Source organism: Pelobates fuscus, chromosome 12 (assembly GCF_036172605.1).
Source record: "Pelobates fuscus isolate aPelFus1 chromosome 12, aPelFus1.pri, whole genome shotgun sequence".
Taxonomy (NCBI): domain Eukaryota; kingdom Metazoa; phylum Chordata; class Amphibia; order Anura; family Pelobatidae; genus Pelobates; species Pelobates fuscus.
In genome coordinates, this window is record NC_086328.1 from 80,124,140 (window position 1) to 80,196,228 (window position 72,089).

Here is a 72,089-nt window from a genome sequence, read left to right on the forward strand (position 1 = left end):
CGCGGGGGAGCAGCTCTGCACAGAGAATTCAGACAGCAGTTTTGAGCCTGCGAGACATGTGGACGGAGAGAGACTTGGGGATGCTGAGACATGGGGACACTGGGGAACATGGGGACACTGATACATATGTCTCCCAGTGGCCCCTAGTCTCACAGTATCCCCACATATCCAGCCAGTGTCCCTGGTGTCTCTCAGTATCCCCATGTCTCTCAGTGTGCCTGTTGTCTCTCAGTGTCCCTAGTGTCTGTGTCCCTTGTCTCCCAGAGTGCCCTAGTCTCTCAGTGTCCCTATGTATCTCAGTATCCCCATGTCTCTCCCAGTGTCTCAGTGTCCCCAAGTCTTACAGTGTCCCAATGTCTCTAAGTGTCCCCTAGTGCCCTAGTGACATCGGGATGCTGGGAGACATGGGGACACAGACTCTAATGGACACTGGGAGACATGGGGATACAAACACTAGGGGACACTGGGCGACATAGGGACACAGACACTAGGGGACACTGGGGGACACTGGATGACTTTGAGACCTGGGAGATATGGGGCCCTCCCAGTGTCCCGATGTCTCCCAGCCAGTGTCCCTAGTATCTCAATATCCCCATGTCTCCCAGTGTCCCTGGTGTCTCTCAGTGTCCGTAGTGTGCCACTGTCCCTAGTGTCTCAGTGTTTCCTAGTCTCCCAAAGTCCCCTAGTCTCCCAGTGTCTCACTGTCCCAATGTCTCTCAGTGTCCCCTAGTATAAAAGAAAAAAAACCCAGGCACTCACTGTGATAGATTTAAGCAGGTGTATTGGACACTGCAACGTTTTGACCTGTACCCAGGTTATTATCAAGTCCCCAGTGTCCCCTATATATTACAGTGTCCCCTATGTATCACAGTGTCTCAGTGCCCCATGTCTCCCAGTGTCCCCTCATGTCTCAAAGTTATCCAGTGTCCCCATGGCTCCCAGTGTTCCCTAGTATCTCAGTGTTCCCATATCTCCCAGTGTCCCAATGTATCTCAATGTCCACTAGTGACATGGGGACACTTACCGTATATACTCGAGTATAAGCCGACCCGAATATAAGCCGAGGCCCCTAATTTTACCCCCAAAAAACTGGGAAACTTATTGACTCGAGTATAAGACTAGGGTGGGAAATGCAGCAGCTATTGTATGAGTGCAGTGTGTGTGTATGAGTGCAGTGTGTGTGTATGAATGCAGTGTGTGTGTATGAATGCAGTGTGTGTGTATGAGTGCAGTGTGTGTGTTTGTGTATGTGTTGCAGAGCCTTGGTGGGGGGTGGGCATTTTTATTATTTATTTATTTTAATTATTAATTTAAAAAAAATTGTTATACTATTATTTTTTATTTTATTTTATTATTATTTTAATTTTATTTTTGTTATCATATTATTATTTTATGAATATTTTTTTTCGTCCCCCCTCCCTGCTTGATACATGGCAGGGAGGGGGGCTCTCACTCCCTGGTGGTCCAGTGGCATTGGCAGTTCAGTGGATGGGGGCTGGCAGAGAGCGCTTACCTCTCCTGCAGCTCCTGTCAGCTCCCTCCTCCTCCGCGCCGGTCCGGTCAGCTCCCTCTGCAAGTCCCAGTGTAAGTCTCGCGGCCGCGCTATGACCCCGCGGCTCTCGCAAGACTTACACTGGGAGCTGACAGGGGAGCTGACCGGACCGGACCGGAGGAGAAGGGAGCTGACAGGAGCTGCAGGAGAGGTAAGTAAACGCTCTCTGCCAGCCCCCCTCCTACACAGCCCCATTGTCTGTATTATGGCAATGTAAATTGACATTGACTCGAGTATAAGTCGAGTTGGGGTTTTTCAGCACAAAAAATGTGCCGAAAAACTCGACTTATACTTGAGAATATACGGTATATATATATATATACATATATATATATATATATATATATTTGCTTTATAATTGGACTAGGGTATAAAGGGAGGAGGGACCTTTTATACCTAATAGTCTGATTAATAGTGTTTAATTCCTGTCCTGTGGTGGTTGGGGAAGGAGCTACCCATGAGTGATGCTGCCAGGAAAAATAGCCAGGAAAAGAAAATTACGGTAAGTATTGAGTAAATTTTCCCTAATACACACCCTGCACCTATAATGGATAAAGAGTGACTAAAACAAAAGAATAGTACACGAATCTACATACATAGTCTGTCTGAAGCTCCAGGTGATGGTGACTACCGTCACAAACTATATGTGATATCTCACTGGCTTACAGACCTAATAAATTTTAGAAATAAAAGTGGGTGTTATCTATCAAGTAAATTCATCTTTATTATACAAGACTGACTATTTAACCTGGCTTGTAGTCATGTCATTGCTGGGTCACTTTGGTCCTAGGAAAAGTGAACTTTTAAACCTATGAAACACATTCCTATCATGAGGCTATTTTGTTCCTCCGTAGAACTGACCTTTACACGGATCATTTTCATTTAGAATTAAATACATGAAACTCATCACATTTAAACCACAATGCATCTTTATAATGCTGTCATAATGCTGATATAGATAGCTTAATAAATAAGAACATACCACAGAATAGCAAATTAAAACCTAGCTATGCATGAAATCCTAATGCGAGCGCGGCTATTGCATGGTGCATGGGCGAGCCTGACCCAGCAACGAGGGACATCGGCCCTGGACCCAGGTAAGTGACAGAAGTTATTAACCCCTTCTGCACCACGGGGGGCCTTGACAGAGGGGGAAGCTATAGTGTCAGGAAAACAAGATTCCATGCCTCCCAAAATCTTGCCCAAAAGACATTCTCACTACTTCTGGCTATCACCCCTTCTCCCCCTATTTTGAGTGGAGGTACTAGAGACTGAGCTGAACAATTGCTTCCTTTTCGGAATGGACTTTGATAACAGACAGTCAAAAGTTTTCCCAGTGGCGATTTGACAATTCTCAATGGATCCAAGCACTATTTTGCCAACATAGATGCTTAAATCAGAGCTATCCTGGATGTATCACATGTGGGGGTTCCTGCTGTTTTATTGTGTTTTGTTTTTTTTATGTTAACCTCTTTGTGTCCAGGAGATAATCGATTTAAGTGAGGGATAACCTAATTTCCTCCTAGACACAGAGACGCCAGGGCGGGATCATGTAGGCTTTGTGTGAAGACGGCAGAGTGGGGGACAATGTATAAAAGAGTGCATTGTTTCCGATAAAATCAGTTATACTTCACGAATCATGTGTCGTCTGGTTTCTGGGACAAGAGGAGTATAGTGATATAGCAATCCCGAGAGCAGATACAGCTGTTCCCCCCACACATGAGATGAGAATCTATGTTGAGGGTAGGCAGGAACTCATTTATTGGCCGCCACAACTGGCCTTATATGCAGGTCCCCATGCAAGGGGCACTCCCCCTGGACCTGAGAGAAGACTACAGTAAAAACAACCACACAATGACATTGGCTCTCAGGTCCAGGACACTCCCATACACAAATGAGATAATCCCTCCTCTGTGCTTGGGAGATAACTGAATCAGGAACTGTACTAATCCAATCCAATTACGGTATCTCCAAGCACAGAAAAACATACTTTTTAACAGTACCCTGAAAGTACCCCCAAAACCTATGGAAACCCCACAAACGTTACATTCCCTGATAGCCCCGATCTGGGTGACCAACATATTCAAAAATCACCCAGATCGTTTCAGGGGTTCAGGAATTTCCTGGAAGTCATAGTTTTGACCGACCACACGCATGGTTCCATACCCAAAACAGTTCCATGATATTTTACAGGTTTCCCTGCAGGGCCCATAGTCTGTGGGTAGTAGGCTGACAAGCAAGCTCCTCCAGGAGCTCATGGCAAACTCACGTGGGAAGGGGAGTTTGTCACACAATATAAGGATTTTTCAATGGTTCTATGGTATAATAACAAATTGCTTGATAAAATAGTAGAGATATTTCAGAGTTGTGTAAACCGTTAACTACTTGTAAGCTGGCTAAGATTTTTTTTTAAAATACATAACATGAAAGATAGGATATCAATGTTTTCTTCTGTAAAAGTTATAGTGCAAAACGTTGAATGTATTTCGATGGATAATTGGATGAAGAGAGGTCTGTTATTGATAAAGGATATGCTCAATTTAGATCAAATAAAATAATTTGAACTGCAGGAAGAGTTTAAAGTATCTTCAAATAATATATTCTCTTATCTTTGAATTACCTGTCTCAAAATTTGATAAGAACTAAAGATAATAGTTTATTTATTCACTTCTATAAGATTTTTGCTCTCAAAATTTTAATTTTTCGAAGGTTTTGACTCAATGGGAGAAGGAAATAGGAACATCTTATCAGATAGATAATTGGTTAGAATCTATAAAGACTGTGAAGAAAAATATACACTGTTTAAACCTAATAGAGCTACAATACAAAGTCCTTTATAGATGGCATTTAGTTCCTTCAATATTGCATAAAATAAACCCTTTAACATCTAAACATGTTAGCGTTGTGGGACTGAAAAGAGAGACCATTTCCACATTAAGCGTCACTTAATAAAACCCCTATGGATCCAAGTTTTCCAAAATTTGTCGGATGTATTAGGGGAAAACATTGAGAACTTACCTGAGTGGACGCTAATGCACTTTAATTTAGCGAAATTGACTAGAAATAAAAAAACATTTGGTAATTCAAGCCCTAATAGCTACAAAAATAACAATATAAAACACGAAAACAGAAATGAAAAGGGTGCGCCTAACTTACATAAAAATAATATTATGCATAAATAAAATAATAATAAAATAATAGTCCAAAGTCCTACAATAAGTCCGAAGTGGTAAGTTCCACAAAGTATGGAGGATGCTTGAGAATGATGTCAGTCTTTACGCCTATGCACTTGTAGTTCGGTGATGATATGTGAAGATAAAAGCAGGAAAACAAAAATCCCAATGGTACAGTATGTCAGCAAGGTGAAAGGGGATAAAATAGTGATAATGAAAATTACTCACAATTTTCAGAGCTAAAATCCAGCTCTGATATTATATGCGTGAAGTGGAATGATCCCCACTCAAGGATATATAGGGTGACGCTGGTCAGCAAGTAGTGCAGGTGAAAAGTCCAGCGATGATCCGGCTCGGCCGATAATAAGAGAAAATAAAATATAGTGCTCTCTGTATGGCAGATAAAAATGCTAGAAGAAAATAAAAATATACTCACAGTATATAGAGCAGGCTGAACTGCTCGGTGTAAGCGTATGGGTGGTATAATCCCCACCTATGGATTCTTTGCGCTATTGCGTGGGTTTATAAATTATAAGTAAGGTCAGGTTAAAAAAGGTAAAAAAAAAAAAAAAAAAAAAAAAAAAGGATATTTAAAGGAATATGGCAAACAAGATATTTTGGTGCCAAAAATTCCTTTATTACAAATATAAAATATAAAATATAAAATGTATAATATCTAGACGCGTTTCGCCTAAAGAGGCTTCTTCAAGTAGATAATAGAAAACATAACCTGACATACATGAACTTATATACGGTACAATAGTATTAGTAAAATTTGAATATCCCGCCAAAATGGCGTCATTACCATAATTAGCATAAAACGTAAAATATAGTAAAAGTGTTTTTTAAACACAATAGGATAAAATATTATAAGAGGCCAATCTTATGGGACCAGAAAGAACAGGAAAAGAGGCTTTAATCCTGTAAAAAATTATATATTAAGAATGAATTCGGAAATTAGCATAAAAAAAAAAAAATGACTTTTACAGGTATAAAAGTGAAGCTATAACCCAAACTAACTGAGTGGTAATATTGGTTTATAAAAACGAAGCTTGTAGCTTGATAAATTAAAGAAAGAAAACGGGTCATGTGACGCGCGACTAGAATACTTCCGCGTCACGTGACTGATGTTTAGATAAATTAGCATACTCCCTGGAGGGGATAATGGGGATATAAACAGGGAGGGGGGATAAAACTTAGGCACAGTGAGGGAAATTATAATTGTCAACAAATTTGATTAAGGTTAACATTATATATGTATATCTTGGGGAAGGTTAACTAAACTGTGAAATACAAAGTTTATAAAAACATAATAAAGATAATAAAATTAATAAAAATATATATGAAATGTAGTTAGTACATACTCATATAAGTAATATTTGTGTAGATAAACAATGATTGGAATGAGGAGCAGAAAGTAGTAGAAAAGTTATTGTTGCTGTGTAATAAAAAAGTTATTGTTACTGTGTAATAAAAAATTTATTGCTACCATCATTAATATCATAAAGGATTAGAGGGGCATTTTTTATTTTTATAAAAAGTTAAAAAGGTCAAAGTCTATATTGAGACCTTTTGGAGTAAGGGTTTTTAGGTTATAGACCCACTCCATTTCTTTTTTTCCCAGAATCTTTTTGATGTCACCTCCTCTCCATGGGACATTACATATATCTATACCAATGCATTTTAAAAGTTTTGGATTTTTATCGTGTTTCAGAAAGTGCTTAGATACCGAATGGTTATCATAGCCTTTTGCAATGTTGCGACAATGTTCGGCCAGTCTTGTTTTTAGATCTCTAGTGGTCATACCTACATATTGTAAGCCACATGGGCATTCTAATAGATAAATGACGTTTTTTGTATTGCAGTGAATAAAGTGTTTTATCTGATAGTTTTTTTGTGTAATTGATGATTTAAAATAAGTAGTTTTAGACTTAATAATGTCACTGGTGCGTTTACATACTATGCACTTGTTGCATTTAAAAAAACCACTAGGTTTAGGTAAAAAAGTAAGAAGGTTAGGAGGGGGTTTATCGTATTTTTGTTTGGTATAGTTAGTTGTGAGGATGGACTTAAAGCTGGGTGCCCCTCTGAATATGACATGTGGATTATCTGGGATAACGCCAGCTAGAGTTTCATCCTGTTTTAATATATGCCAATGTTTCTTAATAATCTTCTTCATAACATTGCTTTTGTTATTGAAGTCGAAAATAATTGGCAAAGATGGTGCATCTTTAGTGTCTTTTTTATTTTTGTATTCAAGAAGTTCTGATCTGTTTTTATCTTTAATATTCTTTAGAGTAAGGTCTAAATTTTGTCTGGGGTAATTTTTCTCAGAAAATTTGTCTAACAGCGTCTGAGATTGGGCTTCAAAGTCTTGGGTAAGGGAGCAGTTCCTCCGAAGACGGAGGAACTGGCTTTTTGGTATGCCTTGGAGCCAGGGTTTATGATGGCAGCTAGTAACATCAATAACATTATTAGTGCATACTTTCTTAAAAAAAGTTTTGGTGTTAATTGCATCATCTTTAATAAAAATTTCTAAATCTAAAAAATGAATGGAAGAGTTACTGTATTCCCAAGTTAAAATAATACTTCTGTCATTTTTGTTTAGATGCTGTAAAAACTGGTTCAAGGAATCCTCCATCCCTTCCCAAATAAAAAACAGATCATCTATATATCTAAAATATGTGACCAAGTTTGCCCGCCAGTCATGCCCTCCCAGAATGGCAGTGGATTCCCAATCTGCCATAAAGAGATTGGCATAACTAGGGGCAAACCTGGTCCCCATAGCCGTACCCTGTTTCTGTAAATAAAAAGAATCTAAAAACCAAAAATAGTTGTTTTTTAAAATAATATTAATACCTTGTATAATAAAATCAATTTGGTGGTCTGGAATATTATTTTCAGTTCTTAAAATGTTCTCAACTGCATAGCAACCTTTATCGTGAGGGATGATTGTGTATAAAGATTGGACATCGCATGTAACTAAAAAGTAAGTGCTTTTCCAAGTAAAATTATTTAAAAAGCGAAGGAGAGTCATGGAGTCTTTTAAGTACGACTCCATACGTTTAACTGAAGGTTGTAAAAGGATGTCCAGATATTCAGATAAGTTAGATAAAATAGAATTAATCCCTGACACGATAGGCCTGCCTGGAGGGTTTGTCACATTTTTGTGAATTTTTGGTAAAAAATAAATTACGGGGATTTTGGGATGGGATACGTTTAAAAATTCATATTCTTGTTTACTTAAAATATTAGAGTCACGGCCATTGGTTAAAAAGGAGTTTAAGACTTGTTGGATTTTTGGGGTGGGGTCTTGTGTAAGTTTTTCATAAACATTTGTATCTTTAAGTTGTCTCATAGCCTCTTCTATATACATGTCTTTAGTTAATATTACTATACCTCCCCCCTTGTCAGCCGGTTTGATAACAATGTTATCATATTTTTGCAATTGTTGTAGTGCTTCTCGTTCTAATTTTGTAAGGTTGTCCTGATCATATTTTTTCTTTTGAATTTTTTCAAAATCCTTTAAAACTAGCTTCTCAAAGACTTCTAGGGGGCCAGATTTAAAACTGGAGGGAAAAAAGGTTGATTTTTTTCTTTAATGAAGTGGATATGATATTAGGGGGTTCTGAGAGTGGAGTGGCCAGGGGTTGTGAAGTAGAATTTTCTATATTTTTACTGGCAAAGAACCTTTTGAGGGTGGCTTTCCTGACAAATTTGTTAACATCAATAAATGCTTGGAATGCTTTAAATGGGTTTGTAGGGGCATATTTAAGACCTTTTTGAAGTACTGACATTTGGGTGGATGTTAATGCCTTTTGTGATAGATTAAAAATGCCTAATTCTGTCTCGTTTTTCTGATTTATTATTGTTCTAGTCTTTCCCTTTTGGACTCTTCGGCCACTTCGCCTTCCTCTAAACTGAGACTTCGTTTTCTGGTTTTTGTAGGATACGGTGTCTGCATATGTACATTTGTTTGTGTCCCCAATTCTAAAAAATAGTCATCATTGTCTGTCTCCGAGTCTATAGATAATAGTTGATATCTATTATTGTGAATGTAGTTTACAGGGGATTTAGTGTTTTCAAAGTGTTTGTGTGCATATCTAGACCTTTGGGTCTTAGGTATATTATTATATTATTTTTTTATGCTAATTTCCGAATTCATTCTTAATATATAATTTTTTACAGGATTAAAGCCTCTTTTCCTGTTCTTTCTGGTCCCATAAGATTGGCCTCTTATAATATTTTATCCTATTGTGTTTAAAAAACACTTTTACTATATTTTATGTTTTATGCTAATTATGGTAATGACGCCATTTTGGCGGAATATTCAAATTTTACTAATACTATTGTACCCTATATAAGTTCATGTATGTCAGGTTATGTTTTCTATTATCTACTTGAAGAAGCCTCTTTAGGCGAAACGCGTCTAGATATTATACATTTTATATTTTATATTTTATATTTGTAATAAAGGAATTTTTGGCACCAAAATATCTTGTTTGCCATATTCCTTTAAATATCCTTTTTTTTACCTTTTTTAACCTGACCTTACTTATAATTTATAAACCCACGCAATAGCGCAAAGAATCCATAGGTGGGGATTATACCACCCATACGCTTACACCGAGCAGTTCAGCCTGCTCTATATACTGTGAGTATATTTTTATTTTCTTCTAGCATTTTTATCTGCCATACAGAGAGCACTATATTTTATTTTCTCTTATTATCGGCCGAGCCGGATCATCGCTGGACTTTTCACCTGCACTACTTGCTGACCAGCGTCACCCTATATATCCTTGAGTGGGGATCATTCCACTTCACGCATATAATATCAGAGCTGGATTTTAGCTCTGAAAATTGTGAGTAATTTTCATTATCACTATTTTATCCCCTTTCACCTTGCTGACATACTGTACCATTGGGATTTTTGTTTTCCTGCTTTTATCTTCACATATCATCACCGAACTACAAGTGCATAGGCGTAAAGACTGACATCATTCTCAAGCATCCTCCATACTTTGTGGAACTTACCACTTCGGACTTATTGTAGGACTTTGGACTATTATTTTATTATTATTTTATTTATGCATAATATTATTTTTATGTAAGTTAGGCGCACCCTTTTCATTTCTGTTTTCGTGTTTTATGTTACTTATATAAGGGGATTAGGGGAACTCCCCTTTTAAGGTGTGCAGCCGTTCTAAACTATATTTCTCTGTGGCTAGGTAGCGCTGACTCTTCACCCCATTCCTTTTTACAAAAATAACAATAGCCAGAAATTGGCTATCACCGATCCCCCCGAATTGGTTTCAAGTCCGTACTCAGATGCAATATCAGCAACAAATGGAGATAGGAATCTCTAGACCGAAAGGAACTTGGAAACGCTTTAAGAAGAGTTGGGAACAGAACAGTAGAATAATAATTTGCCCAATATTTAACAAATGAACTCGCTCCAAAACATTAGATATCAACATATATATATCTATATATATATATATATATATTATTTTTCTATACTACTTTCCTCCACGCTTCACAGCTGTATTTGCTTACAGCTTACATGCATACTAAAAGTCAGATTGTTTTATGTGTGTCGTAATATCTAAAAAAAAACAATAAAGAAAAAAATATTATCAATGTCTTCCTTAAACCTTATTTTAACTTGTCTACCTGTCCTCCTCACATAATGTAAACCACACCGACAGGTGAGTAGGCATACAACATGTGCTAAAGTACAGGAAATATGTTCTTGAATGTTAAAGGTTTCATTGGTTTGAGAAATTTTACATTGTGTGGTGAACTGGGGGATGCATTTGCAACCCTTACAACATCCACATAAAAAAAGTGCTTGGTGCTAAAGTATTTTTTATAATTCCTTACTTTTCTTAAAAAAAAAAAACATTGCAGTTTCAGCGAGAAATCTTAAGACTCCCTCTAGTGGCTGTCTAGGGCTTCCTGGCGTTTCACAAAGTTTAACTCTGTGAAACGACACTGGACATCCTCCACCGTCTTCAAATCCCCCTTTGGTTAATGCTTTCCTATGAGGCAGGACTAATGCCAAATTTAAGACCAAACTAGCCAAACTGTAAATATTCTCCAAGACACCTATGTTTCCACTTTGGCTCCCTAATTCAGTACCCCTCCAGCACAGCCTATGTACAGAGCCCTGGAGACTATGCCCTGCTTTTTATATTAAATTTAATGACACGCTTGCTCTAGCTCTGGTTCCTTGTCTCTGATGTCCACATAAATAGGACAATAAGAGAGATAGGGCAGAGAGAGGGAGTTGTGTATGCTGTTTCTGCTTTTACATATTGGGGTTAGGCTGCCTGTGGTGTTGTATTAGTTTGTGTGTAGGCTGCTTGTACTAATGTGTGCTTGCAAGTATGCTTCTCATGGTATTGCATATCTATGAGGACACATGTGTGTACATGTGACCAGGACCAGACTGGAAAAAAAATTAGGCCCGGGCATTTTTCAATCAGAGCAGCCCCCTAAGTAGGGGGCGGGGCCAGAGAGAGTGTGTTTTGTCATCACTAATGACAAGCACGCCCCCTCTCAAAGTGAGCATGTTGGTTCAATGCGCAGAGCCCCGCTGTAGAGCTCTAGCATTAGAAAAATGCCCTGTAATTGTTCTGCGCAGCGCAAGCAAATTTAATAACATGCTTGCGCTGTGTTTGCTTTTAAATTGTCTCTGGTGTCTCCACAAGGGGGATACCAGAGGACAAAAGGGCTAGGAAAGTGTATGGTGCATGTGTTTGGAGCCTGCTTGTGGGATTGCGTGTGTGTAGAGTGTGGTGTGGTATTGTGTAAATAGGTCAATTTCATTTGTGTTTGTGGTGTAATATGTGTGGCTAGGGGCAATGTGTGTGTGTGTAGGAGATCTAGTGTGTAAAGGATTCAGAGTATGTATAGGAGAGTGTGTGTGTGTGTGTGTGTGTGTGTGTAGAGGATTAAGAGTGCATATAGGGTAAGGGATCTAGCGTGTATCTGGAGTGTAATGTGTGTAGTGGTGCAGTGTGAGGGGTGCTGTAGTGTGTATATATATATTTGGACGTATTGTATGTGTGAGGGGCGCAGTGTGTGTGTGAGGGGTGCAGTGTTTGTGTGTGTGTAAGAGGGGTGCTGTGTGTTTTTATCTGCCGTTTTTATTTATTTATTTTAATTCTATATATATGTGTGTGTGTGTGCTGTATATGTGTGGGAGTGTGCTGTGTGTGGGTGCTGTGTGAGTGAGAATGCTGTCTGTCTGAGGGAGCAGTGTCTGCTTAAGGGTGCTGTGTGCGTCTGAGGGTGTTGTGTGCGTCTTAGGGTGCTGTGTGTGTCTGGGGGTGCTGTGTGCGTCTGGGGGTGCTGTATGTGAGTGTGAATTTATTTTTTATTTACATTTTTTTTTATTAATAATTAAAAAAAAGTTATATCCCCCCCCCTCCCTTCTTACCTTTAGCCTTGGGGGGGGGGGGGGGGGGAGGGGGGAGCCGTTCTGCCATGAGGGGGGGGGACCATGCTTCCTTCCCTGGTTGTCTTATTGGTGAGAGTGAACTCTAGCCTGCAGGCTAGAGTTCCCTCTCGCGAGATCTGAGCGTTGCCGCGGTTGCTCAGAATCCCGCGAGAGGACCCGGCGGAGCTGCTGGCTAGAGCTCCCTGGGTCCTCTCCTCCCTCATTCCCCAGCCGGCGGGCGCTTGTAATTGCCTGTGGGCCGGTGAGGGAGATCTTTGATCTCCCCACCGGCCCATGAAGGCACACAGAAGGGCCGGCGCTCGGATAGGATCTCCCCTGCCGGCCTCGGCCCCACGCCCATCGCGGCCCACCGGGCATTTGCCCGGTATACCCGATGGCCAGTCCGGACCTGCATGTGGCACGATAGGGGCTGTAGTAAGTGGATGGTAAGCAGGCATGGACTGGCCATCAGACAAACCAATCTCCCCGATCGGCCCTGCAGAGTCAAGGCTGCCTGGGCACTCTGCACATTTAATCACCGGACCACCATGAAAATGGATTCCCCTGTCAAGGCCCAAGGTAACACAGAGGGAATAATTCAGAGCAGTTTAAAAAGATTTATAGTAAATTATACTATAGTAAATTATAGTAAAAAATGCTTTTTTTTGCCAGCCCATGTCCCTCTCACACACCCTGCAGCCCATGTCCCCTTGTCACACCATGCAGTCAATGTCCCCCTCACTCATCCTGCTGCCCATGGCCACCAGATACACTACATCCCCTCCCCCCCTCACACACTACAGCTCCTTTCTCCACACACCACAATCCTCACAACAAACACTACAGCCCCTAAACATGGGCACACACGCTACACTTCAAAATAGCCCCATCCACAGACAAGCAATCCCAACCACAGGCAACATTTCCTCATATTCTCATATTCTATTCCCCACAAGCAGCTTCCCAATGCACATGTAACACCACAGGTAGCCTCCCCCTCCACATACTCACAAGCTATTTACAAATGCATACAACACCTCAGGAAGCCTCCCTGCATACACAGCACCAAATTTTTCCACTGGTATTCCACTTATTAAAACACAATAAATAAATCACAAGCAAACACAGAATAAGCATTTTGGTAAATTTAAAAACATAGCATGCATTATTTAAGCCAAGATGCAGCTAAGGTGCTAGTCCATGCCGTTGTTCTTTCTCGCATTGACTACTGCAATCCCCTTCACAGTGGTCTTAAGTGTTCCCAGATTGCACCACTGCAATCTAAAATGAATGCGGCGGCGAGGCTCATTTTCCTGTCCGCCTACACCTCCCACGCCTCCCCCCTCTGTCAGTCCCTACATTGGCTTCCAGTTAGATATAGGGCTCAATTTAAGATTCTAGTGCTTGCATGCAAGTCCCTACATAATGCTGCTCCAACCTACCTATCCTCCCTAATACACAAATATGTTCCGTCTGCGCTCTGCCGAAGATCTACACCTATCCTCTGTCCTTACTCCCACATCTGATGCTCGCCTCCAAGACTTCTCCAGGGCTGCACCTTTTCTGTGAAACTCTCTTCCCTTCTCCATTAGACTTTCACCTTGTCTCTACTCCTTCAAAAAATCTTTGAAAACACACTTCTTCATGAAAGCATATCAATTAAACTGTTGGTGGATTTTCATTCCCCCTCACCCCCCCCATGACTCCTTTAGTGCAACTGTCAAAAATACAAAAATAACCTACTAAGTTCTCAGTGATTACTTTTCTAGCAACCTATTTCATTACCCCTTTGTGTCACTATACCCCACTCCCTCTAGCTGTAAGCTCATTGAGCAGGGCCATCAAACCCTCTGTTCCTGTGCATCCATTTGTCTGGTTACAATTATGTGTCTGTTAGTCCACCCATTGTACAACGGTACAGAATTTGCTAACGCGATATAAATAATAAAATAATAATAATAAACAAACACAGGGACTTCTCCACATTCAAGAGCTCTTCAGCAGGGCTCTGTGCATGGACTGCCCGGTTGGGATTCATAATGACATACCCTTTTTGGAAAGGCGTTCATATTGCACTGGTGTTGACACAACATACCCCCTGCCTCTCCTATATGGCTGCTATGCCAACAAATCCCAGTGTCCGGAGGAGAGGGGGCGGAGAAGGAAGACGGTGAGGGAGGATGTTCTTGCAGTCTCTCACTCCTCCCTCATGCGCCCTCTGTGATGCCAGGAGCCAGAATATGACGTCATCCAGGCCCTGTCATACTAAACAGCACGCTGGAGGAGTGAGGAGCTGCCCCACACTGGACCCCAGGGAGGTGAGTGTTTGACTGTCAGTGAGAGTGTGTGTGAGTGTCTGCCTGCGTCTGTCTGTCAGTGACTGAGTGTATGTATGTCAGTGAGTGTCTGCCTGTGTGTGTGTGTCAGTGAGTGTGTTAGTGTTTGACTGTCAGTGTGTGTGTGTTTCTGTCAGTGAGTGTCTGCCTGTGTGTCTGTCAGTGAGTGAGTGTGTATGACCCTGTATACTGCGAGTCGGTTAGTGCACAGCCCTGTGAGACTGAGTGAGCCTAACTGCTTTTACACATGTGCACGGCCGTCTTTAAAGGGCCCACTCACTCCTGGAGGGCCCAAAGCACCCCATGGGCCCCGCTGTCCGCCCAAATTTTTTTTATTTGCCCCCTGGGACCGCCGGTGCTGCGGCTGCACCGGGAGCCCACACACTAAGAGGGCCCGGTCGTGCGCTGTGGCCCTTTAACAGCGCGACCGGGCTCTCTTGTTTTACCGCAGCAGGCTGGGAGGAAGTGACTGCCGTGAGTCACTTCCTCCCAGATAGAATGAAGCCGCGCGGGATGGAGGAGGAGGAGGCCGTCAGGAGGGAGCTGGAGTGCAGGAGCCTCACACTCCCAATGACCTCAGCCTGCCACTGGACCCCAGGCAACCCATAAGGTAGGCTGGAGGCTGGCTTTATAAATGTAAACTTTGCATGTGTGTGTGTCTTACTATGTGTGTATGTGTGAGTATGTCTGTCAGGGTGTGTGTGTGTCACCATTTCTGTGTGTGTGTGTGTGTGTGTGTGTGTCAGTATGTCTGTCAGTGTGTCAGTATGTCTGTCAGTATATCTGTCAGTGTGTCTGTGTGTGTGTATGTGTGTGAGTATGTCTGTCAGGGTGTCTGTATGTGTGTCACCATTTCTGTGTGTGTGTGTCCGTATATCTGTGTGTGTGTCTTAGTATGTGTGTGAGTATGTCTGTCAGGGTGTCTGTGTGTGTCTTAGTATGTCTGTGTGTGTCAGTATGTCTGTCAGGGTGTCTGTGTGTGTCACTATTTCTGTGTGTCACTATGTCTGTGCGTGTGTCAGTATGTCTGTCAGGGCCTTTGTGTGTGTCAGTATGTCTCTGTGTGTGTCAGTATGTCTGTCTGTCTGTGTGTGTCAGTATGTCTCTCCATGTGTCAGTATGTCTGTCTGTGCGTGTCAGTTTGTCTGTCTGTGCGTGTCAGTTTGTCCGTCAGTGTGCATGTCAGTTTGTCTGTCAGTATGTCAGTGTGTCAGTATGTCTGTCAGTGTGTAAAAATGTAAACTGCATGTGTGTCAGTATGTCTGTGTATGTGTGTGAGTATGTCTGCCAGAGTGTCTGTGTGTTTATCAGTATGTATCTCTGTTGTCAGTATGTATATCGGTGTATCTGTATATCTATGTTTCTCTATATGGTCTGTGTGTATCTGCATGTGTGTCAGGTTGTGTATCTGTGTGTCTGTATGTGTGTCAGTGTGTGTATCTTTATGTTATCATTGTATGTATTTGTATGTTGTCAGTGTGTGTACCTGCATGTGTATATCTGTGTGTGCATTTGTATATAGTCAGTGTTTTTATCTGTGTATGCATGAGTGTCAGTATATGCATCAGTGTGTCTGAGTATCCATATGTGTCAGTGTTTGTATATATGTCTATGTATGTGTGTCAGGTTGTGTGTCTGTATGTGTTAGTGTGTGTGTATCTGTGTCAGTGTGTATCTGCATGTGTGTTAGTGTGTCAGTGTTTATGTCTGTGTATCTACATGTGTTTCAGTGTGTGTGTGTGAGTGTGTCAATCTATGTGTACATGTGCATACATCTCATCATTCAAATCGCCAACACTACACACAAGTGCACCCCTGCATTCAACCTTCAACACTACATACAAACACAGTCCTGCATTGAAACATCAACAATACATAAACACCAAAAATATATATATATATATATATATAAAAACACACCCCAGCATTTAAAAAAACAAGCAAAAAAAAAAACTACACATAGATGCATGCTTGCATTCAAACACCAACAACACATACAAACACACCCCTACATTTACACAAACATACTCCATACACAAACATGCTTCCATTCAAACACACAAACACAACTCAGTGCTAAATACGACTCTGCAAGCATGGGAAAATGGTTCCGCTACTGCGTTGGGAAGTGGAGAGCGTGATTGCATGTCAGGGAGTGGGGGTCAGGGGGCCCCATCAAATTCTTGCCCAGGGCCAAATCAATTTTAAAGATGGCCCTGCACATGTGAATATAAATGTGTAGATATAGGGGTTCCTAAACACTGCAACTGCAGCTTGGGAGATTATATACTCAGCATGTACTGCAGCTTGTGAGAGTATTTGCCACAAACTGAACCATTATAGACTTTAATATTTTATTAATAAAGGATCAATTCCTTCTGCTCCTATCTCAGAGAATCACAGGTTTGTTTACATATTGCTTGCATATTACACTACATGGTCTAGAGGGTGATCCCCTCTTTATCTGACTCATCATTATATCAGAGTGTGTACCATTAGCCACGCTACCTATGCTGGGGTGAGCCCACAGGTGAATATATCTACTCTCTGAGCCACTATTACTTTCTAGTGATAATACAAGGGGTGAGCTATATTTATTTATGACCACTCTGTTGGGTATAACTATATTCGTCATTGCTTGATATTGCACAGCACAGCTTTATTATTGGCCCGCTTTGTCTGTGCCTCCATTACCTCCCTAGCGGGTCTATATACCCCCGGAGGAACTCTACTGGGTGAGCCGCACTTATATATACGTGGAGAAATTTATTGCATATATGAGATTATTCATCTGGACCATTTAGTTCCCTATCTCTAATACTAGCCTATTCTGTCCCTCAGGTGTTACTGACCAACATTATGGATTCCTCCGCTCAAGACCAAAATCTCCAGGCCCTTAATGACGCAGCAGTGGGTGCCTCTGTTGAAAAGGCTCTGGCACGTGTCCTACCTTCAGACCCTTAGGACAAGACCCCTCCCGAACCACTACACTCTGCAGAAGAATCTGAAGACTCAGACTACTCCAGAGTTGGGCTGGGCAAACCGCAAAAATGTTATTGGAAAGGGGAAGATCCAGAACCCTTAAACCGGAAGGGTAAGGCGCCGGCGAAGCACCCCAAGCATTAGAATGCTAAAGAAAGACCTCAGGTCCATCCTACTCTGTCTGAAGAGGAGGAGGATACTTTCCCTCCACCACTGACAATCTTGGACAAATTGCAAGTGGATCACTCAGAGTCTGATGAGGAGGCCGACTGGCCGGACGCAGGCTTTGGAGAAGTACCTTTCACGGGAGAAGGAATCACTGCTCCCGCTTTGAATGATCCAACCTCCTTACTGACACCATCTGGCGTTGCAGACATTTTCATGGATACCTCGGGCCAACCGCTTTTTGATCCATGCCTGATCCGACATCCTAGCTCTTCTGAATGGGCCCCTGGACCGTGAGGTCCGCAAGCGATTAAGGGCGGAATGTCCCAGACCTTCCCTTCCGGAATAAGTCGCCATAACCCCAGAATTCGAAACGATGGTGTATAACTACAATATGGAGGAGAGTCAGCACTAAATAACAGGATGGGGGGCAGCAACCCAAAAAGGGATGTAAAAACTGAAAGGAGGTGAGGGTTGCGCTGAAAGTCTCATAACAGTAAATATACAAAGAGAAAACCGACCAAATGGTCTAAATGATACAATGATAAAAAAGAGGCTATGTCAATGAATAGAAATGGTGAAAATAAAATCTCACTACAATAGTGGTGCAATCCTCAGGAGTTCATCCGTCCGGATGGTAAAATGCGTATAAAAGTCTCAGTAATATAACAGGATAAAATAGGGGTGCAATCCTCAGGAGTTAATCCGTCCAGATGATAAAATATCCGTATATGTGGACTTGTCTCTTGTAGCTTTACAGAAAAGTGCCAAAGGCATACAAGGGGGGTATCGTTATACTCAGATGTAGCTGAACACAATATGGGGTTCTGTGCAGGAATAGCACACACCAGCTTTATGAAATACACATTACAAAAACCTTGTTATATGTGTATATGCCAAAATAAAGAAAAAACTAAATTTTACTCCAATATTTAGCAGAGATTGGAGATGAAATGGCTACGAAAAAAGTGTCAGACTAACTTTAGGTAAATAGCCTTTGATGTCTACTTTATATAAATATATACTTTGTGTGGCAATTTTGTTTACTGTGATGGCTACTAAACCTACAAGACAAACATACCAAATTCTAAATTTGTTGCAAATTGAAATTTTATTTTAGTCCTTGTATTTTGTGACCTGTAGCTTTCAAAATAAGTTGAAATCCTATGCATATGATGTACTCTATAAATCAAGACACATAAATGAATTTATTTTTAATTACTTTTTCTAAGCTGGACATATTATGCACACGCTATTATTGCCAGAACTGTGAAAACTATTTTTTTAATTTATTTTTTACTTTTTTGGCATTTTTATATAATTAATGAGAATGTATCTATGCATATGTGACATCAAATTAAAGCCCTGTTTGCCCTCTAAAAAACGATGTATACAAAAAAACACAAAAAAAGTTCACACTGCATAATGTTTTCCTAATAATGTTTTGCAACGTACGAGAAGCTGATGTTTATGCAACATATGTTTGCACTCTAACTGTGTTAAATGTGCAGTGTGATACAAAAATAAAGAATTAAAAAAAAATGTGTTGGTGCAATAAAAGAAAGAGATGCAAATTGCGTTTGAATACAAACAGCAGAAAAATACAGAAATGGCCTATGTCCTTCAGCGTAAGACAAGCTTCTGAAGCTGTGTCCTTAAGGGGTTAAGGGCGCCATGAACCTAAAAAAGTTTGGGAACCACAAGGCTATTGGAATATGTGCATATGTTTTCCTTTTGCTCCCATTTCTCTCATTAATACCATTCTGTAAATTCTCTTTCTTTATCTTCCCTTTCCTATTTTCAGCTTGTTTTTTTTTACTATATTCACTCCCCAATATTATTATTTTTGTGAACTAATGTATGTTCTATGGTTTGTAGACACAGATCTCTGACTGAAGCACTGACAGTGTCGCCACTGATACTCACCTATACTGTCTGATACAGATGCTGTGCTGTGATTGCATCTATCGCATAACAAGGATGCATGGTACTGTTGGTGACAACATGGTGTTATAAAGGCCTATTCAATAAAGCAAGAATTGCAGGGAATTGAGATGGGAATTTCAAACTTTAGGTCAAAATAGTGCAGCTGAATGGGAGAATGTTTTCAACTCTGCTACTTTGGCCTTAAGTTTAAAATTCCCATCTCAATTCCCTGTAATTCTCTCTTTACTGAGTAGACCCTGTAACCTGCACTATATTAAGAAGGGGGAGATTAATTATGTGGGTTGGACATAGTGGGCGTAGCTTTGTGGCAGTGGTACATTTTCCAGGCAATAATTAATAGCTGTAACAGAAAGAAATTCCACCTGTGAGGATGGGTCCAAAAGATAGGAACCTTCCCACTGGTTTTCTGTTACATTTATTGAATACCGGGTTTTAATACCCATCACCTTGAAGCGTAGCTTTAGCATGGCTGGATTTTTATCTGATAAAGCCACGAGGGAAGCATGGTACACAGATATTGACTCAGTATTCTCCGAAGGGCACTTAAATGAAAGTGTTACATACACTAACATTAATTCAGCGTTTAATCACCTTACATACCTGTTCAAACAACAGATAAGGGCCGGTTGGGAGGTAGCCTCTCTTGAGAAATATCTGAGTAAAGAATTAATACCAAGGGGACTGAGAGTCCAAAATATACCTGGGCCTCATATTGAAGGGACTGAATTTATTAAAGAATGGGAGGAGGCAGCCAGTACATGTTCTCGCAAGTTTATGGACATTCTATGTAGATCCGAAAAACAAAGACTTGATAAAATTAATAAAGAAGTGGACGAGGAGGTAGAGAAAATTGAAACCTTCAAAACCGAGAGTAGCTTCGAACAATTAGAAATCAAATTAAAAAATCAATTAGAAAGATTTCAATCTACTATCAAAACCCGTAAACATTCCAAATTCATAAGGGACACTAAAGATTTCCAAACAGGGAACGTTTATCAAAGATCTAAACAAAATAGAAGGGTTGAATTTGATCAGTTCTCTACCTCAGAATACGATACAAGCGGCTCTGAACCAGAACTTACCTCTGATAGTTCCACTGCCCCTCCTGAATCTAATCCCAAGAGTATCCTGAAGAAAGGGATTAATTTTTTAGCCAGAGCGAATCAAGAAGCAAGACCACAGAGGAGCACAAGGAGCAAAACTCCTCGAGGTTACCAACGGAGGAAAGCATATTGACCCAAGAGAGTCAAATCGTTAATTTATCCTCCTACCAGCTCACCGCCTCAGAAACCCAGCTATTGAAAAAAGGACTATCCTTTGTTCCAACACCTAAATTTGACAAATTCTGTTGGACAAAGGACATTCACTTGTTTGCTAGGAAACTAGCTCTTCACAAATACCATTGTATTAAGAGAACAAAGCTAGCATCAAGATTGGGTTTAGAGGATAGAGATATGAACCTGCTAGATAGTTTGGTGGAGCTTCTCAGTAGCAATGATCCATCCAGCACACAACTAGCACCCTTTACTAACCTAAAACCAAAAAGTAAATTTACGCCGTACATACCAGAATATAAATATATAGATCTGTTTGTAGAATTGTCCTGCAAGGAAATTGAGGCACTAGGTATTGACTCTCAGTCCAGTGTACAGCTTAATAACCTAAGTACCCTTGAAACCAAAGCACTAGCCAAACTAAAAAGGAACGAGACTATTATCATCAAACCATCTGATAAAGGTGGCAACCTGGTGATACTAGACAGGACACAATATGTCCAAATGGTGCATAGAATACTGGATGACAAGGACACCTATATAGCACTCCCCACAGACCCTACAAAAAGATTTTACCTGGAATTGAAAAATATCCTTGACCAAGCCCTTGAGAATGAACTAATAAATATTGACGAGTATAAATTTATGCTCAACAAAAAACCGACCATAGCCACGTTCTATTCATTGCCTAAGATACACAAACAGCAGAAAATACTAACCGGTAGACCCATAGTATCAGGCAATAATAACCTCACTCAAAATTGCAGTATTTATGTAGAACGAATTCTGAGCAGAATAGTCAAGACCCTCCCATCTTATCTGAGGGATACAAAACAAACCCTAAAAGCATTGAATGACCTGACACTACAGAGCGAGGCGAAATTATGTAGCCTCGATGTAGAAGGGCTGTACAGCTCTATCCCCCATAAGATAGGCCTTAATAACATACAATGGTTTCTCCAGACACGAGACTCATCTCTAAACGACCATAACCAATTCGTACTGCAACTCCTACAATTTATCTTAATGCACAATTACTTTCTGTTTGAGGGCACCCACTACCACCAGGTGAGAGGGACTGCTATGGGGACGACTTGTGCACCCTCATATGCAAACCTCCACCTGGGGTGGTGGGAACACAACATTGTCTTTGGTCATAAATTTGTAGACTACCATGGCCACATCAAAATGTGGAAGCGTTACATTGATGACGTGCTAATCGTATGGACAGGTTCTAATGAATGCTTTGAAGAATTTGTGAAGACACTCAATATAAATAATTTAAACCTCAAATTTACCCATGAAATTGGCGGCAAACAGATTAATTTTCTGGACCTAACTTTACAAATCACAGAAGATGAACATCATGTCTCCACTACCCTTTTTAAGAAACCCACTGCCACTAATAACTTCTTGAACTGGCAAAGTCACCACCCCAGCACTCTAAAGAAAGGCATACCGGTAGGCCAGTACTTGCGCGTTAGACGGAATTGCTCTACCCTAGAGGAATTCAAAATTAAAGCGAAGTCTCTGAGATCCCAGTTTAAAACCAAGGGCTACTCGAATAGATGCCTTAAGTCAGCTTACAAGAGAGCTCTAATGACGGAACGAGAAACTCTCCTTGAAGACAATCGCAAGAAAGACAAGCCTCAAAACTTAATCAGGTGCATTGGCACTTTTGACTCCGGCTGGGACCCAGTAAAACGGATACTAGACAGATACTGGCCCCTCATTTTTCAAGACCAACACCTTAAAGAAGTTCTAACTCCACATGTATCGCTTACAGCCAGAAGAGGTCGCAACCTCAAGGACCTTCTGGTACCCAGCCATCTGTCACTACCCAAATCTGAGAGTACATGGCTGAAAACACCAGCTATTGGTACTTTCCAATGTGGCCGATGTAAGGCATGTAAGTTCATCCGCAAAAATTCAAAAACATTTTCAAATTCCACAAATACCCAGACACATGCGGTTAAGACTTTCTTTAACTGCCAAACTGCAGGCTTGATTTACCTTCTAACATGCAGCTGTGATCTGAAGTATGTAGGAAAAACCTTTAGACCATTTAAAAACCGGATCCTGGAACATGTGAACTCAGTGAACCCCACTAGACAAATCGATACAGTGATCTCCAGACACTTGAAACTAAAACACGGAGGCTCAGCGCATGGCCTACGGTTTAGTGGAATCGAAAAAAAAAGAAAAAATAAAGCTTGGTCCCAGAAAAGGTGATATAGACAACAAATTACTCCAAAGAGAGAGTTATTGGATTTTTACATTAAAAACCTTGTCCCCAAATGGTCTGAATGAGGGCTTCTCCTACACCCCGTTCATATGAGCACTGTCTATAACAATGTAAAATATACTGACCGTATCATGTCCCTACGATGGCTTCATATATATATATATATATATTTATATGTTCAATATCCATCTTTTAAGCACGCTTCTGTTAATACTCATTACTATACTGTAATATATTTGTATATACTGTAAATACTTGTAAATAATAACATTTAATATATAATAATAATTTTTCCAATTTTACTAATCTTTCTTCCTTTTTCTATCTAAAGTATTGTATTTATAGGTCCTATGATCCTCTGTCCTGTTATTTAGTACTCTGATACCTTATCGTCCAAGACTGGAGTATTTTTGAGTACACGCAAACCTAGGCACTTTTTATAAATATGCCAGAGAAGGTGACCTTACATCAACATTAGTCCCATAAACTAAGATGACCACTGTTCTGATGCTCCTCCAATCTCATTCAGAGACATATGGAATTGTTTATATACCTCATGAGCAGTAGGTCGACCATATGGCATTTGAAGAGACATATGGAGTAATTTTATATTGGGATACACTTGATGGAGCGTCACTGTCTCATTATTGCACCTATGTACTAGCACAAACCAACTACTTTTACATTACACGTACGGCTGAGTCCAGAGCCGACAAGCTGTATAAGTGTGGCACACTATTTCTGATCTAGAAACTGTGACGATCTCTAATCGTCACAGCTTCATAGGGACCCCACTTCTGTTACACACAAGTCTACTCTATCCCCTCTCGGTTGAGAGAGGGTTAAAATTCAGCTCGAGCAACGTCTGAGTATAATGCTGATGATAGGCTGGTTCGGACCAGCCCATTAGCATATGCCGACGGAGATAATATATACAGACACATTGTATCATTGAAAGCTGAATCCGTACAAGTCCAGAGCCGACAAGCTGTATAAGTGTGGCACACTATTTCTGATTTAGAAACTTCATAGGGACCTCACTTCTGTTATACATAAGTCTACTCTATCCCCTCTCGGCAGAGAGAGGGTTAAAATTCAGCTCGAGCAACGTCGGAGTATAATGCTGACGATAGGCTGGTTCGGACCATCCCATTAGCATATGCCGACGGAGATAATATATACAGACACATTGTATCATTGAAAGCTGAATCCGTACAAGTATGTACCGACGAATACTATTGCCGACACCCTATTTCTGATTTAGAAACTATGACGATCTCTAATCATCATAGCTTCATAGGGACCCCATTTTTGTTACATACAGGTCTACTCTATCCCCTCTCGGCAGAGAGAGGGTTAAAATCCAGCTCGAATAACGTCGGAATATAATGCTGACGATAGGCTGGTTCGGACCAGCCCATTAGCATATGCCGAAGATAATACATACAGATACATTGTATCATTGAAAGCTAAATCCGTACAAACAAATATATAAAAAAGAGGGACTTCTTTACTTCATGTAGTTATTGTTGCAAAGCTCAACTGATACAGTTTCACATGCCCTGTATTACACTGACAGCTTGGGGTTCCTGTCTCCCTCACGGCATATAGTTGGTTAAATGGCCCAGGAATTACGTCAGGACACAAGGCATATGATTGGTTGACCAGTCAAGGTCATTAGCATATGCCCACGTGGGATTCTTGGCGCTCGATTTTGGTTATTTGATTGGACAGTCATTTAAGTTACAGAGACCTGAATACATATAAAAGGAGACAAGGAACCAGTCTCCTATCAGCCCCTGACGAAGGTGCATCTAAGTAAGCACCGAAACGCGCGTCGGGCTCTATGGGCTCTTTTTTCTTCACCTCTTATTCACTCAGGGATACCTATCACCATGTGCAGGTAACCAACATTCTAAGTATGGTTCTGCACATGGAGCCACTTTAACTCTGTCTCATTTCACCTCTCTTTACTTTGGTTATGGTTACTTTATAACAGCCTGCAGAGTATTTACTCTCACAGAATAGGGGTCCCCTGGTATTAACTGCAACCAATATTTGCTGGATGTTACAGTTTTCTAGTTGAATCATTTAAAGGGATCTCTGTATTTCTCCCTAAAGCTAGATTTTATTCCTTCAAACATACAGGGAATAGCTATATGCTGCCCCATATGCTAGCTTGGTCCATGACTCGGTTCATTACAGTTTATTGAAACTGCAAATATTTAGACTACTTATAGTCTGGAGTCATTTACAAGCTATACGGCAAAGGATTTTCCTAAAGTTATATTTTAGTAACCATACCATAGATACCCATGCTATTTTAGTGACATAAACCCACCCTTTCCGCTCCCAGCTCTGGACCTGTCTATTCGTTTGCCCAATAAAGTCAGTAGCCAGTTAGCATTTTTTGGAGCACTGTGGGTATCAGGGTATCACTTGATATTATAGAGGTGAGCCATTAAGGCAAGTTTCACACTATCTTCTAATTACAAGGATACCCATGTCATCCAAGTGACATACACCCACCCTTTCCGCTCCCAGCTCTGGACTTGACCATTCTTTTGCCCAATAAAGTCAGTAGCCAGTTAGCAACTTTGGGAGCACTGTGGGTATCAGGGTATTACTTGATATTGTAGAGGTGAGCCATTAAGGCAAGTTTCACACTATCTTCTAATTACAAGTATTTTCTACTAGATTGTATCGATTCTATTTATTTATTTTCCTTATCACATCCAGTTATACTCGGCCAGTCTGGATTCTTCCAGTTGTTTGAGTAATTTTTGTTTGTTCTAATAATTAATAGCTGTGCTGCAAAGTGTCCCTGGAAATATTTTTTCAAATGTTGGCAACTATGCCCAGGCGTCGGCGGGCCGCCAGGCATGGCCTTCCCCATAAGAAGGAATTGAATCAAACAGACAGCCAGTACAGGCAGTCTTAGTACTGCAAAAAAAAAAATATAATGTGTACCCTTTAAAGTGGAAAGAACATACACCAATAGGTGAATAAAACGTATAGGATAATTTACCTATATGTATCTCCCACAATGTAGAAAATAAAGGACTCCTCCCAGTCCTCACAGAAAATACAAACAGAATAAATATCTACAAAAGGGGAGAATAAAACAACTCATAGGGTAGTATATCAAAACCAATATGCATATACGGTTCAAGGTTGCACTCACACAAATTGGTTGATTGTAGGCATGTCAAAATTTATAAAGATGGTATAGAGATGATATGAACTCTTCAAACTCCAAAAGAGGAGTTGCAGAACCAAGGGAGACAGGGACACTGCAACCAGACCACTTCAATGAGCTGAAGTGCCCAGGGTGCCCAGAGTATCCCTTGAAGTTTCTGTGTGTGAGGCTGGACAGGAAGAGGAAGGGTTCACTTCCCATCTGCCCACTAGTAACCTCTCACACAGGAAATGCCTTGCAGGAGTGAGCCGGGTAAGCTGTATGTCATAGGACAGGATTGATGTATAACCACTCCTGCTACTTTAATATCATCAATCATAAGAGACTGACTGGGCTACAGAAGTCTTAAGAGGTGAGTACTTTGCAAATAACCCTTCAAACTTCAGCAGTCAAAACCTATTCCTGAAAATAAACCCTTTACCTTAATCCTATGTTTAACTCCTCTGTAACACCTTGTGTTCACCATTATTAAATTTAACCCAACCAGCCCTCAGCTCAGTAATTCTAAACAGCCACTATTATTACTTAAAAATGTGCAGTTTCCTGTATATATATTATTTGATGGATATGTCTCTGGTCTATCTCAGCACAACAAAAATAAAGCATTACGAAAGGAAAAAGAACATGGATTACCTCGAGCCTCTAGATGGCGATATTTTTCTCTTGTGTTGGGGAAGCCATTGAGAAAACCTGAGCAGCTGAAAGGGTAACACTATCACCAAAAAACCATAATTGCCCCCATTTATATATATATACCATAAGGAAGTCTAAAGGAAAACCAATAAGCAGAGAGAGACATAAAAATAACACACAAGATAAGATACTAATAGAGAACACTATTGCAAAGCTAGCCAGAAGCTATCGTCAAGCAAATCACCAAGCCTCTAACATGCCTGTTTCAAGAAAAACAAGGATGCACCAACCCGAAACTTGTAGGTGGTTAACCCCTTAAGGACCAAACTTCTGGAATAAAAGGGAATCATGACATGTCACACATGTCATGTGTCCTTAAGGGGTTAAAGGGACACTGCAGGCACCTAGACCACTTCAGCTAATTGGAGAAGTCTGGGTGCTGTGACCCTTTTGCACTTAGTGCTGCAATGTTAAACATTGCAGTTCCAGAGAACTGCAATGTTTACATTGCAGCTCTAAGTCTGCCCCAGTGGCTGTCTGCCAGACAGCCCACTGGGGGCGCTTCCGGAATACTAATGGACTTTTGGTCCGTTATCTGATGCTAGACATCCTTACGGACCTCCAGCATTAGATTTTCCTCATAGGAAAGCATTGAATAATGCTTTCCTATGGGAAGGTCTAATGCGCGCGTGAACATTGCCGTCGGCAGGGGAGGCGCATGGGCGGAGCCTGACCCAGCACTGAGGGACATCGACGCTGGATTCAGCTAAGAGGCTAAAGGGGTTTTAGGGTGGGTGGGGCTATTAACCCTATAGTGCACGGCACTATAGGATCCCTTTAAGATAGGGAGCTATACATAGTCCAACTGCAGGATTTGAGAGATGCCACCAAAATAAGCTTCAAGGATGCTGTTGCAGTGTAACCATGGAAATTCATGGACACTGCCATTGACCTCCTGGCACATGCCCTAAATGGAAGGAGATACCAGACCCAGATAAACCAAAAGGAAATGGTGAAACTCGCTGAAACACCACAGCTCATTCTCCCTGTGCTCCCCAGTCACATCATAAGGATATGCAACTATTCCATCATGGATATAAGCAGGCACCTACATGGATATGTCCAGTTCCCTGCTGCTTCCATACGATCACAGGACTGTACACCCTCAGTTGCTTAAGGGGGTCCTGCAGGGGGTTGCCCTAGCTGAGGCACGGTAAGGGGAGAGGCTGAACTCCCCTCAGGAAAAAAAGGAACAAAACAATCATAGGAATGCATAAAAAAAAATAGGAAGAATTTAAAGTTTTTTTAAAAATAAATTCTTCCTGTGTTATGAAAGTGTTGGGAGGGGCAAACTATTTTTTTAAAATAATACGAAACTAAAATGGTTCCCTAATACCTACATATTGTACATCATTCATCATAATCTCTCAGCACCCTCTGTAACTGCCTATTTCAGCATTTGTAGTTTTATCATTCAGAGATATCAAAAGGTCTGCCCACTATATCCTGGTAGTGGTATTACACAACGTTTCAGTATTAATCTAATGTAGTAATCCAGTCTGACAAAATGTATATTTGGCCAAAGCTAGGACTAAGTGTACATTTTAAAATCAAACTCAGCACCATGCAAAACAAGAACAGAGTACTGAGGCACGGTAAGAAGTTATACAAAATTACTCCTATGTGTGTGAAAGAGCCCAGAAAGGTATGACCAATTTAAAGTGAGTGAGTGAGCAGTGCAGCGCATGGTAGTTTTCATGGTCTGACACAATGCAAATTTCCATTAACTAACAGTATAGGCAATATCCTAAGAACAAATGCAGTGTTCAGATTTTGAAGGAGCCCGGATAGCTCAGTCGGTAGAGCATCAGACTTTTAATCTGAGGGTCCAGGGTTCAAGTCCCTGTTCGGGCGTTCCTTGAATTTTTATCATTCTTCAAAAACATATTTTGTTTGTTTCATGCAGTGTGAGAAATTGCCACATGTGATACTGGAAAACGTGGTAATGTAGCTTCAAAATTCTTTCCAATCATAAAGGGGAAGAACTTTTACATTCATGAAATTTACACCACGAAACAATAACCTATAAACTTGTCTTAGTCTTTTTTTGTGAGGTGTTCTCTTTTCTTTTTGTTTTATATTAAAGATGTTACAACATAATCAATTTCAGACAAGGTGACGCCCAGGTGACATTGCAAAAGAAGATAAATAGAAACATTGCTACGTTCCTGCTCTTCTTTGTATGCTATGCTGCCAGGTGCAAAGGACGGTGTTTCTAGCATTGATTGTCACGGAGCTAAGATGGAGGCACCTGACTGCAAGATAAAGATGTTATGATTTCCAGCATTTACATTTGTCCAATGTAGTTCCTCTATTATTCTACTCCATAAAATTATATTGAAAAATAAGGGATGTTTATGTCAATCTTTTATGTATCCTTATAGTATATCAATAAAGTTGTCTTCAAATATATACAAAATACAAAAAGAGAAGTCCTGCGCTTAAGCAGCAAGGACTACAACACACATCAGCCCCAATATATAGTAAAAACCAAAGAAAAGAAAATGTTACTTGCGCTTTCTCCTTAATCCCTATGTATATTTAGACAAATGGAGGTCATTTAGTTGCTCCAATGGCCATTGGAGGGATGCCCGCCTGCCAACGTCAAGGCAGACCCCCCCAAGCGGGTCCCAACACTGACCCTTCAGCCTGCTTCCTTGAGCTTCTGGCAAAGATATCTCTAATGAGACAGAAAGGGGTATTTTTTATATACACCCCTTTACTTATTAACCCTTAATAGGGAACACATGGGATGGGTAGCAGCATTGTAACCAGGCTGTGTGATACAAAGTAAATACAAATACAAAAAGAGAAGTCCTGCGCTTAAGCAGCAAGGACTACAACACACATCAGCCCCAATATATAGTAAAAACCAAAGAAAAGAAAATGTTACTTGCGCTTTCTCCTTAATCCCTATGTATATTTAGACAAATGGAGGTCATTTAGTTGCTCCAATGGCCATTGGAGGGATGCCCGCCTGCCAACGTCAAGGCAGACCCCCCCAAGCGGGTCCCAACACTGACCCTTCTTGGGACCCGCTTGGGGGGGTCTGCCTTGACGTTGGCAGGCGGGCATCCCTCCAATGGCCATTGGAGCAACTAAATTACCTCCATTTGTCTAAATATACATAGGGATTAAGGAGAAAGCGCAAATATATACAAAAGGTTGTGTAGGCGCTTCCAATATAAATATAACAATTAGCGTGGGTGTGAAAAAAGGTGTAATCCCTTAACACCTAAAGACAAAGTAAGACAATAAGAATAGATTCACACACACTGAAAAAGGTGCAATGTATAAATATACCACCTACTATAAGTATAAACACAAGTTGTCTTTAAACCTGTCACGGCAGCAGCCAGCTGCGATCCAATCCGAGAGTGATCTTGTACCTGGAAGGCGCACTTATGTGCGGCGCGTTCCCACAACTGCCCATGTTTAACGCACCTATGTTGCGGCCGGTTCCAGTCCTTAGATGCCAGCCGCTGCGTGCCTGGCTTCTGGTCTGTCCATTTTGACTTGTCATGGTTTCCCACTGTGGTTTATCCAAGAGCGCATTTTAGCACACAAACAAATACTAACGCTAACTTTGGCCAGTGTTTTTGTAACCAAATGGCTACTAAAAAAATACCCCATTTGCAATACTTTGGGTTGTCTACTATTGCAAATGGTATGCCATTATGGGTGTAAATTTAATTCCTGGGCTACTATACAGTCTCAAAGGCAATGTAACCAATCTGGCGAATTTCAATTTCAAATGTAACGTGCTACATTTGACCCTGTAACTTCCCAACAACATAAAACCTGTACATAGGCGGTTCTGTTTTACACGTGAGACTTTGCTGAATACAAATATGTGTATTTTATTGCAGTAAAAGCAAACAGTATTATGACATTGACAGTTAAAATGTCATGTAGAACTAAAACTTTTTTTAAAATTCTTATTTTCTCCCATTGTTTTCATATTAAATTATGTTTCATAGCTAAATATTTGATATTAAATGAAAGCCCTGTTTCCCCTGAATAAAATGATATATATTAAGGGGGGATGCATTTAATATGAAAGAGGTGAATTATGGTTGGACAGACATGTAGCGCAAATGCCAGGTTTTGTTTACGTTTTGTTTTGTTCACAACGTGTACATTTGGCTCAGTCCTTAAGGGGTTAAAGGGATAAGCCACTGCAGCTTAATGTAGTTGTTTTGGTGGCTGTAGCATGTCCCTGCAAGTCTTTACATTGTGGCCCTGGGACACCTCTTGTGGCAGTCACTCAGACAGCCACTAGAGGTGATTCCGAGACACTGAGCCTATGTTCAGCGTCTCCACTCTCTGCATGGAGGCGCTGATTCAATGTATCTCTATGAGGAGATGCTAATAGGCGAAGCACAGACATTTGTTGCGCATGCGCAATATCCTCCCAAAACTTTACTACTGTTTTAGACTAAAGCTCTGTCAGTATTACAGTATGATCCAGCACATAGAATTGTGTAACACAGAGGACTGATAGGTAACGTATACCGGACCTTAGAATGGCCGGACTAACGTACCAAAGAATAGTCAGAAATAGCCGAGGTCAATGGATACAGAAAGAGACACAACGATAAGGAAAAGCCAGGGGTCAGGGATGCCAGAAAACAGGGAAGTCAATATCAATGCCAAAGTCAAATAACTAGAAAAAACAGAATCAATAACGCGCTCTCGGACAACCACAAGGGAAACCACGACAGGACACTGAGCAAGAGGAGAACTGGGCCTAAATACCCTGCCTGTGGATCTGATTGGTTGTAACCGGCCTTATTTGCATGATTGCTGCTCAGCACAAACCCTCCTGTGGATTGATTGCTGCTCGGCAAAACTTTTCCTGTCAGGACAGTAAATGCCATTAATCACATTTTTATGTGCAGATGAATACGTGACAATCTCTTTTCTTCCAGTCTAAATGTGTGACCTGCGTGTCCTATGTATAGTCCTGTTTATGAATAGATTTCCAGACAATGCTTTGTAATGGCCCCGTAGATATTTGTATAATGCTATCATTTTCCCTCTGAGGCTGCGTTTTCTAAACCAAAGAGATTTCAATTTGTTAACCTTTCTTCAAAACAAAAATAATACAAAACTTATAATGGGATAACACACAGGTAACTTTTTTTGGTCTTGTATTATTTATGCATTTGGCGTGATAAACGCATTAGGCATTGCTCAAGTACAAGAGTAGTAAACTTTGAGGACAGGGCTTATTTTTGAGTTTTTAGTTGTAAAAATTGTTCACAGTCACAAGCTCGGAACAGAAGTAGAGTAATATAGCTCAATAATCACCATTTTCTTTCCAGGAACAGCATGACTGTTATGTACAGACCAGCCCGGATAGCTCAGTCGGTAGAGCATCAGACTTTTAATCTGAGGGTCCAGGGTTCAAGTCCCTGTTCGGGCGGTTTTTGAATTTTAAATTATATGAACAAACGGCACTTATTGCTTATAGAAGCAGTTTTATATACATAGATCACCAATGTGACTAATTCTTTCAGTTTTGTCTAGAGTTAAAAACCTAATTTAAAGGAACACTATTGTCACCTAAATTACTTTAGCTAAATAAAGCAGTTTTTTATATGATCATAAAAGCCTTTGCAAAGGGAAATGGGTGGTGTAGGGTGAAGGATTTAAAGGGAGCATTAATGTTGCATGCACCAACTTGGGCTTTGGAAAGGGGAGACGAGGGAATGGGACACAGAAGATATGCTGGCCCATTCAATCTCTATGTGCACTTGGGGAAGTTAGGGTGCCATGGGAGAGGAAGCTATGTTATGAGGTTTGGGGTGGCCACTGGGCTACTCATTGGGGAAGAGATCACACCCAAACTACTGTCCTTTGGTTGGAATGTGTTTGGTAAAATACTGCTTGTGCCTCTTGGGGGGCTCCTTTTGGTACTGGGCTCTCTCTTCGCCTATACTTTACAACCCATATTATTGCATAATAGGAACAGGGGAGGGTGTCCTAGTCCTTAATGGACTTAATGGAGCTGAGGTGATGGCAGCTTTGAAGGCATCCTTTACAGAGGAGGAACTCGTTGGACTAGAGCTATTAAGGCACCTAGACTAGAGCTATTAAGACCAGGCACGTCTGGTTGGAAAACTATAAAACATTTGGCCCCTTATGGATTCCTAGGCTAACCCTGGCCTTAAACTCAATTGTAGAGGGGGTAATCTTTCTAAATCTATTAACTCTCATCCCATTTCGCAATACTACACAAGGAGGGAAAGGATCCATGACAAAGGACAAGCTACAGGCCAATATCATTGTTAAATGTCATAATAAAATCATGCGGTGGTTTGCCATCTAGCACTAGCGAGAAGATACAATATACCATTGTTGTTGCTGTCAACAGTTGGTGAGAAAGCTTTTGACCGGGTGTTCCATGAGTGCTACCCTCTCAAAATGCACAGTTCAGACATGGATCGCTTCACTCTACACCTGTCTCAGTGAGCGAGTGCTGGAGAACTGTCTCTGTCTGATGTCGTGCAGACATATAATAGCGCCAGACAATTAGAAAGGGGGACAGGGAAATGTGAAAGGTTTCAGATCGGGGGACAGGGAAAATAAAATGACAGCACATTTTGCATCCCCATATTCATTTGCATTGGTGAAGAGACCAGATGAAATATTTAGTGGTTTGCATCACTTCCGACCCAGAAAAGCTGTACCACAGGAACTACTTGCAGCTTCCAAATGGACTTCAAACGTTGGGATTACCCACACATGACCGGCTGCAGAGAATCTCAGTTTTAAAAATGAACATCCAGGATTCTATACTTGTTGCAAACAGTCCCTTCTTTCTTAATGAGGGTTTTTTTTTGTTTGTTTTTAACTCTGTTTTTAACTCTTGAGGTCTATTGTGATTGTATATGTTTGGCGGTGGGTGGCCTTTTGGATATGCCTAGGTACTACTTCACTACTGCTCTGCAAAGGGTACTGGAATAGCATATATCCTCTATGAAACTGTGGCAGACACTTGACATGGCAGGTTCTAATATCCTACTCCTTTCTCTGTTATGGAACACTTCCATGGTCCTAGTTAAGAGACTGACACACAACACTCTGGTATCACAAACACTCCAAGTGTGATTCTCCATTCGAACGCCAAGCCCCTTGTTACCTCTAACGCAAAGGAAAATAGGACGATTATCAGCCAGGGATATCAAGTTTTTAGGTTAGAAATTGTTTATTCTCATCGGACAGGTGATGGGCGCAGGTGACATACAGGACTTGGAACTGTTGGGTGTTGGGAACCCACTGCCTTAGGAAAATATTGATATATGCAAATTAAACACTTTTATCTAACCATTCCTGACAGGGAGGCATTTCATAGGTAATAGACCTGGTTTGAAACCCTGTGTGTGGGGAGCGTCGATGTCCATCTCGAACCTTCACCAGATAATGTTACTGGATGGGGGGAGCCTACTCTGTTAACCCCTTAAGGACCAAACTTCTGGAATAAAAGGGAATCATGACATGTCACACATGTCATGTGTCCCTAAGGGGTTAAAGAGAGAATCATTGAAACTTCTTTCACAACTACGTAATCAATAAAGTAAGGTCCTTATCCTACACCATAAGAGTTTTATCAGCTCGAGATATTAGGAAGTCAACTAAAAACTTCTCTCAGTGGTACCGCAATTTTTACAAAAGATTTTCCCATCAGTTTCTCCAGACTATGAGATGTGGAGGGGAGATAGGATTAATCAGGCATATTTAGATACCCTCACAGATATGACACCCCACCCTTACTTGCATACTAAAACAACTTACTTCATGTCAAACCCCCACCCCCACAAAACAGCCCTGATAGAGGAGATTCAAACAGGCAAATTCTTGATATACTATGAGGGTTAACAGAGTCAAACACACAAAACAATGGTACCCAATGGATACTTGGGTATCTTGTTGAGATAGGACAACAGGTTAAGGCGGTAATAGGTAAGCCCAAGACTAAATATCTTGGTAGGTTGGGATCATCCTTGCTTTGGCTATAAAAAATTAGCTACCTGCTCAGTGGAAGAAAAGTAGTAGAATTATATAACAAACATGAGGTTGAGTGGCAGGCATGCAGAAGAGATGGCGCTAGCTTTTCTTCCTGTCCTGTCCTCTCCTCTCTTCTATCTTCCCAACTCTGTATTTTATATGGATTATTCCTCTGATAGCGTCGGCCATGGTTAAGCAAAGGTCGGAATGGATTTAAAACAATACCAGCTAATATGACAAATGTATACGTTACATAATACTCTATCCTTGAAACTGTATTGGAACGGACTGTACCGAATTCTCTTACATGTATGTTGTAACCGTCAAAAAAAAAAAATTGTACTGTTTCTTAAGATTTATAACAAAGATAACCAAAACCAGAGCCTGTACGAATCACACTGATCATACTCACTTCACTTCAAATTTCGCATGTGTAAACTGGTCAGACATGCCCAATCCACATTTCCAGCACTCTTACGGATAAAACACTAATTAGTTAAATCAATGTGCCTCCCAGAGTGGGTGTGGAAAACATAAGAAAGAAGACGCAGTTAAACAGGAAAGAGTATATTTACCAGCGTTTATTCACCCTGCACAGTGAGGCAACTGTCTCATTCAAAACTAAAGCTTTTGAATGAGTCCATGGTCTCAACGTAATGCTCCTTTAAAGGGACACTCTAGTCACCAGAATAACTACAGCTTAATGTAGATAGTCTGAGTATAGTCAGTCCCTGCAGGCTATTTGCTGTAAACACTGCATTTTCAGAGAAAAGACAGTGTTTACCATTACTGCCTATGGACACCTCTAGTGGCAGTCACTCATACGGCCACTAGAGGTGCTTCCTGAGTCAGTGCTGCACAATGGGTAGGGTCAAGGAATAGAAAGAATAAAGGAAAATAAATGTATTATTTTGTAGGCATACAGACCACCATCAAATAAGCACGGGACACACACACAGTATCAGCATACTTTGCATGCTAATGTCGGATGTAAAAGATTAGCAATCGGACGATTATCTGCCAATATTAGGTATTTTCGGCAATATCGGTATCGGCCAATAGAGATACCGATATTGCCGATAATACATACCAGGACCACCCAGCCTATTACAAGCCCGGAGGTCCTGGGGGGGGCCCACAGCAAGCGCTTACTTACCTTTCCAGCAGCTCCCTTCAGCTCTCCTGTCTAACAAATATATTCGGGGCCAATACAAACCATTGTGTGGAAATCTATTCACAAACCGGACTTTACATAGGACACGAGGCCATGCGTTTAGACTGGAAGAAAGAAGATTTCGTCTAAGGCAAAGGAAAGGTTTTTTTACTGTAAGAACAATCAGGATGTGGAATTCTCTGCCTGAAGAAGTGGTTTTATCAGAGTCCATACAGATGTTCAAACAGCTACTAGATGCATACTTGCAAAGACAGAATATTCAAGGATATAATCTTTCAATGTAGGGTAATAACTGCTTGATTCAAGGATAAATCTGACTGCCATTCTGGGGTCAAGAAGGAATTTTTTGTCCTAGCTTGTTGCAAAATTGTGCTTCAAACTGGGTTTTTTTTTGTATTTTGTTTTTTTTTGCCTTTTGGATCAACAGCAAAAAACAGGTGTGAGGAAGGCTGAACTTGATGGACGCAAGTCTCTTTTCAGCTATCTAACTATGTAACTATGTAACTATGTAACTCTTGCGAGACCCGCGGCCGTTAGAGCGTTGCCACGGTTTACCATGATAACGCTCCGCGCGGCATGCAGGCCGCAACATTTACACAGGGAGCTGCTGGAAAGGTAAGCACTTGCTGCGGGCCCCCACTGTACTTTCATGCCACCGGACCACCAGGGAATACTATATCCCCCCCTACCTGGTAAGAGGGGGGGGGGGGAGGAAGAAGGAAGAACTAAAAAAAAAAAAAAAAACATTTAAATCTTTTTTTAAAATGCCCCTCCTCCAACCCCCCCCCCCATTTTACGCAAACACTCTGCATTCTATACATACCACACAAACACACACACTACACAAACACTGCATTCTATACATACTACACAAACACTGCATTCTATACACACTACACAAACACTGCATTCTATACACACTACACAAACACTGCATTCTATACACAGTGCATGCACTATACACTGCATGCACTATACACACACTACACAAACACACACTCTGCATTCATTATATACACACACTGCATTCACTATACACACTACACAAACTCTGCATTCACTATATATATACACACACTGCATTCACTATACAACACACACTCACTGCATTCACTATACACACTATACACACTATACAACACACACACTGCATTCACTATACACACTACACAAACACACACAGCTCCCCTGTCTAAACACACTGCATCCACTACATGTGGCATGTCGATTTTGTGCATTTACCTTTAGAAATAGTTTATTTTTTAAAAATGGGAAATGGACAGAATATCGTCAGGTTATCGGCTATCGGCTCTAAAAAAAATCAATATCGGTGGATCCCTATAAAAGATTGTTTATTTTTGTCTAAAGGCCTTAGTGGGAGTTGTCTAAAACCTACTACAAGCGTTAAAATTGCTAAATGGAAACATTACCATTTCTCAAAAGGGCGTAGCATCTATGCACCAAAATCACTTAATTAGATTGTGATGCTTAGACTGTCCCTTCCAGTTATGTGCAACTGAACAACCATGAGTAGTTCTCAAATTAATACATAGTTTAAAATACAGTGTTTAATAAAATACTTTCTAATGGTCTGTTGCTATCAAAATCGTGTTGAAATTGTATAGATCGATTGAAGAAAAAAGTTTTAAAGAATATCCAAACACAAGCTAAAATATTTTTTCACTCTTACCCTTGAAACAGTTATCAATTATCAACTGTACAATGGCCTAGTTTTATTTTTTCAGATGACTGCAAATTTGACTTCACTTCTCATTGGATGGTGGTGGTATTGCAAACATTAAAGACACAAATTATTAAAATTAGGTTTACAATTTCCTATTTTATTGGCATAAGTATTTAACTTAAAAACTTTTCTGGTATGGTAAATCAGTTCTTTATGGAAAACAAAGGAAAAAGATCTTCACAACACACAGTATTTACATTAGTATTTACAATTTTAGGTTTATACAAAAGATGATTAACTGACATACCCATAACTCTAAATTGTCAGAAAAATTCTAAATTATCAGCCTTAGCAAAGTGCAACATCAAAAAAAAAATAGTAAAAAAAAAAAAAGTTGACAGCTGCATTGAAATGGGTACATTTTCCTTGTCACATTTTTATTTCACAGCATTTTTTCCCATGAAAAAAAATTTAAGCACCAATTATTCTTGCAAAGAACAATTTTTTTTTTTTTATCTAGAAATCGTTGAAAGTGTTAAATACAAGACTTTTTGTCTTTCATTTATATAACAAGCAATAAATACACCATATCCAAACTTTTATTCTGCATACGGCTAGCCTCTGTACATAAAAATGTGCTAAAAGTATTTGCAAACGTAATACCATTTTTGTGTCAAATATCTGGGTTTTTAAGCAATTAATTTGACTTTCAATGAAGTTTGCTACTAACAAAGGCCACAGACCTTACTTCCAGGAAAGCATTACAGTATAAAATAGACAAATTCCTGACAAGCAGAAGTTGGGGGCACAAGACATCTAGCAAATAAATTTGAAAGCTGTAAATTCATTGCTGGTGATAACATACTAGAAAAATTTTAATGTCTACTGTGATTTTTGTTAACATTTATGACACTGTAAAATTCCTATGAGTTAAAACAAATATGGTTGGGTAGCCATGTTATTAGCCTACTGTCCTGCATGAAGAGTTTGCCAAGCATGTATAAATGCCTTCTGTGATATACAACAGAATCCACTTTTTTTTTCTTTTTTCTCTAACTTAAAATTGCACGTAAGAAGACTTAAAAAGTACAATAAAAATCAAAAAATTAAGTTGTCAAGCTGTACATTTTCTACAATTTTAATTCAGAGTGGACTAACGGTACTGAAGTGCTGTGTCTAAAATTTACAGAAAGTTCACTTTAGGAATATTTCAATGGAATAAGATATTTTTTACATAAGTGTTGAATAGAAATGAGTGTTCTGGTCAGTCTAAAAATGTATGCTTCACGCATTAAGCCTTAAAGACTGATCTTCTCTCCGCCTGGAAGAAATATCTATGTCTATTGAGTCCTTCCCAACAATAAGTCTCAAACGTTTTGCTGGTGGAAGAGGAATAAAATCATCTTCAAAGTCATCATCATAGTCGTCATCCTCTCCTTCCTCTTCACTAGATGACTCTTCAATGCTTTCTTCCTCATAATGATCATATTTATCCACTTCCATCCTTGTTCCCAACAGAGACAAAGTGTCGCTACAATATACTCCATTTTCATGCAGCTCCTCAGGAAAGGACCGGTTTTCCTCTTCTCTCTTTAATTGTATTTTTAGTTTTGTGGAACTGCTGCCTGATCCCGAGTTAAAACCATTGTTAAGTTTTGCTACGTATAAGCTGTTCTTGTCTTTTTCATGATCTTTGCTTAATTTAATGCTAATTTTTGATGAGCTCATGCCATCATTTTCCTTCTCGTTGGTTTTACTACTGTTACTGTCATGACGTCTACGAAGAGTAAGCTTTGGAATTCCAGTGCTATTTTCAAGAATTAATTGTGCATCATATCTTGTGATTCGTCTGCTTTTTTTATTTTTGACAGTTCGAACACTTTCTTTTGGCCTCATGGATTCTGAACTGACCACTGGGCACTCATCTGATGAGGACCGGTGGTCTTTAAAATCAACAGGGCTACCCATTATGGCATTTCCCACAAAAGAGTCACAATCAGAACTTACCAAACCAGGCATGGCCTCATTTTTGTCAGAGGATTCAAAGACTGACGTTGATACTTCTGCTTTAGATGTCTCTTTTATAGTCTTGGTATGCCGAAACTTCCTTCTAGATCTACATAAACCGTTTTTCGTGTGTCTGCGTTCCCTCCTTTTCTGGGTTTCTTGGTGTACTTCATCCTTATGCAATGACTGTCCATGAGATTCAGTTCTGTCCAAATGTGAATTTAACCCACGACTGCTTCTGTAACCATCCATTGTATTTGGTTGAAGCTTGGCATCAGATATCTCAGATGTAGAGTTCCTTGTTTTCACAGAACTTCGAGTGATATATGTACATGGTGAAGAATCATCATGGTCATGAGCACCTTTGAAGGAATTCATTTTATATTCTCTTGCTGCATGTCTTGTTAAACAACCAGTAGATTCTGTTATTTTAACTGGTTCCTCACTTTCTCTATCCCTTTTAATGGACAAGTTTTTGTAAAGGACTACTTTAGGTTCTTTAAGAACCAGGCTGCTTACTTCAAGCTTTTTAGATGTGTTTTTCTGTTCTGATCTTCTGAATGGATGTCTCATTTTACTTTTTGAATGTAAAGGCTTAACAGGCTTTCTCAGTCTCTTTGGTACCCTGGAATTATTTACATGAGTAAGCTTGGATGAGGTAGAAGTGGATGAAACAGTAATTCTTGACATTGACTGTCTTCTCAAGGCTCTAGTTTTGCCATTCTTTTTAACAGCAGCAGATTTTCTGTTTGTTGCTGAAAGACAGAAATATAGAGGAAAATTGAACAAAAACCATCTTGGAGACTGTCGTAGGTAATATCTGCTGTAATCTCAAACAACGATATACATACATTTTAAAACAACACAGAAGACTTTATGAACCCAGCAGACTGGATTATGTCCACTCTGGAAAATCCACAGATGAGATTGTAAAAGTTCACAAAAAAATAAAATAAAAAATAATAATAATAAAACCACTTATTACGGTTTTACTAAAATAAAATATTAATGGCCAATTTTAATAACTATGAAGTGACACAATGTGAATCAGAAACACTGGTAAATGGATGAACAAGGATTTGGATTAAAAACATCTAAAAAAAAAGTGTGATTAGTAACTAGTATATTGCCTAACTTTTAATAAATATTCAGTATTTTGGAAACACTACAAAGTGGTATAATCTAGACTCCTATGTGAAGGAGATATCAGGAATAGTATGCTTTACACAAGGGGGATTGCACCAGAGATTATTCAAGAAACAGCGAAAGATGTTTTTTGTTTTTATTTTTTGGCGTACAGCAAATCATTATGCCTTTGTTTAAAGCTCAAAGCAGTGTTTTCATCAAAATGATTTTTAACCTCTTGTCAGCTAGGTTTTAGGGTATTTTGTCACACTTTGCATTCATAAGCAATTCTGGGCATTTGTAAACAATGCAGGGAGTGGAAGGTTTTTCCAATGCATAAAAAACAGGAAGATTGTCCCCATTATAAAAAGGGGAAATTGGAGTATTTAAAGGAGCAAGTAGTGGAATGTTTTAATGTTGACCCATTTTATGTTGTGAATACAACTACTCGGGACCAATCATTGCTACTAATGGAATCATTAACCTGAGGAGATATTTAAATTTGCAACAAGATCAGGTACAAGTTTGTGCCATAGTATGGTATTTTTCACTATTTGTTAATCAAATCAGATATCCAAGAATTTTTTGTTAGAATTCTGTAAAATATGAATTGAGGAAGTCTGCATTTTCTCTTCCTTTGTTAAGGTTACATGGGCTGAAAAGAGACATGTGCGCATCAAGTTCCACCTTTCTCACATTTGTTTTTGCTGTTGATCCAGAAGAAGGCAATAAACCCAGTTTAAAGCACTTCCAATGTTACAACATACTATGAAAAAAATTCCTTCTAGACACTAAGTTGTTGAGTGTAAAGCAAGCGGTCGATATTTGCAGCAATTATCACGTAAATTAGTATAAATATTTGGTTGTGCTCTAACACTTAATTTGTGGATAAGCGCTTTATTAAATCAAGGAAAACTAAACATGTGCACAAACACAACAACACTACAGACCTTTTCTGTACAACATCTAGATTTATGCAAATAGCACAGAGTATATAATATCCAGAACTATTTACACACACACACACACACACACACACACAAACTTGATGTACAGAAATAATTACATAGAAATGCAAAAAAACAAATACAATTACAACATTTCCTCTTTTATGTCTTACATGTGTTGGATTTTTCCTGAGATGTGTCTGCGTCTGTATTGGAGCTGACTGACTGGCTGTCAGAATTTTTGCTGCTGTCCCCAAGTTTCTTTAGCCTGTTTAAGCGCTTGTCTGTTTCCCTTAGCCCGTACTTGCTGTTGATCACAGGGCCTGGTTCATGAAGTCCAACTCGAGATTTAAAAGCACCCATCACCCGCCTGATAATAAAAAGGTCAATATTACAGTTTAAATTATATGGGCTGATTAGATTCTTGGATGAACATACTTACACACACAAACATGTACTTTTTGGAAGGAAGGAAGCATCCTTAGTATATTTACATGTGTGTAATATATAACACGTTAGGGAGTACTCTATAAGATAGCACCCTTGATTTCTGGCCATTAGTGCGCCTTCCTACAGTTTTCTATTTATATGTGTATACACACAAGGCCAGGGTTGTATTTACCGCGTGGCTGGCAAGGCATTTGCCTTGGGTGGCACTTTCTGGGGGGTGGCAAAATAAGCCGCACCCCTATCGCCCTGGCAAATGCCTTGCCAGCCTCTTGTTCTGGGGGGCCCAAGAGCTGGCCGTCTGGCCCCCTCAGGACCCCCCCCCCCCCCCCCCCGAGGCTGGCAGCAGCGGCACTTTCCGGTCAGGTGTCGAGGGAGCACGGATCCTCCTGTTCAGCTCACTCGCGTGCAATATGACGTCACTCTGGCCCCGGCACCATTATGCAGTGCGCGAGGGAGCTGAACAGGAGGATCAGTGCACCCTCGCCGGCAGCAGTGTCCGGCAGGCCGTCCAGCTGCCCCATTGGACCCCAGGGAAAGCGTGAGTCCATCCCAGCACTCCCAAAGATAGGGAGGCTGGGGGGACTAAATAAAAAAATTTAAAAAAAGTGTGTGTGTGTTAGTGAGTGTGTCTGTTGTTGAGTGTGTTACTATGTGTGTGTGTCTGTTAAACACGCATACACAAACTAACACATTCACTGTTAGTGAGTGTGTATGCTTGTTTGTTAGTGACTGTGTGTGTCTGTTAGTAAGTGTGTATGTCTGTTAGCTAGTCTATGTCTAGTGAATGAGTCTGGGGGAGGGAGGGGGTGGAGTTTTGTCATGCCTAGGGCAGCACAAAACCAGGATACACCACCACTGCATGAGGCAATGTTATAATTTTAAAAAAGGTTCAAGGGTATTGGTAAATGCAAGAAGGTAGCTCAGACAACCGACAGGCAAGAGATGCACTTCCGTGGATTATGTAAAAGACAAAATACAATTATATAGTGCACACTATATGTGAGCTAATAAGGTAAATCAATGAAAATCAATTTACTAGCTTTGGAGCAAAGTAAGATTCTGCTCACTCCATAAAGGTTCTGGTGTTACACTCCCCACCATGGAGGATGAGGTCCAGAACATTTGTAGAGTTCCAGATTCAGATAGGATGAAAAATTAATAAAACAAAAAGTAGGGATGCACCGAAATACATTCTGGGCCGAAACCGAAAATTCTGGATGCCCTTGGCCGGAAACCAAAAATTACTTTTCCCCAAATGATTTTTAAAAAGTTTTTTTCCTATGTATAATCCGTAATCCATAGACTACCTATGCTTAGACTAGTCTAGCTCTCAGCGAATGTTATACTCTTATGTTCCTCTTTATTTTTAATTGTATTTTTCTTAAATTTTCTGACGTTAGTGCATTCATACTAAATGAGCTACTTAAAAGCTAGGCTCCACGAGCTATGTTTAATCTATTAGTCAAGCAGACCTAACACAAGACTCACTATCCCCAGACTAGCTGGGATACAAGCGAGATTTAATCTATTGGTGCCCTTACTGTCCGTAACCTATACTCTGTAACATATGTGTATTTCAAGTTTTGCAATGTCATTCTACGTTGCTGATTGTTATAATACAGCTAGGCACTTACAACGCAACTAATAGAACGTTTTACTAGATATCAAGCAAACTACAAGAGTATTATAAGTATATTTAAGCAACATCAAGCATAATACGCGTTGAAACGCGATCTTTTACTTTATTTGCTGTCTCGTATATGGCATTTCATACTGTTAATATAACTAATACGACCTTAATTTTTACTCATTAGCTATGTGCCCCAGTTTTGCATAATCTACTGTCACCCTCTAACTATATATCAGGATGGGCACTACTGCTAACAGTAACACGTTTTTGTTAACACTAAAAAAGAAAAAATGAAGCATCCTTTATCAGGAAATGTAACTGTTAAAGCTACCGCTGTATTCACCCTGTAATGTACCAGATATTGCATTCCCCTCTCTCTATTTTGTACCCAATCTGATATGCTTCAATAAAAGAAAGATTGACAAAAAAAAGTTTTTTTCCAATAATTTTTATTAATATTAGACTTTTTAATGAATTTAATCTAATCTGAAAAAACTACCCTTATCCCTTCTCTTTTAGTGGTCCCCCCCGCTAAATGTTCCTCTCCGCTCCCTCTTTTCTAGTGTTCTCCCCCCTCCCTCCCTTGTCCCATAGTGTTCTCCCCACTCTTCCCTGTCCAATAGTGTTCTTTTCTACCCCCTCCCCTGTCCCATAGTGTGTCTGTTAAATAAAAAAATAAACTTTACATTTCAGTAAATTTAACCCGTTTCCGGCCGAAACAAAATAGGCCCATTTTCAGCCGAAATTTCGGTGCATCCCTAAACAAAAGATATTAAAAAATAACACAGCTAAAAAATAAATAAAAAAAATTACGCCCTCTGGTGAAACACATTAATACCTTAGTTTTATCAGTGTATTAAGTGGATTTTCATTTACATTACCTACCTTACATACATTGTGCACTATACAGTTTTTTTTGTCTTTTACATATAAATACCCCAGAGAAGGTAATGCACCATGAACACATGCTTAGAGTGGGAATTATACCATTCCACGCTGTTTCAAGGATCCATGCACAAGGCTCCAATAAGTGTAAGAGCAATTTTTATCCACCTATTTTATAGACTAAAATATCCTAAACTACTACACTATAGTGTCCATTTCTGTTTCATACTTCTAGACCAGGGGTGCCCAAAAGGTAGATCACCAGATGTTTATAAACTACATCTTTTCATGATGCTTTGTCATTTCAAAGCATTCTAAAAGCATGCAAAGCACCATGGAGTTGTAGTTCTACAACATCTGGGGAACTAACTTTTGGGCACCCTAGAAACATAGAATGTGACGGCAGATAAGAACCATTCGGCCCATCTAGCCTGCCCAATTTTCTAAATACTTTTATTAGTCCCTGGCCTTGTCTTATAGCTAGGATAGCCTTATGCCTATCCCACGCATGCTTAAACTCCTTTACTGTGTTAACCTCTACCACTTCAGCTGGAAGGCTATTCCATGCATCCACTACCCTCTCAGTAAAGTAATACTTCCTGATATTTTTAAACCTTTGCCCCTCTAAATTTAAGGGTAAATTTTTTGTTGTGGTAGTTCTTTTTTTAAATATAGTCTCCTCCTTTACCGTGTTGATTCCCTTTCTGTATTTAAATGTTTCTATTATTTCCCCCATGTCTTGTCTTTCCTCCAAGCTATACATGTTAAGTTCCTTTAACCTTTCCTGGTAAGTTTTATCCTGCAATCCATGTACCAGTGTAGTAGCCCTTCTCTGAACTCCCTCTAAGGTATCAATATCCTTCTGGATATATGGTCTCCAGTACTGCATACAATATTCCAAGTGAGGTCTCACCAGTGCTTTGTAAAATGGCATGAGCACTTCCCTCTTTCTACTGCCAATACCTCTCCCTATACAACTGAGTATTCTGCTAGCATTTCCTGCTGCTCTATTACATGGTCTGCCTACCTTTAAGTCAACTGAAATAATAATCCCTACATCCCTTTCCTCAGATGTTGAGGTTAGGACTCTAGCAAATATTCTGTACTCTGCCCTTGGATTTTTACATTCAAGATGCATTATCTTGCGCTTTTCCCACATTAAATGTCAGTTCCCACAACTCTGAGCATGTTTCTAGTTTACCTAAATCATTTGCCATTTGGCTTATCCCTCCTGGAACATCAATCCTGTTACATATATCTTAGTATCATCAGCAAAAAGACATACCTTACCGTCAAGACCTTCTTCAATATCCCTAATAAAAATATTAAAGAGAATGGGTCCAAGTACAAATGCCTGAGGTACCCCATTGGTAACAAGACCATGGTTTGAATAACCTCCATTAACTACAACCCTCTGTTGCCAGTCACTCAGCCACTGCCTTACCCATTCAATAATATTGGAATCTAAACTTTTACCTGTAAGGTTACCTGTAAGTGCATCTCTTTTTTTCTCCATACAAAAGTTGTATTAAGTATTACACTATATTATTCCCCACTGTCCTCTTTTTCATTGCATATATCACTTGAGGTCACATCAAAGCACTACTCCCAACTCCTTCCTACCAACAGAATGGCAATAGCTCCTTGTATGTGCTGGATTCAGAATACTGTTACTTGACACATTCAAAGTTATATTTTAAAGGCAACTAGTCAATTTTGCAGAATAACATTATCAAAATACATTTTAAACTAATCCTCTCTCAGTACATCACTTTTCTTTTGTAGAGTACCGACTCTTGAAATATACAAGTGCTTACTTAATTCATAAAAAGTTTATAAAAATCAATATAAAGTGATTGCCAGGATTTCAATTAAAAAAAAAAAAAAAAGCCACAAATATACCTTTCACATGTATAACATTCACAAAACTCATTGTTTTCTCCAAAAAAGCCATCCCCGTAATAACAGGAAATCTCTTCTCCAGGTTCAATATCTCGTAGAGCTTTCACACATGCAGTGTCACGGCCAGTCGATACAAACTGCAATTGAAAATTAACAAATATAAAGCTCTTGTCTGATTTTTTTTTTTTCACAAGTAACATTTAACAGAGTGTCACTGTTTTTCATATTAATCTACTTCATTAGATGCAATATAAATAGCAAAGTGGGGCTTATATTAGACTGTATTAGACCTGCTCAGTGCATGGAAGAGAATTCTGTTACTGCAAGTTAGGAGTCACTCCAAGCAGCATGTGCTCTTTGATTAGGCTATGATGCAAGGAGCCCCACCACCCCCTGCAATACAAATTGAACAGGGTTGAAGAAGAAAAAAAAAAAACACACCCCTTAGTGACAAGTCACAGGTAGAAGCTATATACTTTCTCCTCTGACCAATTAATTATTTGTACATTGTGGCATGTATTATAATTCCTCAACTTCTCATACATACCATGAAGAGCCAGAGCAGTGGCACAATCGCATCTGCTAGCTCCTTCTACATAAAAATGAATTGAGCCTTAAGGAATCACATTACATATTTAATGGAACTGCTCCCAAGCGCTGAGATACATACATCATGTTGAGGGGCAAAAAATTGCCTTAGCTACTTCAAAGACTGTTAAGAGATCACTGCAGAAGAAGCAAGCAAAAGATCTAAAGCAAATACACAATTCAAAAGTGGGATAGGGGTTGTCTTTTTTATTATTATTATTATTATTATTATTAAAAAGGAGGAAATAAATCCTAGAGTGTCATAAAGTGAGTAATTACTCAGGAAACCACAACTATAACCCTGATGACTGCTCCACTTTCTTATCCTATACAAATGTTAGATTGAACAGCACCTCTACTGCTATCTAGCAGTGAAAGGGAAAAGGGCAGTGAGAGTTTAATGCTGCACTGGCACTGAGACACAAGCAAAGCAGTGTGGTCCAGTAACCACAACTGGCTGTGGATTGTGGCATACAGGGCAATATTTCAACAACACCTGCCTACTGCAGAGCAGGGCAGTCCCCTCATCCTGGCTTGCCTGGTAGACTGCAGAGATGGCACCGTTGTGTATGAGAGTGCATGATCTTGTACATGCAAGTGTAGTAAAGAGCACTGCCAATATGGTTTGGACTAGGTTAAGCTGAATATTTAAAAACATCACTGCCTGGAGGACCAAGGGTGTACCCTCAAAACAATAAAAAAAAATAAAAAAAAAAACTCAAGTTCTTACCTTACAATTAGGTCTGCAATCTAGGAAAGAGGTAAAAATATATTTTTAAAATTCAAGAAAAGAAAAAGGTAAAGTATATAAAACAGTAATTAATGTCTATATGTATATTTTAAATTACAGTTCAAGTCCAGGACCACTGATAGAAATCACTTCTCTCAGGAGCAGCATCAAGAATACTGCATACAGAGACAAGATCAACACTATGACAGTTATCAATGTTAAGAGTTCACATGTGAACACAAAGTGGTATCTCTTTCTGTCTATTGTAGGTAGATGGTCCTACATACCAGCACTTAGTTGAAAGGCCTACAGTTGGGGGAGCAATAGGTTTAATTACAACACACACAAATTCCTGTGTTCTGCATTTTCCTTTAGTCAACTGAAGAGCTATAAACTATTGTAAGGAGTCACCATAAGCACCATTACAATTTTGTGTGGTTACAAAGCTGTTGGTGAAAAGAGCACCCTGCACCCACTCTTATAAACGATTGTGATTCATAACCATATCAATTTGTAAAAGTTTACACAAGAGCTGCCAAAGAGGTTATTAGAACTCTCAGTTCCGCACTTTCTGATATAAATTTTATGTGTGGAGCGTGCACACACACAAACACATACCAGTTGGACAGAACTCCAGAGAATGCACACAGCACACTTCACTATGTTCCGTTCCCATATCACGCAGCAGTTATCCTACAAATATCTGTCCAGCAGGAGTTTATAGGAAGAAAGTTTTTTTTTCCCACTCATCATATGTAATGTGTATAAGAATTAACTACATTGGCCACAATAAGAGCGCCCCAACCTGGTACTGGAGAGTTATGAATGCTACCAACACTTGTAGGGCAAGTGGGAGTAGCATTACAAAAAAAATAAAAATAATTGGTTCTATGTGTGTAATGTAATAAAGCCCAATGGTCACATGAACCCTTTAATTATATTTATGACACAAATCGGTTAGTATTACATTTTCACGTTTACATTCAAATTTTTGCATATTAAAAGGTTATTTCTGGAAAATTACATTTGTCTTTTCAAACCCTTACTGAATTCTATATACAAGCTGCATTATTTTTTATTTATTTAATGCTGTAGTTTTCTACTAGCTGTAAAATCAGTTTTTAACAATTTTTGTTTCATTGACAATTAATGGTTGCCAGAAATGGCTTAGATATGCATAAAGCTATCTTGCTAAAAAAGCAAGTAAAGCTACTGAATAGACAGAGAAGAGAGTAGATTATGACTGTGGACTAAACCTAATTAAACCATATAATCTATTTTTGTGTCCAAACAGACAAGATAAATCTTACAACAGATGTAGGACAGGTGTCCAACTGTTGCATAAAGTGAAATTCATTCAATTTACATATGTACTAGTAAATCTAAAAACACTTAAACAACTTACCATGGTTGATAAAAGCAGCAGGTCCAAGCCACAGTTGGGCGCAGTTTTTCCTTGTAGAATACATGACGCTAAAGTCATTTTCCCCATGACGAAGGAGCATGTTTTCTTCCACCTCAGAAAGCTCTGCGATGCATCCCACAAGAAGTTCAATCTTGTCATTTCGTTTCCTATTGCAAAAGTAATAATGTATCATTTCCTGAAAAAAAATATTTTAAGAACAAAGTCAAATAATTACAAAATATACATACCACTCTTTAGTTGCAACTATTTTGGCTCCATTTTGCTCTGAGGAATATCTATTACAAGGCAAGATTTCAAAGCCACTGCTCGTTGCAAACATTCGCAAGTAGATAAAAACCTGTGTAAAGACAAATCACAACCCATGTGTTGGTTTGAGAAGAAATAATAATATTTAGGAATAATAACAACAAAGTTATTCACTTGAAATCTTGAGTGCAAGAAACATTTATTGGGAGAGAGTGGAAGAGTTACACTCCCTGCATCCTAAGACAGAAAAACTTTGTATCCACATCCACAGCCTAGAAAAACATTTTTTTAAAACCTAGATCCCTATGTTGCAATGACACCAGCATAAAACCGATAAAATCGTTGCACTTTTGAACCTTGATTTCCATTATTAAATAAGCGATCTAAGCACCAGAAAAACTACAGCCCACGATCCCATAATAACCATTTGACATTTACGTTGGTCCCATGTGTGCACGCCGTTCTTTAAGTCTTCACTAAAATCTATACATTTTGTCTATATTTGGATATTATTCAATAACGAAGCGTTAGCTGGTATCCAGAAGAGAGGAAGCCCTGCAAGTGCCTAAGGAGATCTTTGTAAGTTTCAAATTGTTGCGGAGACTGTTTATTTATGGTGGGCCAGCTCCAGTGAATTCTTGGCACCATAACTACTACAGCTGTCTGTATTGGTTATAGTGCTTAGACTGCTCTTTAAGACAATTTAAAGACTTTAATGTGTAACAAAAATGGTTACATTGAGTTATTAAGCATTGATGCAGATTTTATTGTTGGAAGTATATGAATTTTGAGAAGAGCTTTTTTACTTAAAATTAGTAATCTGATACTGCATAAAGTAGCATCATAAAGAACAGGAAATCATTATTTTTTTTGTTAAAAATAAAAATGCATCATAGCACACATACCAAGTTATAATACCATGGAGAGATTTTAAATCTACAAAATAAAATACAAATAAATATATTAATGGCAAATTCACTTTGGGGTTTACACATTAAATAAAGTGTGCACATTTTCTCTCACAGGCACACAATAAAACATCCAACTGAATGCAAAACGCAATTAAAATCCACTTTTTGCTAAATAAATCAAAATGTAAACAGATATATACACACACACACACACACACTCTAAATGTCATATAGTGCACTTTTGGTGAGTAAAGCAAGCATGTTTGCAATGCATTCATATATGTGGAGATCTCTGGAGCATGGTCAGCTGTTACATGGATATACAATCCTATCACTGCATTGTCACAGTATCATGACTCACTTCCTTGTTTAGAGCAGCTGATTAGACTGTATTAGACTGTATTAGACCTGCTTAGTGCATGGAAGAGAATTCTGTTACTGCAAACTAGGATTCCGTTAAAACTCCAGTCGTAACCACCAGAAATCCAGAAAAGTGAAAGGAAAGAAAACGTTAGTTATGTAGCACTGATGGATGACAGGAAAGGCGACGGGACAACTACAAAAGTGGAAAAAAACTTAGTTACAAACTAAAAAGAAGAAAAAAATAAATAAAGAAAAAGAAAAAGGAAAAAGAAAGAAAAGCAAAATAAGTAAGATGGAGGGAACAGGAGTAGAATTACACGAAGCTAAAGGAAAGAAACCGATTACGACCAACATTTTCATTGTCAACGGTTTGTGAAATTCTCTTTTGAAATGGAGCTTAATATATTTAAGCTACCATTTGATTTAACACAAATTGCAGTTTATTCACTTATTAAAACAAGGGCCCTTGTATTCTTCTATTTGTGTGTTGTGTGTGTAACAGAGCTCTCTTATCTGACAATCATATTCATTGTAACAAGTCCCTTTACTTTGGAGAATAAACATTAAAATAGGAAAACATTTCTAAATTATTAACCAAGTTGTAGTCAGGAAGCTTTACTATACTTTGCCCACCGTTCTGCACTCCAAAAGATTAAAACCACAAATTTGTTCTATTACTGAAAGTGAACGTGCATTCTAAATAAACCTACATGCTCCTTGAAAAGTGTTTCCTGCATTTTGTTCTTGTTAAGAAAATAGTGTCGCGCCCAGTCGCCTGATGTCAGATTTCTAAAGGTTTTCTCTAAGTGTTCATTTTTCTTGAAATTTTCAATCACTTCTTTCAGCTCCTCCTGCCTGCCTTTTATTGGACGAAACCTGAAGAATCAAATGACATGGGTTAATTTCAAGAACATTCCTCTTATACTACATGTTGCAAATAGATATGGATTTTTGTTACCAAGATGTACTATCTCAAAGCAGTGTAAGATTGACTCTTACCAATTTTTCAATCTGATAGTCATCAGAAGAGCTGATCCACCAAAACAATGTTTAAAGGGGGCACTAAGCACCAAAACAACTTTAGCCTAATTGAGTGGTTTTGGTGTACAGATAATGCCCCTGCAAACTCAATACTCAATTATCTGCCATTTAGTAGTTAAAGGAACACTATAGTCACCTAAATTACTTTAGCTAAATAAAGCAGTTTTAGTGTATAGATCATTCCCCTGCAATTTCACTGCTCAATTCACTGTCATTTAGGAGTTAAATCACTTTGTTTCTGTTTATGCAGCCCTAGCCACACCTCCCCTGGCTATGATTGACAGAGCCTGCATGAAAAAAAAATGGTTTCACTTTCAAAAAGATGTAATTTACCTTAAATAATGGTATCTCAATCTCTAAATTGAACTTTAAATCACATACACGAGGCTCTTGCAGGGTCTAGCAAGCTATTAACATAGCAGGGGATAAGAAAATCTTAATTAAACAGAACTTGCAATAAGGAAAGCTTAAATAGGGCTCTCTTTACAGGAAGTGTTTATGGAAGGCTGTGCAAGTCACATGCAGGGAGGTGTGACTAGGATTAATAAACAAAGGGATTTAACTCCTAAATGGCAGAGGATTGAGCAGTGAGGCTGCAGGGGCATGTTCTATACACCAAAACTGCTTCATTAAGCTAAAGTTGTTCAGGTGACTATAGTGTCCCTTTAAATGGAACAATTTGGTCAGAATTCAGAACAAATCAGTGCAAATTTAATGCAATTGGTGGGTTTTGACCACATTAATATGCTGCATTTTCACATGCTCAAATCTTTATAATTTTTGCCAAAGGGTGCTTTACTGATGTAGGGCCACCCTTACATATAGTATATCCTAACAAAGACTTCAGGCACTCGCTGGGCTCACCATTTAAAGGGACACTATAGTCACCAGAACAACTATAGCTTAATGCAATTGGTATGGTATGTCCCTGCAGGCATTTTCATGTAAACATTGCCGTTTACATTATTGCCTAGGAATACCTCCAGTGGCACTTAGACGGCCACTAAAGGTGCTTTCAGGGTCAGTGCTGCACGAATTCAGCGTCTCCACACCCTGCATGAAGACACTGAACATTCTCCATCAATGCATCTCTATAAGGAGATGCTAACTGACCAGCGCATCGTATTACTGCGAGAGCGCATTAGCCTCCCAATGCTTTCCCATGGGAAAGCATTGAATTGGCTGAGATCATCCATTCTGATGATCTCAGCCAAGTAGGAGCATCTGGGGCGGTGTCAACGCCAGCGTATTTAACCCCTTGAGGTAAGAGTGATTCTTGGGCTTCCAGACACCACAACAACTTCATTTAGATAAGTTTTTATGAAGCCTAAACTATTCCTTTAAAGTTACATTAAAGAGCATGAGATCATTTCTAAAGTAAACACATTGTACAATAATAGCCATTTCAAAATGAATTATTTTTCATATGGCGACTGTACAAAATGCAGCCAGGGAAAAAGCGGTGCATGGGCTGCATAAAAAAAAAAGTGATTTAACCCCTACACGGCAGACAATTGAGCAGTAGGGGAATGATCTATAAAACAAAACTGATTCATTAAAGGACCACTAAAGTCACCCAGGGCACTTTATCTCCATCAAGTGGCTTAGGTGCAAAGGTACATTAGTTTATTTTTTTGTGTGTTTGTTTTGTAAGAAACTGCAATGTTCACATTAAAGGGTTAATACTGACAGCCACTAGAAGCGCTTCCGCAGCACTGACCAAGTAAAACGGTCACGTGATGTGGCCTTCCCCATAGAAAAGCACAGATTCAATGCTTTCTTATAGGGAAGCTTGGATGTCCAAACAACGCTCATGTGCATCAAGTCCCCAATGCTCCTCTGGCACTGAATTGGAACATAATTAAAATACTACGGACGTTTAGCAAAAAATCTTTTGAATCCTACAATAATTACCTGGTATTCATCTTGTGTGTCTGAAACCCTAAGTATGGATCCAACACCAAGCTGGTTGCAAGGTCATCGTTTTCACACAGTTCCTTGGCAGACATTCCTGAAGAAGGTACATAGCGACTCTGAGTCTCAAACACAGCAGTACTTCCGCTACCTATCATAATTGGAGATTAAATGATAAAACACAAGTTAATAGACAAAAAAAAAAAAACACAAATTAAAAGTTTCGGGAAACATTAATATTAACACCATACAGTGTAACTAGCCATTTTTCTCTTGAACAACAATTCATTGAGACAATGACGTAATAAAGCAGCTTTCATGGCTCTGGCTTCGTAGAACCTATAGAATCTCTCTAGGAGTACACAACACATACTTACACCTACTTGATCTTCGGTCTGGAACATGTTTGCTGCTTCTTAAATTTTCTCTTCCTGAATTGTGATGTTTTGAATGACTCTGCTGGTGCTCAGAAGAATGCCTGCTTCCGTGTCGTCTTCCATTCACTACCATGTTCTTGGATTCGCCCAACCACTTCATGCCAACATACAAACTGACCCAGTTGCATTTAGTCGCCCTCTAAATAGGTCCTGAGAAACAGGTCAAGAAGTATGGATGTACCTGCATTGAATATAAGGAAATTGTTGGGAAATTTAACAATAAATTAGACAATTACAAAATGTTACAGGAACAATAGGTTGATTAGATAGTAAGCATGTTTGAACAGGGTTCTAAAGTACGTCATTATCAAGAGAGTTTGTTTCATATAGCATAAAAAGTGACTCTAAAATGTCAAGAATAATATTTAATAAATGCGTGAAATCACATTGAAACAGTAAGGGTAATCATGCTTACGTAACTTAATAGCAACATAGTGGATTATACTAGTTTTTATAGGAAACATGGAACACCGAAATAAAATGTTAGATTTTTAAAGGCTTGTACTTCAAACACACTCTAATCAATGGTTGCTCCTCTTTCTTTTCCATTAGTTATAATGTGAAGGCTGATTGAGTTTGTGCCACAAAACACTTCAAATCTCAAAAAACATATATGTTCTCTGCCACCTAGTGGCCTCTTCGTACTTGCAATGTAAATCATGTATCATTTTTAAAATATTGCACAAAAGAGGTCTAATAGCAACCGGCAAACAAAGTTTAGGTCAAAAGAGACAATTTAGATTGGGGGGGGCGGGGAGGGAAATAAAAAAAGTATTTTATATATTAAAAAAAAAAATTTTTTTTTTTTCAAACCACTGTTAGTTTGGTATACATTTTCTAGGTCAAGTAAAAACTCAAACTGAGGATATAATTTGTCTGTTGAAGACAAGTTTTTCACATACGAATCACTTTTCAAATGTATGTTAATTTATTGTTCTAGTCACATTCAAGAGTAATAGTATATTATAGCAGTTTGCTTTCATAAAATATATACAAACAGCATCTTTAAAGCCATTCCAGCTCTCACCACTAGGAAGCTGAACATGCACAACCTCCTTGTCTGTGTTGTAGACAAGAGTGAAGGGGAAAAAAAAAAAAAGAGAGAGAGAGAGAGAGAAGGTTCCACCTCCGTGTGCGTCAGCCAATCAGACAGACCATTACAAAGAGGATTTAAATGTCCTTAAACTACACCCAGATGTGCACAAATGCCGGCTTCTCACATTTACTGCACATATATTGCTATGAGTATTCAAAGGAACTTTACATACATTATTTAACAATGTCTTATAAATGTACAGTGATTATAACAAATTGCTGTAATCTAAGGGACTGGAAATGATTGCTTCAGTGCCCTAACTATGCTCAACTTGTAAAATGACTTCAGATGGTCTCCATTCTACAGATTTACAAATACATTTAGTTGAAATATTGAATGCAGTGGAAATAATATTTTTGCCTTAGCACAGATTCAATGTAAAACGATTAACTAGAAGACATTTGTCAAGATTAAATGGATTGTAGAAATCTAAAATGGCAGCTCTTTACATGGGATGTGTAGTGTTAACCCTTGGAATGCCAAATCTGTAATTTGATATCACTTTGGCGTTGACAAATATGTGTGATATTTAAAACATAAAATAAGTTATTAGTGGCCTTGTTTTACGTGCCTTTTGAAAACAGAAACAAGTGTAAGATCTCATTTTATGTACTATTCTCTAGTTTATTGAAAAGTGAATAATGGGAAATAATTACAATTAACAATGTGTACCAAGTATAATGTACTTTTATCGGATGAACCTTAAAAAAAGGGGGGTGTGGGTTACATCAAATACAGTAGCTTTATGTTCACATGAGCGTTTTTTGCATAATTATTATTAGTTTGGATCTAAGGTTAGCAAGTAAAGAAAGCGTAGGTATATCTGATGTAATCTGTTAAATTAAGTCATATACAATATATATATATATATATATATATATATATATATATATATATATATATATATATATATATATACACACACACACACACGTCTTTAATTTAAGTAAAGTTTAAAAGAACCGATACCAAAGAGTTTGCAAGTATGGGACATTTAAATGGCATGGTAATAGGGATCAAACTTCCTTGTAAAGAGGGTACTTAGGACATTTAAAATAACCACAAAATAGATAAAGAAGTCTGAGCTTTAACAATAATGCAATGATGCATTTGTGAAGCAGAGGACCTGCATTCATGGTGGGGACATTTAAAGCTGGACAGGCAGCCCTGGACTGTTTACAAACAGATCAGATATCAAGACAGCAATCACCCCTTGGATGTAGGGTGAGGCCTGGATCCCATCATAGAGCAGGATACAGGGGTGGGGGAAACAAGGCCTGATCCAGGGGCCACATGGAAAAAATACAACAAATCAATATGATCTATTTAAAAAAACAAACACACACTTTTAATCACCATAAGGGGACAATCACATTGCACAATACCCTAGTGTTGTGTGAGAAGGGGGTTACTTTTGTTTAAAAAAAAATAAAAAAAAAGTCATAATTGGAAGAATAAAAATACATGAACACTAAGCACACAACAAAACAGAGGAAAATACACATGTTAAATAATAATATTAAATAGTACCTTGTGTTGAAGGCTGTTTGTTGGGCCACCTCTCCCTTCAGACGGGTCCAGGAAGCCGTAGAACTGCCTACAATTATTTAAAAAAAAAAAAAAAAAAATGAGAGAGACGAGTTTTAATTAAAAAAAAATAATTATATATTTTAGTTTCGACATTCACATGGCGAGCACCCGAGTGGGATTTAATGGCAGTAGGGGGGGGTGTAAACACGAGGATACGGCGGAAAGGGTTAATACCTCAAGTGATGAATCGAGCTTTTTAAAGGATATTATTTATATAAATATATATATATCGGTGGGGAAACATTAACATTCAAGATGGCGGCGGGGCCGAGGCCGAAGCACCGCTATCATGGAAAATAGTCCCGTTAACGATGTGTCCTTCCGCCATGGCCGCCCGATCGCGGCATCTAAGGGCTGCGGTAATTAAGACGGCGGCAAGCCGGCGGCTACGTCAGGGTGGTTGGTTGTTACCGTGGTTTTGGTGTGGGTATAGTCCGAGGGAGCCGTTGCTGTTTGCCGGGCGCTGGCCGCTTCCGCCTGGCCCGGGAGTGCGGCTGATTTGCCGTGTCTGAGGCGGAGAGCGCGGATGGATCCGCGATGTAGAACCGGCCGTGGAGATTGAGCGAGGCTCCCACCCACAGTGATTCACAATGAGAGCAGTACACAACACAGTGTGCAATGCTAGTACATTACACCGAGCACAATGCTGTGAGGGACACACAACACGAACCAGGGCGTGACACCAGCAGCATAGCTGTGTGTTTTTACATGGGATGTAGGCAATCCTTCTCCACTGTGGGAAGTACACAAAGCTGTGAAAACAAAAAAAATGTTTCATACACCATTATGGCTAGTACACCCTAAAACTGTATCATGCACTTAGGTAGCATCGCCACCAGTACACTAGTGTTGTATTGGTACACTAGAATCACTACTGGTACACTAGTATTGCTACTGTACACTAGAATCACTACTGGTACACTAGTATTGCTACTATTGCTACTGTACACTAGTATTGTTTTGGTACACTAGAATCACTACTGGTACACTAGTATTGTTTTGGTACACTAGAATCACTACTGGTACACTAGTATTGCTGCTGTACACTTGTATCACTAATGGTAAATGTGTCAGAACCACTGTGTTCGTGGATTTCCCCTCTTTTTCACATGTATTTTCCCTGTATTTTCGTTTCTTAGGCCCGATCCCTGTTTGGGAGCGCTCTTACAAAGGGGATTCATTCACCTCCAGAACGGGGACCACCACAATACCTCATTTAGAATGTTAGTATAGAATGTTCACACCTCCCAAGCACCTTGCAACATAATTGTTGAAACCACAAGGGAAACAATTAATGAGATCTTCCCTGGGTGGCAGCCATTTGTACAGTCGTTGATTGTTTCCCGAGCAAGGGCCTCCCGGTGCCCCATTAGAACGTTCACACCAATTAATCAGAACGCTTGCACCCGCAACAAAGTCATTAATGAGTGCTCCCCTGGGGGCCACCATTCGTACAGACGAACGCCATCCAGGGGGAGCATTTGTACCCCGAAAGGAGACGCTTCCCTTGTCTAGGTTTCACACCAGGACCAGGACCTCGCAAACGGAGACTAGTCGATTGAGGGACCGAGGCGAGGATCCCTGAGATTGACTGGGGCACTGGCAAGTTTTGGTAGACTCTCATGAGCCCAAGGGGCAAAGAGACCAGCTATTTTTCCACGGGCAGGCTTTTCTGTGCCTGGGTAACAAAGGGATGGTCCCTTTTTCCCACGCTTAGACTCTCTGGCACAGAGGCTCTTGGGAAGAAGACCCCTGGCGGTTGGTGTGGCAAACCCCAGGGATTTAGTGGTGGGCTTTGGGGACAGGGAGGATTGTGGGATGTGTCTTCATAAGTGTGTGTGTTCCACCCCTTGCACAGGATATGCATAAAAGCCGTGTGTGGCCAATAAAATTGTGTTGTACCTCCAGGACTGTGTGTCGTACGGATACTGGGGGGAAATGGGTACCTTTACACTCTGAGTGGTTCCTGAGTGGCTGAAGGCAAGGAATTAGCGGAGGTAACTGGTCGGGTTACCCGTGGTCCACTACAACTGGTGACAAGGGGTGGGATGAGTACTTCCCAGCAACAAGGAACCTGCGTTTGGTAGTCCGGCTGTCCATGGACTACACAAAACTAAAGAGACACACACTACAAGACCTGCTAGAGGCCAGAGGGCAATCAGCCAGCAACCGACTCAAGGCTGACCTGATTGCCGCCCTCATGGAAGACAATCTGCGAAGCGGAAGGGGCACTGCACCAACCCCGGAGGGTGAGGAGGATGCCTTCGTCAAGGAACTGGCCCATCGCCTGGCCTTTTACCCAGAAAGCCCACCCGTGGAGATCCTGGCCAGGACCATCTCAGAGGTCCAAACCTACATCCTGGCACAGGCAGGGTGGGCCATGGAGGTGACCCCAGCAAGTATGACACCCGCCGACCCAAAGCCCAAGGTGCCCCACACTGCATTCAAGACATTCAATGAAGCCAGAGAAGACATCGATGAGTTCCTCCAAGACTTCCAGAGGCTCTGCATCCTGTACGAGATTGCACCCTTGGACAAGGTCCCCCTACTTGCCGGGAAGCTAACCGGCAAGCCTGCCGATGTCTATCGAGCGCTGCCCGAAGAGGGGCTGAGAGACTACTACCTGGTAAAGAAGGTCCTTCTGGCCAGGTATGTGGTAACTCCCGAGGCATACCGCAGTAAGTTCCAGGAATCCAAAAGGGGGAACCAAGATTCCCATGCCGAGTGGGCTTGCCGCCTGATCCGGGCCGCCAAAAACTGGTTGAACTCCCAAGACGCCAAATCCCCCAAAGCCATTGTCCAGTTGTTCCTGTTGGAACACTTCTATAGCTATCTCTCTCCCAAGGTACAAGAGTGGGTAAGAGACCTGCAGCCCAAGACCCTCACCAAGGCCGCCCAGCTGGCCGACGAGTACCTTGATGCTCGCCGACCATCACGTACAGCGCCTGTTTCCAGCTACCAACCCCCCAGTCTGGGTAGCCAGGGGAGCTGTCTAACATCTACCCACTGCCCACGTTTACCTTGAAGAGAGTAGAAGTCGGGCTCAAGACAGAGTTACCAGCAGAGTTGCTCCTCGGCAACGACCTGGGCCACCTCACCTCCTCGTATGTGCACCCTGGAAGAGACCTACCCAGTGATGATCTGGCAACAAGCCCGCACCACCCAGAATGTCTCATACTCTGCGGTTCAGGTAGGCACACATACCCGTCCCCGTGCCCCAGCTGCCCATAGTCGTCCCCTGTCCCCGGACCTCCATGCTCGTCCCATTGCCCAGCCTCCCATGAACCTCCCTGCCCCCGGTCCCCTTGCCCTGGGATATCCCTGCTGAATTCGCTAGGGAATTGGTCTCCAATTCTTCCCTCAAAACCTATAGGAGTCGGGCAGAGGCGGCTCTCTAATTAGGCGGTTTAGGCGGCCGCCTAAGGCCTCGCGCTGGCTGGGGCCTCGCGGCCGCCTAAACCGCCTGTTGGCAGAGTGTGTCAGGTCCTCGGTCAGTGACCGAGGACCTGACACCAGGAGGGAGCCCGGCGGCTTGCCCGGTATGCCGCTGGGTGCGAGGCCCCTCCTGGCTGCCCGGCCAGCCACCGCAGACACCGGTCTGCAGCTCCGCAGTGAGCAGAGCTGCAGACCATGTGTCTCGCGAGAACCGGCCAATCAGAGCGTTGCCGCGGGTTATCACGGCAACGCTCTGACATCTCGCGAGATTACATGGTCTGCAGCTCTGCAGAGCTGCAGACCAGGAGCAATGGCCACCGGACCACCAGGGAGACCACTGGACCACCAGGGAAATTAAGGTAGGCTCTCTGTCACCCCCCTCAGCCTCACCCTCCCACCACCCTCAGCCTCACAACCCCCAGCCACCCTCAGCCTCACAACCCCCAGCCACCCTCAGCCTCACAACCCCCAGCCACCCTCAGCCTCACTACCCCCAGCCACCCTCAGCCTCACTACCCCCAACCACCCTCAGCCTCACTACCCCCAACCACCCTCAGCCTCACTACCCCCAACCACCCTCAGCCTCACTACCCCCAGCCACCCTCAGCCTCACAACCCCCAGCCACCCTCAGCCTCACAACCCCCAGCCACCCTCAGCCTCACTACCCCCAGCCACCCTCAGCCTCACTACCCCCAGCCACCCTCAGCCTCACTACCCCCAGCCACCCTCAGCCTCACTACCCCAACCACCCTCAGCCTCACCACCCTCAGCCTCACTACCCCCAGCCACCCTCAGCCTCACCACCCCCAGCCACCCTCAGCCTCACCACCCCCAGCCACCCTCACCACCCCCAACCACCCCCAGCCACCCTCAGCCTCGCCACCCTTAGCCTCACTACCCCAAGCCACCCTCAGCCTCACTACCCCAAGCCACCCTCAGCCTCACCACCCCCAGCCACCCTCAGCCTCACTACCCCCAGCCACCCTCAGCCTCACTACCCCCAGCCACCCTCAGCCTCACTACCCCCAGCCATCCTCAGCCTCACTACCCCCAGCCATCCTCAGCCTCACCACCCTCAGCCTCACTACCCCAGCCTCACTACCCCCAACCACCCTCAGCCTCACTACCCCCAACCACCCTCAGCCTCACTACCCCCAACCACCCTCAGCCTCACTACCCCCAACCACCCTCAGCCTCACTACCCCAAGCCACCCTCAGCCTCACTACCCCAAGCCACCCTCAGCCTCACTACCCCCAGCCACCCTCAGCCTCACTACCCCCAGCCACCCTCAGCCTCACTACCCCCAGCCACCCTCAGCCTCACTACCCCCAGCCACCCTCAGCCTCACTACCCCCAGCCACCTTCAGCCTCACTACCCCCAGCCACCCTCAGCCTCACTACCCCCAGCCACCCTCAGCCTCACTACCCCCAGCCACCCTCAGCCTCACTACCCCCAGCCACCCTCAGCCTCACCACCCTCAGCCTCTCTACCCCAGCCTCACTACCCCAACCACCCTCAGCCTCACTACCCCCAACCACCCTCAGCCTCACTACCCCAAGCCACCCTCAGCCTCACTACCCCAAGCCACCCTCAGCCTCACTACCCCAAGCCACCCTCAGCCTCACTACCCCAAGCCACCCTCAGCCTCACTACCCCAAGCCACCCTCAGCCTCACTACCCCCAGCCACCCTCAGCCTCACTACCCCCAGCCACCCTCAGCCTCACTACCCCCAGCCACCCTCAGCCTCACTACCCCCAGCCACCCTCAGCCTCACTACCCCCAGCCACCCTCAGCCTCACTACCCCCAGCCACCCTCAGCCTCACTACCCCCAGCCACCCTCAGCCTCACTACCCCCAGCCACCCTCAGCCTCACTACCCCCAGCCACCCTCAGCCTCACTACCCCCAGCCACCCTCAGCCTCACTACCCCCAGCCACCCTCAGCCTCACCACCCCCAACCACCCTCAGCCTCACCACCCCCAACCACCCTCAGCCTCACTACCCCAACCACCCTCAGCCTCACTACTTCAACCACCCTCAGCCTCACTACTTCAACCACCCTCAGCCTCACCACCCCAACCACCCTCAGCCTCACTACCCCCAACCACCCTCAGCCTCACTACCCCCAACCACCCTCAGCCTCACTACCCCCAACCACCCTCAGCCTCACTACCCCCAACCACCCTCAGCCTCACTACCCCCAACCACCCTCAGCCTCACTACCCCCAACCACCCTCAGCCTCACTACCCCCAGCCACCCTCAGTCTCACCCCCCACAACCACCCTCAGCCTCACTACCCCCAACCACCCTCAGCCTCACTACCCCCAGCCACCCTCAGTCTCACCCCCCACCACCCTCAGCATCACTACCCCCTCACCACTCTCAGCCTCACTACCCCCCACCACTCTTGGCATCACTACCCCCCACATCAGCCTCACTACCCCCTCACCACCCTCAGCCTCACCACCCCCACCACTCTCAGCCTCACCCTCACTACCCCCACACCACCCTCAACCACCCTCAGCCTCACTACCCCCACACCCTCAGCATCACCACCCCCAACCACCCTCAGCCTCACCACCACCCTCAGCTTCATCACCCTCAGCATCACCACCCACCCTCAGCCTCACCACCCCCCCCACCACCCTCAGCCTCACCACCCCCCCACCACCCTCAGCCTCACCACCACCCCACCACCCTCAGCCTCACCACCCCCCCACCACCCTCAGCATCACCCCACCACCCTCAGCCTCACCACCACCACCATCACCCTCAGTATCAACTCTCACCACCCTCAGCCTCACCACTCCCACCACCCTCAGCCTCACCATCCCCCACCACCACCCTCAGACTCCCCACCCCACCACCACCCTCAGCTCACCGTCCCCCACCACCCTCCGCATCAACCCCACTCCTTCTCACATCCCCCCCCATGACATCACCCCTCCTCCTTCTCACATCACCCATCCTCCTTCTCACATCACCCATCCTCCTTCTCACATCACCCATCCTCCTTCTCACATCACCCATCCTCCTTCTCACATCACCCATCCTCCTTCTCACATCACCCATCTCCTTCTCACATCACCCCCCTCCTTCTCACATCACCCCCCCTCCTTCTCACACCATCCCCCCTCCTTCTCACACCATCCCCCCTCCTTCTCACATCACCCCCCCCTATGACATCACCCCTCCTCCTTCTCACATCACCCATCCTCCTTCTCACATCACCCATCCTCCTTCTCACATCACCCATCCTCCTTCTCACATCACCCATCCTCCTTCTCACATCACCCATCCTCCTTCTCACATCACCCATCCTCCTTCTCACATCACCCATCCTCCTTCTCACATCACCCCCCTCCTTCTCACATCACCCCCCTCCTTCTCACATCACCCCCCCTCCTTCTCACATCACCCCCCCTCCTTCTCACATCACCCCATCTCCTTCTCACATCACCCCATCTCCTTCTCACATCACCCCATCTCCTTCTCACATCACCCCATCTCCTTCTCACATCACCCATCTCCTTCTCACATCACCCCATCTCCTTCTCACATCACCCCATCTCCTTCTCACATCACCCCATCTCCTTCTCACATCACCCCCCCTCACTCTCACATCACCCCCCCTCACTCTCACATCACCCCCCCTCACTCTCACATCACCCCCCCTCACTCTCACATCACCCCCCAACTCTCACATCACCCCCCTCACTCTCACATTACCATCCCCCCTCTCACATCACCCCCCACACATCACCTCCCTGTCACCATCACCCCCTCTCACCATCACCTGCCTCTCCTTCTCACCATCACCCCCCCATACACACAACACACTTCAAGCAGCTACCCCAAACACATAGGGTCTCAGACAAAAACGCAAAAATGCTCACAGAGACATACATTCACACACAAGGATACTCTGTCAGACACACTCTCAGGCAAATACACAGGTAAACTTTTTTGTTAGTGGGGCCTCATGTTTGAGTTTCGCCTAAGGCCTCATAAAGTCTAGAGCCGCCTCTGGAGTCGGGTGTCCACTAGTCCAGAGGGGGAGAGGTGAGAACAGTTTATTTGGGAGTGTGGGTTATAATATTCCTTAGTGGTAAAAGTAGGCAAAGGAACTGCCCCTACTACCACCAAGCAGCTGGTAGTGCCCAAGAAATACCGCAAGGAGCTATTGAAGATAGCTCATGACATTCCCCTGGCAGGGCATTTGGGAGTGAGTCGTACTAAACATCAACTGACCCAAAGCTTCAGTGTGTATCAGGGATCCTTAGGATAGATAGCAATCCATATCTGCCAAGTGACCCTATGTAGGGGGAACAGTCCCTATTCTGCTCTGTCAGTGTGTATCAGGGATCCTTAGGATAGGTGTCAATCCATATCGGCCAAGTGACCCTATGTAGGGGGAACAGTCCCTATTCTGCTCTGTGTCAGTGTTTGGGGGGAGTATCTGCAGTAATAAAGAGTGTCTGGAGGGAGTATCTGCAGTAACACAGGGTGTCTGGAGGGAGTATCTGCAGTAACACAGGATGTCTGGAGGGAGTATCTGCAGTAACACAGGGTGTCTGGAGGGAGTATCTGCAGTAACACAGAGTGTCTGGGGGGAGTATCTGCAGTAATACAGAGTGTCTGGGGGGAGTATCTGCAGTAATACAGAGTGTCTGGGGGGGAGTATCTGCAGTAATACAGAGTGTCTGGGGGGAGTATCTGCAGTAATACAGAGTGTCTGGGGGGAGTATCTGCAGTAATACAGAGTGTCTGGGGGGAGCATCTGCAGTAATGCAGAGTGTCTGGGGGGAATATCTGCTTGTAACATTTATATGCACTAAAAAAAAATGGTTGCAGCTTCCGAATGAATCTAAAATGGATGCTGTCCAGTAGGTGGGAGGGTCTGCTAGGGAGGGTGTGCTGCTGATTGGCTGGAATGTGTCTGCTGACTGTGAGGTACAGGGTCAAAGTTTACTCAATGATAAAGAATAGGGGGCGGACCGAACATCGCATGTGTCCGCCCGCGTGGGCAAACGCGAACATGCTATGTTCGCCAGGAACTATTCGCCTGCGAACCGTTCGGGACATCACTAGTGAATTGTGACAAATCTAAAATGAATTTGAAACGTAGAACTAAACGTTTAGCTTTTTTGGAGAGATTTTCCAATTTGGTTATACTAAAATATTAATGTCACTTTGAATACCCAGTCATTCACACTTTAGTAAATACACCAGGCTTATGTACAAAGAGCTGTACAATGCAGAAGAGTCAAATTACAAGTGGCTTCCCCATTGTGTACTTAAATGCATAGATAATACCGGGTTAGATCTGTATGAGTCTCAGTGTCAGTAACAGACTTCAGCCTGTTTCTTGACTGCGGCCAAAATGTAGACAAAAAGTGCTGATTTGTAACGTATTAAAATCAACTATAGTCACAACTTGGCCATTGTAACCTAAATTTAGCAATTTGTTTTTCAGTTGACTGTGATTCTGAAATAAAAAGCATTATAATACACAAACTGAGAGCTATTGCATAATTTGAAGGAGACACCAGACATAATAATAATAATACACACTAAGCATCAACCATACATAAATGTAGCACAAACTCAGCTGTGATTTCATACTTTTATAACACATATAATGGCACATGTAGAACTTGAAAAGCAAGGAGTGGCTTCATATAAAATAAAAATGTAAATAGATTCAGTGGAAAATAACAGGTGTGACTAAACAACATGCAATGTAAAGCATGTTTAACAATAAAATAAGGATAATTAGCAAGATAAAATAAGAAATAAGATCCTACACCATATACATTTAAAACATCACCATCAAAAATAAAAGTTGTAAATGTAAATATAGCACTGCAGTAATTTTGCATTGAGAATAAGATAATGACATTGCACACTCATTAATATCAATGTTATTTGGTAGAACTAACTATTTGGTAGAACATTGCTAATGAGGGAGGTTATGGTAATGTTAAAATTAGTTTTTTTTTGTTTTTTGTTTTTTCTCTAACAAAAAGGCTCAGATTTAAAGGAACATTATAGTCACCTAAATTACTTTAGCTAAATAAAGCAGTTTTAGTGTATAGATCATTCCCCTGCAATTTCACTGCTCAATTCACTGTCATTTAGGAGTTAAATCACTTTGTTTCTGTCTATGCAGCCCTAGCCACACCTCCCCTGGCTATGATTGACAGAGCCTGCATGAAAAAAAAACTGGTTTCACTTTCAAACAGATGTAATTTACCTTAAATAATTTTATCTCAATCTCTAAATTGAACTTTAATCACATACAGGAGGCTCTTGCAGGGTCTAGCCTAAATAGGGCTCTCTTTACAGGAAGTGTTTATGGAAGGCTGTGCAAGTCACATGCAGGGAGGTGTGACTAGGGTTCATAAACAAAGGGATTTAACTCCTAAATGGCAGAGGATTGAGCAGTGAGGCTGCAGGGGCATGTTCTATACACCAAAACTGCTTCATTAAGCTAAACTTGTTCAGGTGACTATAGTGTCCCCTTAATATAAGTCTAAAATAATAAATAACCTCTTATTAGCTGTTTCCTGGTAATAAGGAGATATGTCAAAGGGAATTACTTTTCTGAATACTTTAGATTAAAAGGAATGCTGTAATATATAACTTCAACATTTAAATATGTTAAAAATAAATGTGTAATTTTCATTATAAGTATAATACAAGATCTTATTTCAAGATATGTAATACGATAACCGTGCCTTCTTTTGTACCCTCCCCTTTTTTTCAACAGATGAGGTAGAAGGATAAGGTAAGGTTAATTTAGTAATTCAGTTATGGTCTGGGGGTCTGCGGTTTCAGTGGTAGTTAGCGTTAAAGGGTACCTGCCTTCCAACTGCTGTGGAGTTCAGTGAGGTGAAGTCTAACCCCAATCCCACCTAATCCTAACTACTCTACACTGACATCATCAGACTATAGCAGGGGTAGTCAACTCGGCACTTGGGGTGTTGTGGACTACATATCCCCTGATGCTTTGTCAGCGTTTTTAAAGATGTAGTCCACAACATCTGTAGTGCCGAAGGCTGCCTACCCCTGGACTATAGTGTTGTCTTTTTACTATGGTGGCATTATAGCATGACATATGACTCTTAATCACAAGGATTTTATAATGGACATTTAAAAGATGGCATTTATTTTTTTCTTAAATATTTCGTTTTTATTGCACGGTGGTCACATATCACTGTATCATATCATTGTACAGGCAAATCTGTAGTCGTCACACAGGTTAAACATCAATTAACATACTAATTCTTCTTGACCTCTCAGCGGCCTTTGACACCGTTGATCATGCTCTCCTTCTTCAAACTCTTCAATCGCTTGGTCTCTGTGACTCTGTCCTCTCGTGGTTTTCCTCTTATCTCTCCCAACGCTCATTCAGTGTCTCCTTTTCTAATGATACCTCCTCCCCTCGCCCTGTCTCGGTTGGAGTCCCCCAAGGCTCCGTCCTTGGTCCCCTTCTATTTTCTCTTTATACTGCCTCTCTTGGCAAACTTATTACCTCTTTTGGATTCCACTACCACCTGTACGCTGATGACACCCAGCTATATCTCTCCTCCCCGGACCTCTCCCCTGCCGTCCTGCAACGTGTCACTGCTTGCCTTTCTTCCATCTCTGACTGGATGTCCTCCCGCTTTCTGAAACTCAATCTCTCAAAAACTGAGCTCCTTGTCTTTCCTCCTCCTAATACTGATCCTCCTCTTTCGCTCTCCCTTCAAGTTTGTGGTACCAACATCAGTCCATCCTTGCAAGTGCGCTGTCTTGGCGTCATACTTGACTCTGGTCTCACCTTTGAGCCTCACATCCAGCATGTTGCCAAATCCTGTAGATTCCATCTTAAAAACATAGCCCGCATCCGCCCCTTTCTTGCACCAGATACCACCAAGGAGCTTGTCCATGCTCTCGTAATTTCCCGCATGTAACCCTCTCCTGATTGGTCTTCCCAAAAGCCGTACTGCACCCCTACAGTCCGTAATGAACGCTGCTGCTAGACTAATTTTCATCTCTAGTCGTTTCTCTCACACCTCACCCCTCTGCCAGTCCTTACATTGGCTTCCTGTATGCTATAGGAGTCAATTCAAGGTACTAACTCACACCTATAAAGCACTGAACAACTCTAGCCCCTCATATCTCCTCACAGATCCATAGGTATGTCCCTTCTCGGTCTCTCCGCTCTGCCCGTGACCACCTCCACTCGTACGGCCAACTCACGCTTGCAGGACTTCTCGCGGGAGGCTCCCTTCCTATGGAATAGCCTGCCTACCGCCATCAGACTCTCCCCTAGTCTTGCATCTTTTAAGAAGTGCCTTAAAACCCATCTCTTTAGGAAAGCTTATGGCCTCCAAGACTAACTAATACCTCACATACCTGTCTCTTGCCCTCTCCTAAAGGGCAGTCCACCTTATTTGATTGCAAATTCCTGTCCTAATGTGTTTTACACCCCACCTCCTATAGAATGTAAGCTCGATCGAGCAGAGTCCTCTTCAACCTATTGTTCCTGTAAGTTTATTTGTAATTGTCCTATTTATAGTTAAATCCCCTCTCATAATATTGTAAAGCGCTACGGAATCTGTTGGCGCTATATAAATTGCAATAATAATAATAATAATTAACATACAGGTAAAGTAAAGGTTTTTAGGAAAACGTATGTGTGAAAACCATGACAACTCACAAGATGCTGCGACACCTGTGGTCAACCAGTGTTCACAGACAAGTAGGAGCATGCTCCTGATTGTTATTTCTCCTGTATGTGGGTCACCAGCTATTGGTCGGTGACTATGGAGCCTAAAATTTAGTTACCTGTCATAGTCACGTGAGTTAGTCAAACCATGCATTTTTCTGTTAATGGGAAGGTAGTGGTACAAAGGACCAATTCGGTAGAACGTAGGTTAGAAAATGTGTGCAACGTGGCTACCGAGGGATCTCACACAACTCTACCCGATTAACTTTCCCCCCCTACTCGCGAATATCCAAAAGGACCTCCTACGTTGGTCCCCAATGTACCTCACCTGGTTCGGCCGCATACAAGCCCTGAAAATGAATGTCCTCCCCAGACTATTATACCTATTCACGACATTACCTGTCGCGATTCCTCAATCGTTTTTCCGTACACTGGCCAGAGACATCCGTAACTTTGTATGGAACCGCTCCGCTTCCCGCATTCGCAGAACCACCCTGGAACGCCCAAAGTCAGCAGGGGGAGCCGGATTACCTTCCGTGCAACGATACTACCAGGCCACACATCTACAAAGGGTGGTGGACTGGCACGCGAACACAGGTGCCAGGAGATGGGTGTCCATGGAGGTACAGCAGTCCCGCGGTACGATCCCTGCTAGACTCTGGCTTGGCTCCCTTACATATTCAGAGCTTCGACTCCAAAATCCCCTCATAGATGCCACCCTTAGGGTATGGTGCTCACTACGCTTCGCTCTACGCTCTTTGCAATCTGATGTTTGTTTCCCCCGCTCCTCCCCTTCCTTTCCTTTTTTCTGTATCCTTCCCTTACTTGAAAAATCTTTCATAAATAAAGAATGTCTAAAAAAAAAAAAAAAAAGAAAATGTGTGCTGGAACATAGCATCACTTATAAAAAAATAAATAAAAGGAATAGGGGAACACAGAGAATGAGATACTTGCTCTATCAAAGTTTGTTTACATTAGTCAGAATACAGACTCGGTATCTATCGACATCATCAACAATCAATTACTTAGGGATTTTGTTGGGCTGGTGTCCTCTCCTTGGTTAGGATGTAGGGAGGCGACAGGTTAAAACTCTACGGCTCCTTCAGGCAAGCAGGGAACGCTTTAATTCCATTTAGACCATGTTCAGTCATACATCTCCATAGTACCAGAGATGGTGTGCGCTATCCTTTGTTGTGTGCGACTTATTTTGTCAATTACTAATGCTAACTGTTGTCTCTTAGTCGATTTCCATATACAGGTCTTTGTTGCTAGCGTAATGTGGATGATCAATGCTGCTTCATATTTTGGAATTGTTTGTGGTATCAGGTGAGGTGGGTAGTTCTCCGTTAGGAGAGGTAGGGGTTTTCCTATGCTTTTTTAAAACAGGGCTTGAATTTGTCGCCAGAAGGCAGTAGGTTCCGGACAGTGCCAGAATATATGACTCAAAGTGACTATATGTTTGCAGCACCGATGGCATTTTATGTGCTTCTTCTGCTACACGCTGTATTCATTTTAATGGGTAAATAGCGTAGACATAAAAATAAAGAGTTGTCAGGATATTTATATCGGCAGACATTTTGTGCTATGATAGAAGTTAAAAGTGTATATTGCCTGAGTCACTCAGAACAGAACAGACTCCATTTTGGATTTCAAGCTAACAGAGACACAACATTTCTATCCTTTCTGTAACCAAACACTAGCCTGAACTAAGGAATGCTTTGTATAAACAAACCAAGCGATAAGAAATGAGAACGGGGGATGGAAGACTGTCTAAATGTTAATGGAACAGAAATAATTCTAAACCCAGACATTTGTGACAGAGAAGATTAAATAAATTAATTTTACTTTCTAAATTTTACAAGATTCCCATTGTAAGTGAAAAGGTGAGACTGAGTTTATAACTGTAATTTTAGAAATTGCAGACACAAAGACTGAGGCAAACTCTTTGAACTGACAAGTAAACTTAAGTTATAGGCAGCCATATAGATAAGCCAAATTATGTCAAAGTAGCCACCAGGAAAAGTTAACTCTTTCCTGGATAGGTATGTTTAGTGGGACGAGACTGCCCTCTATAGACCAAATACTTAAATTGCTATCTGGAAGATAACCACACCTCCAGTTTTCTATTGGTCTATCACCTAGTGACGAACAGAGAATTTTTCCCTTTAAAAAGTTAAGACAGGGGGGCGGGGCCGGGCGGCCATGCCGACAGGCTGCAGGTCACTGGAGCTCCTCCTGAATCAGGCTTATTTTGGGGAAAATACCCACCTTATGCTGCATGAGAGCTCTGGAGTTTCGGGGAACGGAGTCCTGGATTGTCCCGGTGTAGCTGGAGCACCTGTTACCGGGTGACTCTAGGTCCTGGAGAGACATTTTGGGGCTTGAGACCAGAGGCCTACCCAGGAGGAGAGCGGGGCGGACGGCCGCTGCCTCGCATTCCAATCTGGCTACTGTGTTATAGCTGGCGTCCTCCCGGTCTCGTTCTCCCCCCTCTGGGCCGGCGGGGGTTATACCGGCCCCCACCAGGCAAGATGTCATCAACACCCAACTACAGGGCGACTAAGTGTCGAAGGTAAACGGCTCCCACGAGGCCTCCTTAAAATGGTCGACGGCGGCTTAACAACTCCACCGGCCTAAACATGGAGAACCCCCTAGGGCGCACGGAAGCAGACTGCTCCACCACAATACGCCTAACCAGCGCTCCCTATCACCGGGACCAGAGACTAACCAAGGGGGTGTACCCAGAGAAGGCATACCCAAGCAT

The 72,089-nt window shown here is 41.6% G+C and overlaps 1 protein-coding gene and 2 non-coding genes across 5 annotated transcripts; 2 read left to right on the forward strand and 1 right to left on the reverse strand.

Annotated features, from left to right (window-relative positions):
* The first annotated feature begins 28,791 nt into the window (after window positions 1-28,791).
* Window positions 28,792-28,864, forward strand: TRNAK-UUU (transfer RNA lysine (anticodon UUU)). The gene has a single exon. It is a non-coding gene; the product is annotated as a tRNA-Lys (tRNA).
* A 3,501-nt stretch (window positions 28,865-32,365) lies between these two features.
* Window positions 32,366-32,438, forward strand: TRNAK-UUU (transfer RNA lysine (anticodon UUU)). Its single transcript has one exon. It is a non-coding gene; the product is annotated as a tRNA-Lys (tRNA).
* Window positions 32,439-38,017: 5,579 nt separating this feature from the next.
* On the reverse strand, window positions 38,018-57,751 carry KMT5B (lysine methyltransferase 5B). Of its 3 annotated transcripts, none has more exons than XM_063438692.1 (11): window positions 57,581-57,751; window positions 57,110-57,176; window positions 54,426-54,664; window positions 54,047-54,193; window positions 51,802-51,967; window positions 49,799-49,908; window positions 49,551-49,717; window positions 48,146-48,165; window positions 46,828-46,964; window positions 42,134-42,330; window positions 38,018-40,643 (listed from the first exon to the last, which is right to left on the reverse strand). In XM_063438692.1, exons 3-11 carry the CDS (start codon window positions 54,581-54,583, stop codon window positions 39,166-39,168), a joined length of 2,580 nt encoding a protein of 859 aa, XP_063294762.1. In that variant the 5' UTR covers window positions 54,584-54,664; window positions 57,110-57,176; window positions 57,581-57,751; the 3' UTR covers window positions 38,018-39,165. The 3 variants fall into 3 exon arrangements, with proteins under 3 accessions (XP_063294762.1, XP_063294760.1, XP_063294761.1); XM_063438690.1 differs by having other exon boundaries at window positions 54,047-54,197; window positions 54,424-54,664; XM_063438691.1 differs by lacking the exon at window positions 57,581-57,751 and adding an exon at window positions 57,344-57,412 and having other exon boundaries at window positions 54,047-54,197; window positions 54,424-54,664.
* Window positions 57,752-72,089: the final 14,338 nt, after the last annotated feature.

Coding starts and splice junctions, on each gene's coding strand:
- KMT5B (XM_063438690.1), bottom strand. CDS start 54,583: ATGAAGTGGTTGGGCGAATCCAAGAACATGGTAGTGAATGGAAGACGA. Junction 51,968..54,046: donor ACACACAAGATGAATACCAG/GTAATTATTGTA, acceptor TTGATTCTTCAG/GTTTCGTCCAATAAAAGGCA. Junction 48,166..49,550: donor TGCTGCTTTTATCAACCATG/GTAAGTTGTTTA, acceptor CCTCTTTCCTAG/ATTGCAGACCTAATTGTAAG.